The 72,089-nt window shown below is 34.5% G+C and overlaps 2 protein-coding genes across 3 annotated transcripts; both read left to right on the top strand.

The window, feature by feature from the left end:
- The first annotated feature begins 11,506 nt into the window (after positions 1-11,506).
- On the top strand, positions 11,507-21,315 carry LOC132721352 (uncharacterized). Its single transcript, XM_060705641.1, has 9 exons — positions 11,507-12,003; positions 12,533-12,693; positions 13,628-13,715; positions 14,524-14,713; positions 15,184-15,361; positions 15,916-16,043; positions 18,671-18,852; positions 19,515-19,661; positions 19,966-21,315. The coding sequence occupies exons 2-9, from the start codon at positions 12,558-12,560 to the stop codon at positions 20,753-20,755; spliced, it is 1,839 nt and encodes a 612-aa protein (XP_060561624.1). The 5' UTR covers positions 11,507-12,003; positions 12,533-12,557; the 3' UTR covers positions 20,756-21,315.
- A 14,810-nt stretch (positions 21,316-36,125) lies between these two features.
- Positions 36,126-71,266, top strand: LOC132721351 (GATOR complex protein MIOS-like). Of its 2 annotated transcripts, none has more exons than XM_060705639.1 (25): positions 36,126-36,260; positions 37,230-37,366; positions 39,316-39,386; positions 41,702-41,781; positions 42,241-42,284; positions 46,633-46,691; positions 47,100-47,256; positions 50,612-50,713; positions 51,089-51,183; positions 52,981-53,022; positions 53,768-53,823; positions 54,430-54,548; positions 55,264-55,382; positions 56,615-56,740; positions 57,531-57,606; positions 58,136-58,334; positions 58,885-59,078; positions 59,661-59,830; positions 61,951-62,019; positions 63,878-63,950; positions 64,696-64,837; positions 66,515-66,556; positions 69,310-69,475; positions 70,045-70,153; positions 70,785-71,266. In XM_060705639.1, the coding sequence occupies exons 2-25, from the start codon at positions 37,258-37,260 to the stop codon at positions 70,994-70,996; spliced, it is 2,631 nt and encodes an 876-aa protein (XP_060561622.1). In that variant the 5' UTR covers positions 36,126-36,260; positions 37,230-37,257; the 3' UTR covers positions 70,997-71,266. The 2 variants fall into 2 exon arrangements, with proteins under 2 accessions (XP_060561622.1, XP_060561623.1); XM_060705640.1 differs by lacking the exon at positions 36,126-36,260 and adding an exon at positions 36,825-36,846.
- Positions 71,267-72,089: the final 823 nt, after the last annotated feature.

Below are 72,089 nucleotides of genomic sequence, written 5' to 3'. Positions count from 1 at the left end.
ATAATCGGGTGTTACGTAACCGTCTCTCAAATCTTTAAAATGCTGATACCATTTATCTGGGTCATTTATATACGGCACCCATTTTTGTTGTTTATGATCGTACACCACTATGGAACCAATGTTGTGTTTTGTAAGTAAAGGAGCAAAGATCATTCTTACGGTATTTTTATTCTCCATCTGATATGTGATCTTCATTGTCATCATCTTTATTATTCTCACCATTAAAATCCTTGATGTCGTGATTGGGCCATAACGCCTCAAACCGGTTTTTTCTAAGTTTTACGGCTTGTCGGATAGATTCTTCAATGGTCATGTCGTGCTGATGTCTAAGTTTCTTCGCTGACTGGAGAATTTGTTTCTGAGTGGGGTCCTCTTGTAATGCGTAAAAGTCAATCAGAAACTGGGCATAATTTTGTCTCATCTTCTTTCTCAAATGTGGCAACGCATCATTAGCAGTGCGAGCATAAGCCTCATCAAAAGAGTACTCTTGATCTATGTAACTGTTTAGCCCGTCTTTAAATTGTTCTTTACAAGACTGTCGTAAAGGCTTTTGAAATCTTCTATCCCATATGTCATGACGTTTGCGTTCTTCTTTGAGCTCTTCTTTTATACGCTTACCAGGAGGTCCCATAAAGAAAGCTTGTCTCTTTACACCTCTATCACCACCCTCTATATGCTCTTTATCAGTATCATCATCTGCATCTTCATCATCATCATCTTCATCATCATCATCATCATCGTCATTTATCGTCGTGTCAGACGAATTACCTTCACCGTGTAACTGGTTCTCCGGAGGTATATCCATCCGTTTTCTAAGTTCTGGATTGTTGGCCTCAAAAATGTCATTACGTAAACGATTATGTTCAGGTGTACTGGATTTAAGATCTATTACCAAATAACCGTAACGTTTCGACGTAGCTTGTTCGAACCGTTTCATAAAAATGGCACTGGATGTGGGATATATTCTTTTGGCCAATGTCGCCACTTGCTGTCTGTCGATAGGATTATTGAACAATATCAGGTACTGGGTATTTAAAGCGATGTCCCTGCAAGCTTTTCCTTGAGGAAATAAATTCTGGGTGAGATAGATAATAGATATGTTTCTGTGGTGACTGCCCTTGGTAAAAAGATCAGCAATTCTTTGATCGCATTTGGCTTCTGTCATTAAATCGTCAAAAACAATCAAGTTCCTTTTACTGGTATTAATATACTCTTGACTATTCAAGTAGTCGGGGATACCTGGTACAAATTCTATCCAGGGTATTCTACGTTGAAGTTCATCGTACAGAGGCTGCCATTGCCCGTAACACCATATGATACGCTCCGGTGGCGGATTTACTAGATCGGATAAAAGCAGTGTTTTAGTCCATTCAGTTTTTCCACTACCACTAGGCCCGGAGACGACCATGGAAAATGGGTGTTGAAAATTCATCTTTTCTGAAGTGTCCCTGAGTGATTTGTTGGGATAAAGAATCACTTTTAACAGTGTCATCACTCCCATGTACATAACGTTGATGTCTCAGCATGACGTCACGTCTTGAGAAAGACTGCTGGCAAACAGAACTCTGATTCATTATTAAAGTGGTCACAGAAGTACACTGCGGTATTCTTCCATCTATTGATATGATCATCTTTCTTACGCTGTAGACAGTTTTCTTTGTGATGGCGGCGGTGGAGGTGGCGGCGGCGGCGGCGGTGGAGGTTGCAGTGGCGGCGGCGGTGGCGGTGGCGGCGGTGGCGATGACTAAATGAATTACACTCTTAATTCATGTGATCTCTCCGCTACAATATAAACGGAAATATGTATTTACTTATTATACTTTACACTTTCCGCAGTGTCATGACCTTGTCTATACTTGAAGTAAACCTCTTTAGGCTTATCCACTGAAGTAGGTTCAAGTCTATGCCGCAAATTGTAGCCGTTCCATTAATGAACTCTCTAATATCTAGGAATACATAATTAGCCTGATTGCACACTGTAGCATATAAATTGTCTTGAAGATGAAACTGCTCGACGAAAGTGCATACAGTTTGGTTCAGTTTGGTCGTATGTCTCCATCGTTGGCTGGTACACCACAATCCGAGTACACGTAAATCAAGAAAACAGGTATAGTACATATCAAGGCAATCACAATAATCCCTATCCATTTGATAAAGTTTAAATGATAATGCAGGGATGTGTTTTGAAATGAAACACTTTCCTCAACGTCAACATTTTCCAAGATTTCACGCATTGTCATAGCCAATCATTAAGTGTTTCTGGTTGCCAATCACCGCCGCTAGAGTACTGAAGTCAGAATGACGAAGGGGGCTAAAGCGCTCTCTTATATACTCTCCACTGGGCAAGTCATATCTATTTTTGGTAAGAACGTCATCGTTCTCCATTTTGATTAGTTGATAAAAAATAGCCATACCGGTTTAAATCTGTCGTAACTGGACCGAAAACGATAGACTATAGTAACTTGTCATAAATAGTTTGATAGGCAAGGAGTAAAGACTGGGGGTAAGCTTATTTTAGTTATTTTAATGATTTTTACGCATGAGTGATTTTAATTTCGATTTTAGTCCGTATTCATAAAGAGCGACTTGAGACATTTCATTTGATACCAAACACGCCTTAGATCGGTTCAGGCGTGGTACAGAAAATACGTTTTTACGCTTCAGCGATTTCAGTTCCGGTCAAATGGCCTTTTGAATAGCGTCAGGTAACAGGTGTGGTAAAATGCTTTCCCACGATACCAAACACGTATATATTCGGTCAAGTAATAACGAAGAAATCGATTTTGAAATTTCTGTGACGTCACTTCCGGTGACTTTAAACTCGAATTACTCAAAAACGGTAAAAGATAAACCCATAAAACTATATATTTTCTTAATCAGAGACGAATCGATTGGTAAACAGTTGTAACGTTTTTATTGACTTTCGCAATTTAAGGTTTAAAATCGCTCTTGCGTCAAAACTCAAAAACGGCTGAAAATCGAATCGACAATGGGGGTGTAAATTAAAGGTAATGAGCTGTTCTTTCAATTGGTAGTCAACAATTAAAAATCATATCGGATTCGGTTGCTCTAGAAACCAAAATATTTATTTTTTTACGCATGAGTGATTTTGACTTCCAGTATGAACTTTACTATCGCCAGCGTCGTCAGAATGTACTCGTCAAGACCTTCAATTTGATACCAAACATGACTATGTTTCGTTCATAAACGAAAAAGTTATGCGCGTTTTTCCGCATGAGTGATTTTGTCTGCCATATTGAAACTCTCCTATCTCAGAAACAGTAAAAGATAGATCCATATAATAATACATTTTCTGTATCTACTGGCAGAGATCTTTCAAACGGCATATAAATCTAAGGGTTTTATGAACTTGAAAAAAATGGTTTAAAAACCTCTAATGGGCCATAACTCGAAAACGGCTAAAAATCGAATCGAGAACCTAGGGTTTATTTTGAAGCATTCTGTCAGGTCTATCATTTGATGCAAAAAAAATGTATATGTAAAATGTTGCACAAAAGATGAAAAACGCTTTTTCTGTTGTATTTTTGTTCAGTTATAATAGTTTGTTGTTTTTTTTTATAATTTTGCACATTCGTGATGATCAGTTTTAAAACGTTTCTTTTCCAAAATGAGTTTAAAATTATGCCCCAGTGGTAAACTGACACTTCAATAAATAATTACTTACCCGCTTTTACTTTAGACGGATAAACTTTGACAGTTGAATGGAGCATTGTTCGCATATCCGTCCCTAAATAAACATACGCCAGACCAAGTGGCTACTTTAAAGGGATTAACTTTAACATTTCAATAGGCCATTGTTAGTGTTTCCGTCCCTAAATAAGCACACGCCATACATTGTGGCGACTTTACACTCGTGATCAGAGCATTTAGAAATAATACACTGATGATTTTAGTCATTTCGCTTCGGACCGCCGAGGAGTCAACATCGTATGTATGTATTTTACGCAGTAAATGTCCTTATTATTACTTTATATAGAAACATTATTTGACAGAGTCATAATATCGAATTCAATTGAAAATAAATTTCATATATTTTGTTATATGTTAAATTTTTTATAAAGAAACAAATTTAAAGTAATAAATTAATTGTCTTATTTATAGTATTATAGAGAATCAATTAGTCAGTCAGTTTTCAATTATATCTTATTACTAATGTATTTTCTTTTATTTGGAATGTTTATAGAAAAACACATTAAAAATATTATATTAATATTTAGTCAGTTTTTACGCAGATATTTATTAAATTATTTTATAGTAAATGTCCTTATTATTATTTTATATAGAAACATTATTTGACAGAGTCATAATATCGAATTCAATTGAAAATAAATTTCATATATTATGTTATATGTTAAGAATTTTATAAAGAAACAAATTTAAAGTAATAAATTAATTGTCTTATTTATAGTATTATAGAGAGTCAATTAGTCAGTCGGTTTTCAATTATATCTTATTACTAATGTATTTTCTTTTATTTGGAATGATTATAGAAAAACACATTAAAAATAATATATTAATATTTAGTCAGTTTTTATTACTAATTGAAAATATAATCAAGCCGTTTGCATTTTTTAAGAGATTCTACTTTATTCAAAAAATTATTTTATTAATTGATATGTGTAGTTAAGCACGTTTTTATACAAAGGTTATCTGTAGTTATAATAATGGTGATTATCTCCCCGTCTAGGGCCGAGGACCTGACCTTCAATGTCCGCGATTAAAGCCCTAAATCGTGTATACGAGTCAGCTCCGTATACTTCCGGGAGATTAAAAATAAATTTCTAAATATAGAACGATGATGTCATTCTAAAAATAGAATCCAATATGGCACCGCGCATGCGCAGTCGTGCCCCTAAAGATGCCCCTATACTACTTCCTACTTTTTCGACAGCGGTAAATCGTTTCAGAAGTTATTTGCATAATTGCGCAATAATACTACGGGGCTACAGCGTCTTTATCAAATACGTTTATATTTTAACTTGCATAACTTAATTTGAAATTGAAAATATGGAAGTTTTTAAGATATCCCGACATAGGTATAATAAGTATAGGAGTTTCATAGGATCAAATTCATGAACTATTTCTTGGGCTGTTATTCGGTTGAGGACACTTGCGCGCTTGTAGCCGACGAAATCCCATGTGTAGATGACATAGCTCTGAACGCGCCTGAGGGCGCGTCCGTCGCAAAAATAGATAAGTTGTGCCCAGTGAAGAGTTGAGGGTCTGCCAAATACCACAGAAAATGATGGCAATTTCCAGGTTCGGTTTGAATGAGACAGTTCGTGAACTGCTTAATAAATTTAACACATTGAAGCATGAAACATATATCGAAACATTTAAAAGTCCATGTCGTCGACCTCCTCTTATATTTTATGTAACAGATACCATTGAACCATGGTTGCTTTTGTCTCTTGGTAAGCCCGCATCCCTCACGACATCCTCCTAGTCCCTACAGACCTGGTTGTTTTTACATAACAAAGATGGGTCGACCATCCTCCTGGCTGCCGCAGTCTCCTTTCTTTCCAGTTCTACTTAATGAACCCACGTCAGTTTTGAAACGTCCGGAATAATGTAGTTTTTGTTCTGTTCCCTCTTTATCTCCGAAATTATGTGCGGAAACTAATAAAATGTCTTGCTTGAGCCTCTTCACAGTGTTTATTAAGGCGAGAGAATCTTGTAAACACCTTCGTTGAGTTCGTTGAACACACATAACTTGACACGACATTCCTTCTAGCTGAATACTTGGCTGAAATGTACGACACAAAATATGATTATGGATGAATTAATCAAAATAAATAAATGATGACGTCGTAAAAAAAATAAAGTTACTCTTTTTATTTGTTTGGGTTGTCAGACCAAACAAATAATGGTAGCAAAATTTCAGAGTCTAATGCTGTTAATTGCAAATGCCGAAAGTAGTCCACTTTTTGAAGCGGTTACTTCCCTTTATATGTACACTAACGCCGAAAAATTCAGGGGAGATCAGTGCGTAAAGATTGTCAAAGACAGGCACATTAATTTTCAAGCAAAATAATTCCCGAATGGTCGAAGATTTCTAATATTGTTTTATTGTATTTTCTGATCGAAAATAAGTAAATACAAAGTGGGCATTCAATCTCTGACACAGAAGTTTACGACAAACCTAACAACAAGTAGTTCTCAAAACAGCTTAAAACTAGCGATTTAAAAGAAAGAAATATTTTTATTTTGTTACAAGTATCCAACAAATTACAACGTATTCAAAGTTTAAAAATAGTGTTGGCTTATATAATTGTCATTAATTCACAATCACAAATTACGCGGATGAATATGATTTTATCAATGAAAATACTATTTTTAGCGATGTCGATTACCGAATACTACACAAACCGAGTAGAGGAATATATAGATTCTACATGTCGGACTGTTTGGGCGAGAAGATTTTCGCTAAATTATTTACTTCAATTTTAAACAACAGGCTTTTCCTGAACAAAATACCTCGAAATTAATAAGGATTACAAACCCGAAATGCAATGGAAGTTCTAAATTTAGAATGACTTGATGTTATTCAGACATTGTTTGTATAACTTCTACGTGGTGCAGGGGTATTGCGCTCGCTTAGTGAGTGAGAGGTTTGGAGTTCAAATCCCAGTCGAGGAAACTTTTTTTAAATTCTTTTTAAGTGTCTTTGTTAGGAAAGTAGCCACGATATGCAAGGATAAAGTGTGGCTGTCGTAAAAAATGAACATAAATGATATTTTTATGCAACTCTAGTTATGCAGAATTCCGTATGTATCAAACTCTGGTGCCTTGCAAAATGAATTATAATACATAAAAATAAACTTATACAGGAAAATGCATACAGATATATAGTGCGAATCAGAAAATACCAGAGAACTTGCAGCCCTTTGATTCTTTATAAATATACATGCTTATAGTAAGCTCCAGGATTATTTACATCTGTGTTAAACAACAGTTAAAGTCGTTACAAGCCCTAATTTAGAATAATACGGTTTTTTTCAGGCCGTTCACATATAAATTCACCGTGGCTGAAGGGTTTTCGCGCTCGCTTAAGAAGCGAGAGGTCTTGAGTTCAAATCCCAGTAAAGGCAACTCATTTTTTTTCAAATTGTTTAAGTAAAATAAATATTGGATTGAATATCATCGCATTTAGTCTTTTAGCCAATTTACTACAATTAAAACGCTGGAAAGCATCGGTGGCACTATACATATAATCTCACAACCTGTACCTTTCTTACATTCTGAGACCCAAACAAATTCAGCGTTTTCTGTGCTTTGATTTTGCTACTGCAATCGCTTGAGTTGATGGTTTATTTTGAAGTCTCTGAAATAAACTTTAAAGGTAGAACAAATTTCATCTGGGCAGCCACAACAGTCACTTATAGCAAAGAAGTAGGGTATTATATAATTACGAAAAGGTTTACTTATTAATAAATTATACTGTGTGTATATATATATATGTATGCTATGGTCCGTATATGGAAGCAAATAAAAAAAGATTGTTGCGTTAAAAGTTGAAAATAAACTAGAGAAAAACTTGTCTGGATGTAAGATTTTTACTAAATAACTATTAAAGTACATGTATATGTACAAAAGGAGGGTTTAAGTTTCGACATCAAACTTGTTTAACTATGCATAGAGAACCACATTTACATGAAAAGAAATTTATGTAATTCGATACGTAGTCAATTCATAATCAATACAATACCCTTTGTATGTATACAATCATAATTATGCTCGCTAAAGCAAAGTAATATAACATGGTTGAAATTTTCAACCTATATATACTCTTAGATATAAACATACAAATTCAATAGATGAAATTTTCGACCTTGTTTATTATAAAACAAATAAACATAAAATTGCTATAGTTTGAAATGTTCAACTTAATAAACTCTAAATAAATGTACATTCGGCAGAAATATTCAACGTAGTATACTGCTGATATAAACATAATAAATATAAACATAATAAATATAATAAATATTTTCAGCCTCATACGCTAAAAACACATACACCTACACATGCCTATGTATAGACGTTATAGATTGAAATGTTTAAATTCTTAAGCTCATGGGTATAAATGTGACTGGTTGAAATAGTCATTAGTAACATTATTCGTTATGCGCAATAATGTATTGATATCTCTTTTCGTGTTTTTTTTTTTTTTTTTTTTGTTTGGGTCGTCAGACCAAACAAATAATTGTAGCGAAATTTCAGAGCCTAATGCTGTTAATTGCAAATGCCTAAAGTAGTCCACTTTTTTGCAGCGGTTACTTCCCTTTATATGTACACTAACGCCGAAAAATTCAGGGGAGATCAATGCGTAAAGATTGTCAAATGACAGGCGCATTAATTTTCAAACAAAGTATTTCCCGAATGGTCGAAGATTTCTAATATTGTTTCATTCTTTATAGATATACATGCTTATAGTAAGCTCCATGGTGTTTAGCGTCGAGTTACAAGCCCTAATTTAGAATAATAGGGTTTTCTCCAGGCCGTTAACATGAACTGCACCGTGGCCGAGGGGTTTGCACGCTCGCTTGTGAATCGAGAAGTCTCGATTTCAAACCTCAGTTGAGGCAACTCATTTTTGTGTCGCCTCTACGGAGTAGTGACGACATATAGGGATCACTTCTCCGTCGTCTGTCTGTCCGTCTGTCCGTCTGTCTGTCTGTCTGTCCGTCCGTCCGTCACAAAACTTGTCCGGACTACCCCTCATAAACTACTGGTGCAATTTCATCCAATCTTTACAGGAATAATCAGTATCAAGTCTAGTTGTGCATATTGTCAGCATTTTCCGGTTCAATGATTTTTGTCAGAGTTATGGCCCTTAAATAATTTTTAATTTTAAAGTTTGTCCGGACTACTTCTCTTACACCACTAATGCAATTTCAATGAAACTTTACAGGATTGATCTGTAGCTCAAGTCCTTGCGCATATTGCAAGGGTTTTCCGGTTGAATGATTTTTGGCCGAGTTATGGCCCTTTGATAAAAAGGTGTTTTTTTTCTGTGTGTTGCCAGATACACAATAGCTTGTCCGGACTACTCCTCATAAACTACTGGTGCAATTTCATCCAAACTTTACAGGAATGATCAGTACCAAGTCTAGTTGTGCATTTTGTCAGCATTTTCCGGTTCAATGATTTTTGTCAGAGTTATGGCCCTTTAATAATTTTTATTTTTAAAGTTTGTCCGGACTAGTTCTCTTATACCACTTATGCAATTTCAATGAAACTTTACAGGATTGATCTGTGGCTCAAGTCCTTGCGCATATATATATTGCACGGGTTTTCCGGTTGAATGATTTTTGGCTGAGTTATGGCCCTTTGATAAAAAGGTGTTTTTTTCTGTGTGTTGCCAGATACGCAAAAGCTTGTCCGGACTACTCCTCATAAGCTACTGGTGCAATTTTATCCAAACTTTACATGATTGATCAGTACCAAGTCTAGTTGTGCACTGTCCGTCTGTCTGTCCGTCTGTCACAAAATTTGTCCCAACATGAAATTGGCCATTATGAGGCGACACATGTGATTACTGATCGCTCTTGTTTTAGTCAAATAAACATTGAATTAACTATCAGTCTTGTAATTAGTCTTATAGCCAATTTACTGCAGTTAAAACACTGGAAAGCATTGGTGGCACTATACAAAAACAAATTGGTTTATAATCTCACAACCTTCACCTTTCTGACATTCTGAGACCCAATATTCACGCGTTATTAACAGTGTACGTATATTGATATTTGTCATTGTCACCTTGATAAGACTTGAGCTAAGAAACAGCTGCTGATCAGTTCAAGTACTTTTTATTACATTATTTTAGATAAACCGAAAGAACTTTGCCATGATGTTCTTTGCAAAAACGCTATGGGCATTGGAATTTCTCTCCGAACGAGATTAGCAGCGATTTCTTAATTGTTAATAAGCATAGAAAAGAAAGGCAACTCTTCAGTAAATATGTAGTACTTACAGTATCGGTCTATGAATTGTCACCCTTGCAATACGCTTGTAGTCTAGGCAACTTTATGATAATATATATTTTTTATAATTTGTAATTGAAGTGTTTTATATGTTGTCATGTATGGATGAGAATTTAATAAAAATTACAAACTATATTTATATTCATGTAGCAGTTAATAATTTGTTCTTTAGAAATGCCAAATCACTTAGTGAGGGGGGTGTTGGGATTCACTCATATTTTTGAGAATTCCCCCCCCCCCCCCCCATTTTTTCAGAGGCAAGGTGGAAATTTTACATAGAGAACGAAGGAAAAAGATAAACAAGTGTAATAATTTTTCACTTTTCGATAAAAATCCCCCATGTTTTTCGAATCCTAGAATAGACACGGCTTAGAACATTATCAACATTGTTTCCACCAAATAATTATTCATAAGAAAATCCAAATGATACATTTCTATTGTTGTTTTTTTTTCAACATTTGAAATATATACTTATGAAAAAATGTGCATTGTAGACCAATTCACTTTAAGAAATGGTTTGATTTTAAACCTTTCTGTGATTATGGCTGAACATATAAGCAGTTGATATACCAGACTGATTAAGACCAATTAACCAATTTTAAAGCAGCGTGCCTCCAGGTTCATGCTTATTTTCATGAAAATTTTGACAGTGTACCAATTGTAAAGTTTTAATAACACTTTGCAAACGGCACTTCTGTCCGCGTAAATTAACATATAAAAGTCAAAATATGGGAAAATAGCGCTCAAGAAATATGGTGATAAATACTGCAAAAATCACTCGGTCAAAGCATGTGACATGTACATCATTACTTGAATTTTGTTAAGAGTGTTACTTTCCTTAAAATCTTATTGATTTTCTTGAAATTATTTGTTTCATCTGGAGGCATGCAACTTTAATGTGTTGCGATTCATTTAATTAAAATACTATAATCCTTGAGGTTCAGACACTAACAATGGATCTTGCATGTGTCGCAAATTAAGCAAATAGAGCAATGTAGCATTTACATTGTACTTGAACATGAATGATGACTTAGTTATTTTGATTATTCTTTTTTTGCTACTTATCGTTGTAATATATCAATTAATACCGCGTTTGATTTGTAAATATTTTCATGAGCACACCGGTAAAATAAATGAATAAAAAATATAAACGACAACGCGACTACAAGATACAAACATTAATCTCTAATCCTGACTAGATCAGTCTAATTATTTTGTCTATTGATTAAATTTATATTGTACCATGTCTGTTTGTTTAATTTATTTGGTATCCGACCTTCTGCGCTTGCGTATGTTTTAAACAAATATACTCTACGGTAATTATTATTAGTCTTTATCCGAAGTTCGACGGAAATGTACGAGAAGATGCGATGAAAGAACGCTAACGGGAATAATGATACGGCAACAGCAACATCATGAGCCAAACCAGCCTCCAGTTGAATAAAGCCGGGCTCCAGACTGTTGGATTTTAGCATTTTAAAATAGATCATCCCTAAAAATTAAAATGGACTATTCCGACTCCAACGCTGGGCAAGTCCATTACACATATATAGAGTGATCAATTCAAATATCTGATGTCAGATAATGAGAATCAGTGCCAACGGAATATAATATCTGATTGTAACCCTGTTAAATTAACAAGTCTTCAGCTTAACATAAAGTTATTGAAGTTTTATTATATACGTATTGTATATAGGGTATCATTGAACGCATCTTCAAACGGAACAAAACTTTAACAATGATTATCTGGATCTTATTCGTGTGTGCAGAATTTGGCAGAATTTAAAACCCTTGTATATTAAAGTGGTGTAATAAGATATTTGAGAATTTCATCTGTAATTGTAGTAATTATAGCGCAAGATTTTAATTCACGATACAAATTGATACGGATTCATTTTTCATCAGTGAATGGGCGGATTTGATTAATACCATATTTGGGATAATGCTAGTATTTACGCAATTTTGTGTGTTTAAGATGCGGAAAGAATAAGCTTACTTGGTAGGTAATATGCATTTATATAGTTCATTTTCAAAAAGATGATAATATACTAAAGACTTCTTTTAAAACTTTCAGCTTTTGTTTACTATTTGTTCAATATTTTTTATTTTTCGAAAATTTGGACATAAAATCAGTTCGATTTTAAAAGCAAAATGGTAAATAAATAAATCAAATCGGTGTTTCACTTGTCATTTTTATAAATGGTTTTTGTTTTTAGAAAAAAAGAATAGCTTAATTGATAAATCAGTGGGAGACGAGAGCTTTTGTCGTCTGCGTCAATTTTCTAAACAAATATTTAAGCTATATTATTTATAATGTAAGCAGTATCGGTAGCAGCTCTTAAACAGGATGGGAATAAAATTTAAAGGAACGCTTAATATCGTCTGCTTTTGCACGAGACTTTTGTATCTGATTCTATATTTAGACTATTTTACAATGGGCCCGTGTTTAAGAGACGATATTTTGTACTTCCCTTAATTTATAAACATTTTAATGTGAAGTTTCTGACTAACATTAATTTGTTTCATAGATTTTAAATCTCGAATCTTTTGAAAATGCGACTGAAGAAAGTGAGCGACTATCTCGTGCAGTTGTTCGAAGCGCCACCTGGCGAGAGGTCGGACAGATCAATCAACGCCATCTTGCCAATTCTGACCATGAAAACAACATGTTTCCGCTCAATTGACAAAGGTATATGTTTTATCCTTTTAATAAATTTATCGCTTTTTCATCAATAATAACATCATCGTTAGATATCTTATAAAAATATAACAAATCAAACTAACCTTTGCATCACGTGATGTTCCAATAGAAATCGTTATCGGACACAGCCTTATCAATTTTGCCTCTTTTACGTTTCCAGAGTCCAAACATTCTATATCAAATGCAAAAAGATCCTTTTATAGCCTCGTTTTCTTTTTCAGAGCCTTAAATAACTATGTTAAATGCATATCGTACAATCGTACTTTATCTAGCCTCGTTTTCATTTTCAGGATAAAAAAATCCTATAAATCCTTATTGTAATTTAGATTACAAAGTTCTGTCAAAATATCAAAACAGCGAAATAAAGAGGTCATTATATATTGTCGAGAACAATCCTGATTCAGTTGGACTCGTAGACAGCTACAAAATCTTTATCAGACTCGGCTAGGGCCTCGTCCAATATGACATAAGTGTACTCGTCCAATATAATTCAGTATTGTACTCAACTATGTTATAATAACCTCATGACATCGCTCATGTGTAGTTGGGTAACTCTATGAATTTGAAATATATATTTATGCCATTAGAATTTAACGAAATTACTACACTTACAGTTCAGTTAAATATCTAATTTATATAACAGAACATATGTACTTTAATTACTCTGGTAATTTTCCTTCTGCTTTGTCCTTCACTGTCACTATCACTGCTACCTTTTTTCCATGTCTGTTTTCTTCCTATATAAAAAATTATTCGATTACTTACACTAACAGTAAATCCAGCACAAAATGATTTCAAAAGAATCTTATCTTTAAATATATACAAACTCATTTTTAGGGAGCGACAAAAACACAACTATTTATCATGTCACATAATTATATAAATCATAAGTTCCTTAAGCCACGTTAAACTGCTCTTTCAGATGTCGTAGCGTTCATCTTACAAAGAGCAAAGCTTGAGAAACACGCGGAAGATGACGTCATTGTCAAACAAGGAGAAGTTGGAGATACGTAAGTTTTCTCTCTAATTTTGAATAAAATTATTACACTTATTGTTATCATTTTCTCCAAATCATACCTATATAAATAAGTCCACTGAATCGTAAGACATTAATTCGTTACATGAAAACTATCCACCCTGTTACGTATAAAGCAGTTGTAGAGCTCTACCAAGACACATTAACAATGGCTTTTAAAGTTTCTTCACTTTTACGAATCTTTTGTTAACGCTAGTGTATTTAGTATATAAACCTTTTAAATATGTGCTCGTAAACCATACAGAAACAATGGCTTTAATATTTACTCATATGTTGCACATGTAAATGGGTTTAATAAAGTACTGTTTTATTTCACATTTAGATGAACTACATTTTTTTTTCTTTTTTCATTCTTGAAAAAAAACTAGATTTACTGCTTAATATTTTGAGCATTTAGAATTTGATAACCAGTCTATATAGTTTACAGTTTGACGATTGTGATTTCAAACTTTAAATTCATATGTATTTAAATGATAACTCATAAATAACTCATAAGTGAGGCCATGTAAGAAGCAAAACAATGCTAATGCAGTGAAAAACCTTGCTTTGGTTTACTTGTTGTTTTAAAGGAACATTGAGAGAAACGAGTTGCTTAAAACCACAAGCCAACTGATCCACGCCCGAAAACATGAAAATGCCTAGCACTGATTTATAAATGATTTTAGTTAGAAATCACGGTGTATCTGCTGCATATTAAATTATTGTAGGAAACTTCTTTAATCCTCGTGTCCGTTTTATTTTTTCATTTTTCCATTCACCAACAATACATCTTTTACCAATAGATTTTACATCATCTTGAAAGGATCTGTGTCTATTTACCTTGATGTCAAACAAGATGGTAAAGGAATTATTTCTGAAGACAATCCGTCATTTCCGTTTCCGCCTCCACGGCGCATGTCCATGGTCACAGAACCGGATGTTGACTCTGATGATAGACATGGTAAATCTACGAGTGGCAGGTCTCGTAGAGAGGTATTTTATAGTCAGTTTGTTAGGTAGAATGAGCTGAAATCTTACAGAGTTCAATATTGTTTTGATATTAAAGGGTTGGTGTGTGACTTTAATGGCGCCCAATCGTGCGTCTCCCGTCTAAACAAAAATGTATTGATACACTGTTATGGAACATTCAAAGCAATTTTATACTTCTACTCTTTTGGTTTACTTTTAGCAAAAGCATTACACTGTTGTTTGGATGTTGTACTTCTGTTAGTGCTGGTTATCAACATACACCTCTATAATTAACACTAATCAAGGAACAAAATGTATTAAATCTTAATCGGGAACCAAGTGAATTCGATATTTAAAATTCTGACAGACTGATGATTTTATTTCAGTTTCTATTATGAGCATAATGCTAATTAAGACTGTGCAAAAATTGCGTGGTTCTCAGCAAACGTGAAGTACCAAAAATTACATTAAGTAACCTTGGTATTGTTTTTCAGTCAATTCACGCAAATCTTGGGCGACCAGATTCAAAAACGATGCGCCCAACATCAAGGACAACTCGTCCGACATCAAAGAACACTCGTCGTAACTCAAGAAGACAGAGCATGTTTGTTAAGGACAAGAAAGATGAGAAAAAGTCCAGGAAGAAGTTTGGACAGTGTGTCAATACGCTTGGTGCGTAATACATTCAATCAATATTACATTACAAAAATACACTTTGATTACTAATATATACTCGTAGGTCATTACACTTAGTTTACATAATGTGTTGGTCATTGCGAATGGGTAATAACTTGGTGATTGCAGTTGGTTAATAACATTATAGTTTGTTTATAAGCGTGTGTACCATTACATTATGGTTATGACCAGGTGCAATGCGTTTACTGAGACGAAGACGAATGTTTGATTACAATTTACTTACTAAGATATAGTTCATTACACATTGTCTTATACTATATTTGTAATTACACTTAGTTTACTCTTGTATTGGCCATTACACTTTGTTCTTTTTTCACTTTCTTGTATTTACAATGTTGAAATATTGTTCTTCTAAAAAATAAGGATCGTATGCCGTTCATTTTGAGGAAGTGGCTAGTTGTTGAAACGAGAAGACGATCATTTGTTTTAAGCGATATCTTAAAATTTTCTCAAAGGTATTCGTGCTGAAGAATAGTGACTTTCATTTCAATCAGCTGGATTTTCATTTATATTGAATCGGTATACTCCAGGTCAGTACCAAGCATTCGGGGAGTTGGCCCTGATTTACCCAAACAGACAGCGGAATGCTTCGGCTATTGCTGAAGAAGCCACGGAAGTTCTGGTCATATCGTATGAAATCTTTGAGAAAACGTTACAGGTACGTGAAACGTGAATTTCGTGCAGAAATGACTATCTCGTTTTGTTTTGGAAACATTGTTTCTACTACATTTCTATGTAGGGCAATGCTCTTTTGCCCTGTGCAGATTGCGCATGCGCGAGAAAACACTACATCCGGTCAATTTTTTATAGCAACGGACCGCGTCGTAAAAAGGTCTATAAGCATGTCAATATATTAAAGGAACTCCACTGAGGTCTGAAAAAAAAAATTCTTACAAAGGCCAGCTTGGTCACTTAAAACAGAGTGATATGCAAGATATACTTAAGAAAGATACTCTGAAATAAATCCAATATCGTATTTTTTTAGCTATTCAGTGAAAAGATTTGCAATACTCATAAGTTTTTGCGTTATTTTTCACGATAAGAATAATTATCCTGGAAAAACGGAGTGAGTGAATGATCTGAAATTTTGCACTGAACATTTATATCTTGAAAAATTATTTCCAGTGAGGTCATCTGAAAAAAATCCGACATGGAGTCCCTTTAAAATTCCATATCAAACAATTAATTGGTACATTTGCTGTATTTATATAATACAATTTTATAAATATCATTATTGTTAAGGTGCACAATATATGTGCGTTCTTTTGTTATGAAAATGTTCGCGATAATAGCATGCCAAAAGTTGTTCTGATATAACAGAAACATGCTTCTAAGAGACCTTTAATTGGCGATAACATTATTGCAATAGATAAATCATATAGAAGTTATGAACCTCCCTGTCACGCGATAATTTAAACAAGGTTTATGACAAAGGAATAACTAATTCTGCCATTGATATCGATTCTTTTATTCATTTGTAAAGTTTATTATCATGATAGATTCAATTTTGAATAATTTAACGAGTTTGTAATATAGATTGACTCCGCAATTGTCTTTGGTGATTGTCGCCGTTCGTTCCTGGCGACATATAAATTACCAATACATTGTATTTACCCCGCCGGCCTTAAGCCAATCAGAATCGAGATTTTAATACCACGTGATAACAAAAAGGCCCTATATCCCACTGGGGATGAAGTGAGTTGATATAATGGACAACAAAAAGAAACCCACAAAGTGCGCCTTCGGAGCCATGTTTTTGCCAGAATACCTATTAATACCATTGAAATATTATTTCGCGCGAAGCTCGGAACCAGTCTTAGGCTCCTGCGGGGTAAACAATATTCGGAATATTTCTCTTATAAGAAAAACAACATTTGCTCTATATTGTTTAGGATGCAGTCTGTTTCACTAACAAAATGTTTTGTCGAATACCCGGCTGAACGGCAATTTTTTGCTAACTCTTGTATTTCACCTTTTTCACCAGTATAATAAACCGTTAACTCTTTCAACCTTAAGTCAGACCGGACCAGTTCAGTTGTTTCCTTAATTCTAATATCAATCTGAAAAGTTCTTTAAGCAATAAGTATAAACGAAACAAAAATAATAAAGTAGCTAGGAGTGACAGTCATTTAGGAAAATATTGCCCGAATATTCTACACATCACCTCGGATATACCTTTCACTGGGTCTTTTATCTTATGCATAAACATATCTGAGAACGTCTTACCGTTTTAAGAGATATTTGAAAAGACGCGTTTTAAGATATTATCGAAAAGACAAGTTGAGTTTTAAAGAAAATACAAGTAGCAAAAACATTTACATTGTACCAATATACTGACAATTAATTATAAATTAGTTTTCAAAATAAAAAAAGTAGTGCAGTTTCGACATTAATCTTTAGTTTCCACGAGACTTAAGTGCGTAGGTAGACAATTACAGAAAGTAGTACAGTTTTTTTTGTAACAATTTATTTTAGGATACTCAATATCCATATATAAACAAAGCTGTTTCGAAAACAAAACTACCGGTATATCGAATTTAATTTAAAAAATGAAGCAATTTGTTTGTTTTGATTACACATTATCTCAAAGATCGGGAACAAATACTTCACAGACAAGAATCATGTTTATAAATATTATGTTTAAAAGGTTTATTTGTCCATTCATTGAAAAGCTACAGTGTGATTTACAACATTTAACTTGAAACAATTATCTCGTTGTCCTATCACTTCATTATATAATGCGCCCACTCTCAACAAGAATGATTTACAATTACAATATACTTAAAATTGAATACCGATTACGAGCTCAATGTCATTCCGAGTCAATCGGCCCAATCTTCTCGGCCCTTTCCGTCAAACTTCGGAATAGTGCATTAATGTCCGCCAACATTACTTCCAAGGTCGAACATGATTGTTATTATTTGGCAATAAAGACATGAGACATTTGAAAATTCAAATACAATATTCATAAAAATGATGAAATTAAAAAAAAAATGCTAGAAATGAATAACACACAGGTTATCAACTCATGTTTCCGAGATTCGAACCTTGCAACTATAGGTGATAAAAATTCGGTCGTCCTAGCCTCTAGGCCATCAAACAGTATTTATCGATTAAAGTATCGAGATCAGTACTATTATTAAAATCCTAAGCGTTAATCAAAATAAGTAAATTAGGGATATTAACGAAAAACCTCTAGAAAATTAATGAGTCTCAGCTCAATATTGCCAAACAATAACAATTGAAATGTTATTGATAATCATCCTTTTCTTCATCCTTCAACAGGAAGCGCTCGAACAAGACCTTGATGAAAAGCGATTGTTCATACAGACACACCCTTTCTTCTCAAAATGGAACATTCCCCAACAACGCCAGCTTCAGTGGTCACTTGTCCGCAGTGAACATAGAATTGGCGATCACGTGATCAAACAAGGAGATAATGTGAATGGGCTTACATTTCTAGTGAGGTACGTTTACAAAGATTACAACTTTTCAATAAATCATTCAATAATTATAATTACACATTTCAACATACCTGGACAGTCTGAAGAAGTGCAATCAACTATATTGAGGGTATTAAATGAAAGTGGATTCAATACTTAATTTATTGAACGAACTGTATAAAATTAAATTATCCGAGCATCATTTATCACAAACCCGTGCCGATTTTGCGACTCCGTAAAAAAAGCATTGCACGGCCGTGCATTTATTTTGAAGTGACGTCATTTGCGTTACATAAACAAAGGGTAAAAACACGCTAAATATTAGCGTTATACAATACTCAGTAGGCGCGTCAATGAAAAATGTTTCTTTATCACTTCAAACGGTCTTTATTTGATAGAATATTAAACTCGTGTTATTTCATTACTATATTTATTGAACTCGTTGAATAAAATAATATTACGCTCGCCAGAGGCTGACATAATATTATTTTATTCAACTCGTTCAATAAATTCAGTATTAAACGTACACTCATTCAATATCGTCTATTTTCGACGCCAATTTTATAGCAAACCTTATTGTTGTTAAAGATATATCAAACAAATAATATTACGTAGGACATTTGGTTAAAATAAAATAGTCTGCTAATTTATGCTTACGTCTTGTTTCATTTCTTCATTTCCTCAAGCGGAAGAGCAAAATTGGCAGCAGAACCAGCACGCCATAGAACGCTGTTCCCGGAACTATTTGTCAAGCCAAAGAAAGGTTTATTTGAGAAGGAAGAAATGACAAATGAAGCGGCCATCCGCGAGGATTCGTCTTTATCGGAAATGGCGTAAGATTCATTGGCTCAGCTTTTTAACACCATATCATGCAATAACAATATAGTATAAATGTGTATGCTGCGCTCAGTGATTGCAATTGCAACAGATCATAACCGTACAGTAGTAATAAATTTATAAATTTATAAAAAAAACGTATTTGTTATTAATATGTCTGCCAACGAGTAAAATACTAGACTCTTTGTCATATAGATAGCTAGCTCTTTTATCCGCTTATGTTCATTTTCAATTTCTCAACGACGGAGATAGTCATTTATTTTCATCGCTCATCAATTGCTTTCATTCGTTAATTTTCAGAGATGGTATTCGCTTGAACAAGAGCAGAAAACATATACTAGCAGGGATGGATCCATTAACATACATACGCAGAACCGATGGGTACGCAGCCGCTGAGAAAGTTATGTTCGACAAATTTGTCGACCTCTGTAACGTTGAAGAAGGCGAAGTCATTAGCGACTTTGAACTTTTGCTGGGACTCGAAAAGAATATTTTCAGCGTTATTTGCACGAGCGCTTGTACCTTTTTTCACCTTGAAGCTAAGATCTTTGACCGTTTGATTTACAAGAAAAACCCACATACTCTGAGTATGATGAAATTTTTAGCAGAAACAAAGCTGTCGAGAAGACTTTCTTCTAAACAAGGTCACCGGATGCCCATCCTCTCCCCTCTTTTGTTTCAAATCCTTGACATTAGGGTTGTTGATCCAAATGAAGAAAAGGGGGACCCAGGAAGCAAACCATTTCCTAGTGTAGTTAAGTCTTCGACGCTTCCAAAACCGCCACCGATTCCAAAAGTGGAACGATCTAAAACCGTGCTGATTGATTGGTTCGTACACGGGAAAACCCCTTTACTTCAGCCAATCAACAAAGACGCGATATTATACCGCGATATGATCCAAAAGCGAGCGAAATTTAGAGAAATGGAGCGAGAAAGAGGACCGAAGGAGTCCAAAGAAGTGAAATCACTCGGAAGGAGAATAAAAGACTCGTACTGGTTTAATTTAAAGGAAAAAAGACGGGCTGTAAATACCATGAAACGCTTACAGCTGCAAAATTCGGAGATGACACCAGTGTCTCGATGGAAATAGATTTTGGCGAAATTCGTGAATGATAAATAAGCAAACATTGTGCTATAATTATGTTGTTACCGTTACTGTTGTATTTATATAAAGTTCTTTTTATCTTGTTACAAGTCAGTCATATTTTAATGCAAGAAATTGATATACATGTACTTACAAATAAAATACAAAAAGACATTTTATACTAACAGTTGTTTCACAAAGCCACTGACAGTTATGAATCAAAGCAAAACAAGAAATTGCTAAATTACGGCTAAATGAAAAGCATGAAACTTCTTTTGAACGAGAAAAGTAATATATTGAATAAAAAAACCCACTATTATGAACGTATTTTTCAGATAAACCTGTTTTGTTGAAATAAAATATTTTTAACATTTTAGGCTGTTATTATTAAGTAACAATTAACCTCTATAAGTTATGATTTTTCGTAACAGCCATGGAACAATTTGTTTTAATACTTTTCATATTTCACTTTATATATTGTAAAAGAGTACGGTCTCCTGCTATTAAAACTAAGAATTACATAAAGTCACTTCGGCGTTTTCATATTTCTACGAAAGCATTTTATTAATACTCCACTTAATGATTAATTTTTAATTGAAAGATTTCGAGAAAAATCATGGTTTTCGCATTATTTATTGAGGATGACACGTTTACTCACATGAAAACAAGAAAATTATGAAATATATGCGTTTTTCATGAAACTTAGTTCATTATATCATAAAACGAAAAATTGCAAAACAGTACTTTGAAGTTTTAACTGCCGCTACCTACTGTGAGCTTCATTTGAACAGTTCCATAAAATAATAAAATATCCCAAATTGTTATTTAATCAATAATATTATATTTCGTAAGACAAGATAAAACTTCTTATGAAACCTAGTGTCATACTTTTTTAAGAGCAGTGCCCTTGGGTTCTACAGTACTTAATGTTAAAACATTTGCGGGTGGCAGTGATCTTGTAGAAGAGGTGTCTTAATTTTCAACCATAATAATAGTCTTAACTTGTACAAAGGTAAGTCGAATGAATTATCTATACATTTAACTCTCTTGCACACAAATAACCTATCCTGGCATTTGTAAATTTTGTCACCGAGACTAAAGGTATGTATATTATCTTGGAGGAAGAAAAAGCTAACAAGCAGAAATGTACCAGTACGTGCAGACCCGCTGTCGATGTCCTGACTGAAACCGAGGAGAGTGGGCAGAGACTTTGAGGAAGGGCACAAGGTTGCGTGAGCCCCTTGTACGGTTAGGCGGCTTGAACGGCGGATGGCTACCTCCTCATTTTCATCTTGTCTCAGGTTACGGTACATTTAGATTCTCATTGGCATTACATTGTCTTACTTTTTGCACAAATTTAATTTCATGGTCATTGCATGAATTTAAATTTTCACCACATTGTGCTTCAAAATTAACCCTTTTAGTGCATGACTGGAGGGCATTTCTGGTGCCCGTGTACACTCGCACAGTGCTATCGGTATTATATTATAAGTATCTGACTTGTAGAAAAAGCTAGGCATGATAACCTTATAAAACTATCCAAGGTCATTTGCAACTTCTCCAGATCCTTTCCGAGGCGTGCACATCGCGTCAAGGTCAAGTTCCAGAGATGATTGGTTGACCTGTCGCGACTTACTCGGGAGGTTGTTTTAACAACAGCCGATTTTTTGTTGCCGTCAACAAATGTGATGTCTTGGTAGAACTGTCATACCCCCACCGACCACCAACAAACGAAGAATTGGTCAATAAGATTCAGCATGAAAAGACGTCCCCGAAGGGACCTCTACAGTGAAGCGGCATGGACGCTGATGAATCTCGGACAGATGGTATATTCCGGCGTCGAGCATAAATAAACTTACATAGCCACATAGACTTAGTAAATTGTATATTTAAAATGAGTACATTATAACCATGAACATAAGATAAAAGCAAATAATTTGTTTTAAATATCAGCTTATTAAATTTCAATCTGAAAGATTACTTTTATTCGCAGATATAGGAGCTAAACCCCCGTAGAACCACAAAACTTTTATATAATGAAATGAACTTGAAATTACACATTTATTTTCAGATGTTTCAGAAGAACTACGTACAAAACTTTCAAGACCATATAGGTTGTCGTATTGTTATTTCACGTGAACTGGCTGCTGTGAATCAAATAATTTCGTTGTTGCTGTTGTAATTGTTGATTTTATTGTCTTCATTATACGATAGCCATCGTGGTCACTGCAAAAGCCAAGTTATTTAAGAAGCCTTTAATTCGTTCCATCCTGTGTAAAAAAATGTATATATAAAACATATAAAATATATTTAGGGTTTGTTTTTTTTTTTTTTTTTTTTTTTGGGGGGGGGGGGGTGTTTTCTTTTGTTTGTTGTTTCTTGGATTTTGTTTTGTTTACTGAATGTTTTTCAGCATTTTGAGAATGGTAGTGAAACTATTTAGTATGGAAAATTGCGTCGTATTAACCATGTGTATGTATAAATAATAATAATGCCTTCAGTGTTGCATGGTCCACCATGTGTGGTCCATGGTCCATTCTAAACGAGCCTGGCTATGTCGATACGTCTGCAAGTTCTTCTCGACCGCAAATTACCTTCATGCAGCCTTAGATACGTACCGTCTGCGTGGAAAAACGCAGCAGCATTAACAAGATCATTTCGAAGAGAAGTTCCTGTCGAAAACCTTGTACGACGTTCCTGAACCGATCCTGAGCTGGTGTTGTGACCCTTTGCCGACCTCCAGCATGGCTCCTGGCGGGTGTACCATGTAGCCGGTATCTCTCCCAGGCTCTGGTGATGAAGGTATGATGTATACCAAGCGCCGCACCTAGCCTTGCGGATGATGGCCACCTGCTGCACCATCCCTACACCCTACATAATTCTGCTTCTCTCAAATGCCGCCTAATGTTAGCATTCGCAATTTTGGAAGTGACAGATGTAAGATATGTAAGCCACTGAATGACAATAAGCCGGTAATATCGCCGTATAACAAAAGACATGTGATTGTACACCCCCATCAAAAACATGAAAATATTGGGGTGCATGCTTTCCATGCTACCTTGACGAGTAGAAACGGATTAGTCAACACGGATTTATGTCAGCACGGGGGAGGAAGTGTTACACGAAGGATGGAGTTCTTATGATAACTTGTTTGGAGTTCTTATGATAACTGTCACGGAGTTCCTGGAAAACGTTACGGATTTCTGTGGAAAACTTTTCTATATACTTGGAGAACTCGCGTAAAAAATGGTTATTTTTAACTTTAAATGGGGAGTTTGAGGTGCTAAATTTAACTTTGATAATTAAGCTTGCCCCACATATTGTATTTTGTTTCAGAAAAAATCTTTTAGTCCATATTTTGTCGCCTTTTTAAAAAAAAATCTGGTAGTTTTGAGAAAAATTACCAAATTACTTGCTAATTCGTACATATTGACCTTTTCATTTGTGATCTTCTTCGTTGCTATACATAATCACCTAATTATTATGGAGAGTTGCAAACATAAAGCCAATGCTAATAAATTTATACCCGATTTTTCAAATGTTACGGAGTTCTTGCGATAACTCAAAATATGTCCTGGAGTTCTTATGATAACTTTTGTTACTGCCAGTGTGTTTGTGCTTAATCACGGCACGTTTAAGCGTATTTTATTAGTCAATAAGTGTGTAAATCATTATTAAGCATAGTCCGCTTATCATTTGCACAAAAATTTGGTTATATAACGTTCGTTTTGATCGTGTCCTTCAGTTCAAGAGATATTTTCTTACCTCCGTTTCTTGTGTTTTTTGTGTTTGTTTTGATCTTTTTGTGTGTGTGGTTTTTTTTAAATTTTATTGGAATGACTGTAAACATACTTGATGTAGAGCATTTACTTACAGGATAAAAATACGCTTTGAATCATGATTCCGTCATATATACATTATTCCTGGCAGTTTTAGAGAACATTACGTAACTATGCTATCGGTGTGCATGTAAATGGTTTTCAGCAAAATAGGAGGTAGTATGCACTACCTTTATCTAAATTTAATGAGGTGGGTGTCGTTTTTATGTATTCAACGGGTATTTCAATTTCTAAAATGTATCAGTTTTTGTCATAGAAACGTATAAAGTTCTATGACAATGGTATGACGATAGAAAGTAAGTCTGCAATAAGATGTGAGTCACCGTAAGGTTCATGCCGTTTATCGACCTTGTTCCTTTCTCTATTAAATCCAATGTAGCATCACGTGACGTACAGCAATCTCCATATTTCGGAAAATTACTGCATAAATTTTTCATATCAAAGATGGAGTCCTAGTTGTGGAAATTTTGCAACAACTTTTGCTGTAATTGATTACAAAAATATATTGTCGAACTTCTTTCGCTCGAACCCGTAGGGCACGTGCAAATTTGTCGAAGAGATTGGTAGTAAACGGTTGATTTTTTATGCATAAAAAGATCATACATTTCGGGTGCATGGGTGTGAAGGGTATCCCGGTTATATACGATACATGGTATATTATGATACAATTTACTTAGCCGCTTCTTGAGGGAAGCCCAACTACTTATTGTCTGCTTTAGAAAGGCGGTTGCTTAAAACATGTAACTGAGAAAAAAGTGTAAGTTTTAAACAATTTTTCCTTGGCGGTTTAAGCCATGTTACTGCTGATTCAGGTTTTCCTGAAGATTTCTGTTTCTTTGTTTGTTTCATTTTACGCCTTTTCCCAACAGTATTTCAGTCATATGGGCGGGTAATTTCCTAACCATCGTTCCTGGAGAGTTACACCAGTACTAGACTACCTTCCTCCGTGCTAAACTACCAAAGCATTTCCCGGGGATCGAACCCACGCCAGAGGTAACTGGATTAGAAGTCATCGACTCAAACTGCTCGACCACGGAGGCGGTCGTTCCTGAAGATAGCTTAGCACCTGTTTATCTTATATAGACTGTACACCAAAGCAGTTTCATGTCTTCTCCAGATATATTGAATGATCGTGTTTTAATTTTGCCACATGGCCTCAATGTTGCATTTGCGGAAACATATGACATAAACTTTTGTTGACGAACAGTATACACAGAAACATTTAGTGCATTCGTTGGGTTTTATAATGTCAATATGATTTCGCACAAATTTAATTAGGAACTAAAACACGATCAAAACCAACGTTATATAACCAAATTTTTGTGCAAATGATAAGCGTACTATTCTTCATAATGATTTATACACTTATTGACTAATAAAATACGCTTAAACGTGCCGTAATTAAGCACAAGAAACACATTGGCAGTAACAAAAGTTATCATAAGAACTCCAGGACATATTTTGAGTTATCACAAGAACTCCGTAACATTTGAAAAATCGGGTATACATTTATTAGCATTGGCTTTATGTTTGCAACTCTCCACTTTAATTAGGTGATTATGTATAGCAACGAAGAAGATCACAAATGAAAAGGTCAATATGTACGAATGAGCAAGTAATTTGGAAATTTTTCTCAAAACTACCAGATTTTTTTTAAACGGCGACGAAATATGGACTAAAAGATTTTTTTCTGAAACATAATACAATATGTAGGGCAAGCTTAATAATCAAAGTTTAATTTAGCACCTCAAACTCCCCATGTTAAGTTAAAAATAACCATTTTTTACGCGAGTTCTCCAAGTATATAGAAAAGTTTTCCACAGAAATCCGTAACGTTTTCCAGGAACTCCGTGACAGTTATCATAAGAACTCCAAACAAGTTATCATAAGAACTCCATCCTTCGTGTAACACTTCCTCCCCCGTGGTCAGGGGACTATCTTAAAACATTGCTGAATCAGAATTTTCAAAAATTGGAAATAAATCTGTTTTAAACGTGTGATAATTTAAAATTAACTTATGGTGCTTATCAAAAGTTGAGTAGTATACAATTGTGACAAGATACCCGTTTAAAGGATATTTAGAGGATACAAGGCTTGTAAGTTATAATTTGAAAATTATTTTCTTTGTTCACTTCACAATATTTTAATACATTTTCACATTTCGAATATACTTACAAAATTAGATTGTCATCTCATAATCCAGCAAAAAACGGGACGATACGAAAACCTATTATACATGTATGTTATGTGCGTGGTATATACGTACATATAATTTCATTTATGTATTATCTGGCGTGGGTTCGATCCCCGGAGATGCTTTTGTAGTTTAGCACGGAGGAAGGTAGTCTAGTACTGGTGTAACTCTCCAGGAACGATGGTTAGGAAACTACCCGCCTATATGACTGAAATACAAACAAACAAACAAAATTTAAGTATAATAAAAACTATTAAACATTCAAGTACATGTTTTTGTTTACATTTATATCGAATTGTTTATTTCGGAACCGTTGTAAATATAACATGGATCAATGCACTTCAGAAAAGGTAAGTCATGTGTGTATGGATAGTATAATAATACTTCTTGACCGTATTCTTTGCAGTGATACGTCGTAGAGCAGTGTTTTTTGTTTGTTTGTTTGGTTCTTTTTGTTGTTGTTTTTGTTGGGTTTTTTTGTTGTTGTTTTTCTCAATAGTACCTGTGCGGTTTATATGGCTGCAAAATGTTTTTGTTGCAAAAAAAAGGAATCCTGAAAATATTTTTATCACATACCCGTGCCGATTTCATGACCGTGCATATATTTTGACGTGACGTCAATTGCGATATACAAACATAGTGTAAAACGCGCAAAATATTGACGCATGTCAAAGAAATGTTATTCTTTTACACTTCAAACAATTTTTAATTTGGTATGTGATAAATAGAATATTGTATTCGTGTAGGTTTATTACTGCATTTATTGAACTCGTTGAATAAGATAAAATTTTGCTCGCCAGAGGCTCGCATAATATAATTTTATTCTATTCAACTTAATCAAAAAAATCATGCAGTATTGACCCTACACTCATTTAATATCCTTATATTTTGAATAATTTTTATTTTCATCATATTTGATGATGATTTAGAATTTTCGCATAGCTTTGAGTTAGTAAAATGCAACACATACATCACACTATGAAGTGGGGTTTGTACGGGGAAAATTCAACTGTTCAGGAATAATCGGAGTAACATTATGCCCATCAAAGGCTATATAGTGATTAGTGAGTGAACAGGTGAAAGTCAAAAGTTATCATTCTGCCATAATTCCTTTCAATGTTATAATTTACGATGAATAACTCATCCGAAGGTCCGAAGGAATTTTTTGTAAATATCTATCGGAATTTACCTGTTACATTCAATTTATAAAAGGAGTGGGACAGTCTTTTTATATTTTAAGCAGATTTATGTTTTATCCTTTAAGTGAATTTTTATATATGTATACAATTATGCTTCTAAAACAATTTTCAAACATCGAAGAATGTGTAAAATATGTACTGCAATTATTTGTGAACATTATATGTAATCATTAAAATATATGCATTCATTTCTTGTTGAAAAATTGACTCAAGACTACAGAAAATAAATTTTTAATTAGCTACCTTTATTAATGTGAAATGTAAATTTGGTAATATCTTTACAAACAATGTTTTTTTGCAACTTACAATATTGATAAATCTCCATTTGATCATTATATCTATTATATAAAACCATAGAAAAATTTGAGTTACAGGATCTTTAAGGATTAATCGGTTATCAATTTTATATTTATAATATAAAACCATAGAAAAATTTGAGTTACAGGATCTTTAAGGGTTAATCGGTTATCAATTTTATATTTATAATATAAAACCATAGAAAAATTTGAGTTACAGGATCTTTAAGGATTAATCGGTTATCAATTTAATATTTATAATATAAAACCATAGAAAAATTGAGTTACATGATCTTTAAGGATTAATCGGTTATCAATTTTATTGAAGCAATGCAACTTTAATCATGAAAAAAATGATGTTAACTTAAGTATATGGAATTATTGAAATGTAACACATTGGAACGTACGCAAAATACCTAATTTTGCAAACTGCAGCTCAAGTTGATGAGTGACCACTCAAATACAAGTACATGTAGAGGGAAGTCTATATTTTGTTTTTAAGACGCATTTTGATACAGAAAATGTGTTTTGGGCTTGATTTACTGTGAAATATCAACATCGTACGCAAATATCGCCAAATGCGCTACAATTTATCGCCAATTTAGTAAAAAGTATTCAATTTAATTGCAGAAAAAAGCAAATTCTTCTCTAAAACCAGATATATTCAGCTCCACAAAATTGTTTAGTTTGGAAAAAAATCTATTAAGTTATGATGGAGAAATAAGTTGAAACATTACCTTGGGTGAACTCGACGTATACCTTTTCACTTTCGTTTTCGATTTTTTAGGGGCTATTTCCGGTGAACGCTGTGCAACAGTAGTCGTTGTATCTGGAATACTACCGAGGACACACAGTGAGTTCGACAATGATCGCCTTTCTACGCGATTTCTCGACATCTGGAACTTGGACGCAGGTCGTGTTAATAAAGGTTTGCGAAACCTCGCTAAAAGAGTTTCATGGCTCCTCCAGACTTCCACGCACTGTTCGGTAAGTGCACTCAACAATCATAATATACCATGATAACATGATATCTGCCAGTGCTACTATTTTCATAAGAGATAAAAAGACACTGTCATCAAATCATACTTCATGCCAATTTAATCCACTGCATATTTTATAAAAGGTACACTGAATTATATATTGTGATATTTTCAACTTAATATTTTTAAATGATATCATTGGACAAGTCAGCTACAATATTCAAATAAAGGGAGAATTTATAATTCATTTAAACATGCGCTAGAATATTACTTTTTTTAGATTTACTATTAAAATGCAGCGGCGTACTTTTGTGCAAAAATTTAAAAAATATCTTATTTTTTAATGTTTTTTTTCCCTATCGTTTTAATTTGTCTCCTAACATATCATATTTGTGCTGTTTTCTTTGTTCTATAACTAGTGATGGTAAACAATATATGTTCGTGTTTTTGTATGTTTGTAGAGGAACACAATTATGTAGTAGGCTGATGTCATATTTTTAGTTTATTACTATGTTAAGATCTATTGCAAGAGATTGGAAAATGTGATAATATATATCATAATCCGAACATAATGTGTCAAAAGTCGGCAAGACACCAGTAACTAGAAATGTGTCCATAGGACACGGGTGCCCCCACTGCGCCACTGTTCTGTCAATCTTATGACTCTAGAGCAAATATTTTTTGAAAACTAACAATCTTTTACTAATTAAAGGGCAAGAACTTTACAAATACTGAATAAATCCACGAGCAAACCCCAAGGTGCATTTGTGCAACATAATGAAACTGTTTTTACCAAGTCAAGGATAATAACTCTACAAATACTGGATAAATCCACAAGCAAAACCCCAGGTGCAAAACTAAATATGCTGAGCAACCTTCCCGTAAGGTTTAATGACTCTATGTCAAATACTTTTTGAGTTACATGCGACACAAGTTGAAAAATGCAAAATTTTACTAAGTCAAGGACAATAACTCTAAAAATACTAAAAATATCCAGACGAAAATACCCAGGTGCACAACTACACATGCTGATCAACATTCCTGTAAAGTTTCATGACTCTAGGTCAAATACTTTTTGAGTTACATGCGACACAAGTTGAAAATTGCAAAATTTTACTAAGTCAAGGGCAATTACTCTAAAAATACTAAAATATCCAGACGAAAATACCCAGGTGCACAACTACACATGCTGATCAACATTCCTGTAAAGTTTCATGACTCTATGTCAAATACTTTTTGAGTTACGTGCGACACAAAAGTGTACGGAATGACGGACGGACGGACAAGGGTAAATCTAAATGCCATGCCCGCCACTAAAGTTGGGGCACTACAGTGAAAAATAAATTTTTACAGTGAAAATACGGAAAATAAAAATACGCATTCTATTTCATCATTATTTCTCAGCATTTCATTTATAAGTACATGTGTATAATAAATAAAGGATATTCAAGTTTTTCCTATAGATAAAGGATTAATTTCATCGAGTGGTATGAAAATAAAATTTCACGGGTGGCGGTAGACACGAATGAAATTTGGTATTTTTTCATATAACAAGATGAAAATAAAAATACACATTTTACTTCATCAATATTTCTTTATATTCCATTTATAAGTATATAACAAATGCAATATGTTGAATGAGTGTAGGCTCAAAATCTTAATCTGTGTTTAAAAAGGGGTATTTACAATTGCTATACAAATATGATATATACTTTCAGGTGCGCGGAGGAACCTATTAACTCTTGACGGCTTACACCTTAGCTTCGAGGGTACTGAACTACTCGTAAGTTCCATAGAAAAAGCAGTCCGAAACCTTAGACCTGAACATACTCTACCGCCTTGTGATTTAAATCCTGTACCGAGTTCGAGTGAGCCAATAAAGAAAGTGATCCATGAACACTGGCTCAGGTACCAACGCCCTAACAGACATGGACATAGTAGAACACGTACCACTCTACAACCAACTCCGATGGTCATAGATAACCGGGTTTCTGTGTTGCCTATTAAGGAAAGTGTTATTCTGCTTCACAATGATCAGACAGTGAAATCTAGTAAACGAAGTAAACGTGACTTTAAACGCCAGCGTGTTGGGAATGTCACTGATTTAACTGAGACTGTTGAAATTGATTATGTTACAATGTGTATTAGATACGGTTACACCAAGCACTGGCCATAGAACATGCAAAATATATTTGAGATAAGTGTGTTAGTGGTGAAATACCGACTGAAAAAATGAATTGAAACGAGACATATGAAGCGTGTAGGTGGAGATGCTGTGATAGTAGATACGGAAAATATGCGAAATAAACTGAACAGGAGATGCGATGATTATCAGTGGCAGTACGATGGGTGTAAAAAAAGTTCCTAGAAAACAGCCAAGAAAACAGTCAACGGTCTGTCAAACGCGTTTTAGAATAAGGGTAAAAAACAATGAGGATGAAAAGGCAGTACCTTCAAATGAATTCTCAAGAACTGAACATAAATTATGAGAAAATGATCGGTATTATATATTACATTATCTTGGAAATGAACAGTGTTATGTGCCTACTAAAAAAGGATGAAACAAACAAACGAACTTCGGTCTGAACATGCCCTTCAGTTTTCGATAAAATTCGGGAAGAAGCCCGAAATAATAAACAGACGGCAAAAATATATAAAGGATTAGCTGTATCAGTAGATGTCGAACAGGCGCTATCTGAAGCACCAAAGAACAAAGAGCAGGTTAAAAAGGTGACAAAATATATGAAAGATAGGAAACGCTTATCACAAGATGACATCTACAGTGCATTGTTACTATCTTACCAGTTAGATAGGTTTGTACACCAAATGGATCTGTATCCAAGTCTAACAATAGTGTTGGGCATGAAGCAATCCCTAGACAATTTGAATAGCTTATTAAACATTGAACAATACTCTAAAACTATGTTTTCCATAGATACGACTTTTGAATGCGGGAACTTCTATATCATCCCTTTATTGTACAAGAACTTCATATTTAAGAAAGAGCCCACTTCCCCAGTTGTATTTATGCTTCACGAGAAAAAGGACCAAAAATTTCACGAACATTTCATTTCTATCATAACAGAAAAATACCCAAATAAAAAAAAGACAGACATTCTATTCGTTGCAGATAATGAGCCAGGTATAACTAACGCCATAGAGGCAAAATTAGATAACGCCAAAGTGTACCATTGCTGGAATCATATAAAGAGGGACGTAAGAGAATTGCTTTGCCAAAGAAAAATGTGGAGCTTTATATGAAACATTTAGATACCTTATTGAGGTGTACTTTTGAAAACCAATTCCAACTACAGCTAGATACTTTGAGTGGTCCTTGCATGGTGTGTGTCCTCTAAACAATATTTCTAGTGTCACATTAAAGATGATATAATGAAATATTCAGGCCGTTGGCTCCTAGAGCAGGCAGGGATTTACAATGAAACATCCAGTTTTACTTATTATATATCTGAGGGTTTAAATACAATAGTAAAATATATAAACAATCACAGTAATTGTCCATCGCAAACATGATTTTACGTTTGTTCTAAATACAAAATTCGATTTATGTAGAAATTTTGCGTGGAAGGGCAGGGCTAGGAGATCAAGAACTTAAGTCCGATTTCATTTTAAGGATTTATTATAGAATTCCCTCATAATATTATGAAAGAAGATGAAATATATAATGTTGTGCAGACTGCAACTTCTAAATTGGACATAAAAAGCGAAAAAGAACACAGTGACAACAAAGAGGCAAATGTAATACAAATAAACACACAAGATGATTTAGCAAGTAAAGTTATTTCAGCAGATTGGTTGAGATTAGTCCCGGAAAAGAACGCGTAAATGGTTTCCGGATTAATGGATAAGAAATATACTGTGACACTATTCACCAAAGAGTGTCAGTGCCCGGCAACAGGTTCATGTTACCATATAATTGCTGCAAAGCGTAGCATCGATATAAAAAACATTGAGGAAAAATGAAGAAAGAAGATTGATAAGTCGTATGCGTTATAAAACCCGCCTTTAGACTGAACGGAGACTCGGACAGAAAAAAGAACCATCAGACTTTGAAAACAGTGCCTGCAACCGACTCGAAGTTAGCTAAGGCTGAAAACAATGAAGATGTAATGAAATACAGTTCACCAAATTCGTAAAATATATAATTAGAAACTTCGTTGAGTGAATCACCAAAAAAAAGATGACCAGCATGTTGTCACACCGCCTAAAATACTAAAATTACCAAATATATCTTCACCTTCTGTAACTGACATTTTACTGGAAACGCCTACCTCAATATTTCGCGATGAATACTATGTCAGCGTACCGTGGTTAAATGGACTGGATTTATGTATGCAAGACAAAGAAATAATTGAATCTAATAAACGGCTCACTGATGAACATAAAAACGCAGTTAATACGATACTTTCAAACAATACAAAAACATTCAAGGAGTTTCAAGACACCAAAATGACTCCGTACTATATAGATAACGACAAAACACGGAATACAGATAAAAACTCCGCCATGTACTCAGATTCACATGACGGCAATTGTCATTGGACATGCAGTTTCTCGCATGAGTCGTGTTGTTTGTATTGTTTAGATAGTATGTCAGAGAAATTTAAACATCTAAAATTCAATGTACAAATACTATTGTGTCAAATATATTATATTATGTAAAAAACTTAAATATTAAATTACCAAGAATACAACAACAACCAAATTCTTACGATTGTGACCTTTTGTTATTGTAAACATTGTTGAATTTTGTAATTATCCTTATAGATTTAATTTTCGTGTAAAATATTGTTAAATACACAATAAGAGAGATTATAGAACATTTAACTTTATGTTTAGAGAATGGCAAAATGTACCCATTTCCAAAAGAGGGGCAAAAAATCGTAAGACAGCTTTTACGGCCATTCCTAGGGTTGTAAAGGTACATGTAGAAAAACGCAGATGAGTTTGTGGAAAGTCAGATTTTATAGACGGCATGATAGGATGCGAAGATCGCAAATGCAATAGATGGTACAATTTAAGATGTTTTGGAATTACTAGAAAAAGATCTATAACTGGTTAGAAATGGAAATGTTTAAACTGTAAAAACATTCATAAATGTATGTCAATTTATGTTGCTTTATTATTGACATAAGTTGTTTCAATTTTTAGTTGTTTATTTTATAATTTCTTTTCCATATCATTTTTCTACAAAAAATACTATGTTCTGTTTCAAGCAGCACGCCTCCAGATTTATGCTAATTTTCATAAAAACTTGAACTGTATTGATAATTATGTAAAATATTGTGCAACATTTCACTTAAACTACCAAAAAGAGGTCAAATATGCAAAAATAGCCCTAATAATAACAATAAAAGAGGTTGTTCTGCTGTAAAATATATGTATAGTAATAAGACAAAATCAGGTATTAATCGCATATATCATGTAAATTATTACTTAAATCTTGAATCTTATTGCTTTTATTAAAATCTTTTTCTCAACTTTTCTTGGTTTATACCAATATTTTGGTTTATCTGGTTTATACTGAAACATGTGTTTACTTATATGTCTGTATATGTGTTTGTTCAAAATGAACTACTTCTACTATTTAAATACATGTATATTATAATAGAATGAATTGACTGCCAACTTGTATTGAACTTTTTTTATACTCATTATTATATATATCACAACAACTCATAAAGGTGTTATTGAATGTTTAGAGATTGAAGTTAGTTTGTACCGAGTGTTGCCACCATTTTCATGAATGCATGCAATGATCCTACGTTGCATCGAAGTAACGAACGCAATATCAGTGCGTTGGGCAAAATTCCTCCATTCCTATTGTAACGCCCGTGTAAGATCGCGAACATTGTCAATCTGATGGTTAGCTCGTGCTTTGCGGCCCAGCTGATCCCTTATGTGCTCAATGGGGTTGAGATTCGGAGAAACCGCGGGCCATGGCATGACGTTGACATTGTTTTGTTGCAAGAGTCGAGTGGTGACCCTGGCTACACGAGGGTGGGCATTGTCCTGCATCAATGTTACACCAAGGCCATGCTGACAAATAAATGGTAAGGCATATGCATTTAGCACGTCTGCAACATAACGCTGTGCATTAATGTTGCCCTGTACAACAATCAAATCTGTCTTCCGGTTTCCCATGATCCCACCCAAGACCATTACGCTCTCCCACCCAAACCTGTTCTTCTCAACAATGCAACAATCGGCGAATCTGTCATTTTCAAGCCTGTATACCCGTATCCTTCCGTCAGCATGACTAACTGTGAACCGAGATTCATCGGTGATCAAAACTCGGTTCCAGTCAGCCCTTCTCCAGTTCAGATGACGTCGCGCCCATAACAGTCTGGCAGCACGGTGACGTTGTGTCATTATCTAACCAGTGTGCGAGCGGCATGCCCTGATTTGTTGGGCGTTACGACGCAACCGGCTGCGAATGTTCTGCCCTGAGACACCGTATTGCCTAGCAGTGAGTGTGGCTGCCAACTGACGTTGACGCAATGAAACGATCGGCTCTAGCGGTCGTTACACGAGGTCAACTAGGTCCCTGCCGGTCGTGAACAGCCCCAGTCTGCTGGTACCGGGCTGCAAGACGATCAATCGTCTTCCGACAGCACCCAAACCGACGCGCGACTACCCTGGCCGACATCCCACCCACAAGCATCCAAATTGCCTGATTTCGTTCGTTTCCGGAAAGCCGTGGCACATCGAAAACAGTGAAAAATTAGTTAAAAAAATAATTTTCAGAATAGCCCCTATCGCATAAATGATACGACATGAACTGAATCAACATATGGAAGACATGTATAGCGTGCACGTGCAAAACGTGCAAATGACCGTTCCGGTGACTGGCCGATATGTAAACCGTGCGTATCGGGTAAACTGTACACGATCGTATTCTGAACATAGCCAGGGTTTAAAATACATGTACATTGAACATGTAGCAACTACACAGACGGAGCTTCGCCGGCTATAAAACATGGACGTTAGTATACATTATTTCATGATATTCATATAATAATATCTTATCTAATAGAGGGTTGTTTAATAAATTTAATTTTATACACTTCAATGTATTTATATAGCAAAATATTGATCAGTGTTTATTCTTGATATTGTTTTGACAATATCTTGTAACAATATCCTCTTTTTGTTATTTGTATTTTTCATGAATTGTGCGATTGCAAAGAGAAGTGGCTATATAGCCAGTATTTTCGGCCATATTATTGCCTTGTCTACACATACCAAGGTAGCGTATACCTATTATCACCTGACTTTGTGATTTCTCTCTATTTTCCCTTTGGTGTTGTTTATAACTAATATTTTCTTTTTTGGTACTCAATTTGATATTTTGGCCTAAAAAAACTTATCTAAAATATGTTTTACACTAAAACTGTTGAACACCAAAATGCCTATGTTTTTCTTATCTGAATTTTCAAATTAGTAAATAACTAGCACGTTAATTGTGATCACTGAGTTAGATATGCACTGAGTGTCCGATTCCGAAGTTGTCTACGGAATTGATGACATCGTTATATTTTTTATTCGTCAATGAAGATGTAAAACTGAAAGTAACACTCTTTTTAATGGTATTGTTTTATGTTATTTATGATTAAATAAAGCTCAATAATGCGACATATTGGTCGTAAAACAACCTCTAACATGTTGAATGGTCACGCACCTCTTTAAAAGCAATTTAATGCAACCAGCTCTTTAAATAACCGATATTTATAGCTGAAGTGTACCAGTATCCGGATAGTTCAATTTCAGGATAGGTCATTTTCAAATTTCTTAGTCTTTCTTTAAAAACGTTACTTATGACAAGATATTGTCGAGCTCAAGCAAATTCTGTTTTGTAGTTTACAATATGCAATGACTAATGTTGTAATTATAGCATGTTATGTTAGCTGTCTTTTACATAATAACTCCATGTTGTTTTTTCTCTATCATTTAGCTGACCTGTGTACTGTAGGAACAGGATCATGAAGGTTTCGTGGTCACCACTTGATAAGAACAAGTTTCTTACATACACTAACAGTGTCATAAATCTGTATGAGACAAAATATATACAAGATAGACCAATACCAAAAGGTAATATTTATCATGTTGAAACAATATTTTTTTGTAGGAAGTACATGTAGCTGGATAGCTAGCCATACAGGCCCGTACTTGTAGCCAAAAGTTCTAGCTGTATGTGAGTCACATATCACTAGCATATACACACTGTAGAGTCTAGTCCTAATGTTTTTTTTAAAGTAAATGACAAAAAAACAAAAACATTCATGTATGCAAACTTGTGTTTCTAGAAGAAGACTACAAAATGGAACTTTTTAGTTGTTGATACAATTAAAGCCATGAACTTCCTTTATTGTTTACTATTTAAATCTTACCACACTCAATGTCCTAAAAAGACTTGTTCATCTTCTAATCTGGACAAAAATATTCAGATTGATAATTTTCATTGCAGATTTTTAATGACTGTATGCCATAATTTCAAGACTGATTTATGGGACACTGTAAAAAATATTTCTAAAATTAACATAGCAGCATATAACATATTTTTACTATGCTTTATCACTGCAGTAGTGTAAGGTATCTAGCATACCTGTTTTTATACTGTGACAATGCCACATCAGATGAAAGAAAAAATCTTATAAAGTTTTGGAAGCTAGAACCATCACTACATAAGTTTCACAGTTGGGGGCACTCAGTGGTCAGTCACCGTGATTTTATCTGAAAAGTCACTGTGATTTATATCACTGACAAACGTCCTGATCAATGTACATGTAATGGTGTTTAGGCCAAAAATTAAATGTCCCTTTCTATTTTTTGATAAATTAAAACACTTAAGTGTCTCGAGACTCTGATGATAAAAATAATGCACAAAATCGCGACACAACCAAAATGTTTGAAGAAGTAAAATTATTTCCATACAAATAATTTTGTAAATATATGTATAAACAAAATTGCTGCTAATTATATATATTCAGAATTTGTTGACAAAATTTAATTTCACACCTTTCTTATAAACTGATCCTGGAGACAGGTGATTGACAGGTGGTAGAGATCGATTGATGCGCTAGAAGTGTCAATCATCATTAAAGGGCGGTCTTATCAACACTTAAAAGGACTTTTTAACATGCTTACATGACATTCATTTTTCTCCATGATGCATATAATAGTCTCATTGGCCTCCCATGCATCAAAATTGTATCATCACAAAACTCAACTTGCATACATATTTAGTATCATTCAGTGAATTACTGAATTCAAAATTTATAGGTCACCTGTTGGATGATAGTTTAAGGACATGAATGGTGACATGTCCGGGGTCCGTACTCTCAGTGCCTGAAAGGGCGGATGGACCCTCATTAAGCTAAGCATACATACATGCATACTTTATGCAACAGTTCTTGTGTATTTCTAAACTGTCTGGGGAAATCTATCTGATATCAACGTCTTAGAATAATTAACATAGAAATATAATTGCATAAAATTGGAATCATTCTTGCTGCAAATAAGTTCCAAATTTCTATTTTTGCTTTGTGTGAAAAAATTTTCTTTGGCACTGTCGTTTGATTTTTGTGAACTTACAGATGTCCAGAATATTATGGCATGTATGACTAAATTAGTAAATACTGTCTTGAGTCTTAAAATTTCATGTTAGGTTAATTTTGTACTTAGCAATACATATACATATATAATGTGTAATGTATATTATTCATTCTATTTCGTCTAGAATTATTTTCGGTATTAAATGAGATTGTGATCCGCGGATGCACATCAGTGTGCTTCCGCCCTGTCGAATGACAGGCATTGACATTTTATTAGCGATTAAAAAATCAGGTCTAATCATAGGTTAGAAACATAATCATTCAAGGAATAAAAAAATTTTGTGTTCGGCAAACGTTGTTCGCCACTCTGAAAGAGATTTGTAGTTTTATTTTACGCTTAAAGGGTTGATATTGACATAAAATTGTGTTGTGTTCGTAGTACGCCGTGATCCATTTTAATTTCAAATTATATGTTTATATTTTCAGGGAGTTATCACATTTCCGATGACCTGTATGCCACTAGTCTTACCACACTTTCTGATGTCCATTTAACAAAGGTATGCTAATAATATTTCTTGTATCTATTGAACAAATGTTTTTATAAATCTTCTCTTAAAAATCAGCAAAAAATAAATGTATAAGAATAACATTGTATTATTAAAACTCATTTAAAAAAAAAAAATTAAGTGGAATTTGACCAATTTTACCCTTATCTGTAGAATTTATGAAATGGGTTTGCCCACTTTTGAATTTGAAACATTAGAGTCATAATAATAGTACAATATTAATGGTATTCAACTGCAAATTCTTAAAATTCCCTTTAATATACACTGTACTAATGTTCTGGCTGAACGTTTCAGTCAAAAGTTCAAGGGATTTCATTACCAAAATACAATTATTTTCCAACATTTTAGAGCCAAACTGCATATTGACTGGCCTGGCAGTATATATCTTTCCAATCCAGCAGGTTAAGTTTTGTAATATCAATGAAAGTATCGGTAACAATATATGAGCCACGTCATGACAAAACCAACATAATGGCCTTGCGACCAGCATGGATCCAGACCAGCCTGCGCATCCGCGCAGTCTGATCAGGATCCATGCTGTTCGCTATCAGTTTCTCTACTTGTAATAGGGTTGGTAAGCGGATGCGCAGGCTGGTCTGGATCCATGCTGGTCGCAAACCCACTATGTTGGTTTTGTTGTGACGCGGCTCATATATTGTTACAGGGTTCCCACGCTGTCCGGGAAAACGGGAAATGTCCGTGAATTTGAAAACAGGAGCTCCCGGCCTTGAAAAGTCCGGGAATTAGTGTTGATACATAAAAAAGTCCGGGAAGGTACGGGAATTAGTCTGGAAAAGGGGAGGTAAATCAAACAACCAAAATGGCGGTCTTAGCACAGTATATTGACTTCCGCATCTTGAATGTTGATTATTTTTCGATTTACATGTGTTTTGGGAGGCCAAGTTTGACATTTATGAGATTTAACATTTATTTTCTGGTTACTATGGCGGTTTTGTTTGGAAAATGTTATAAGAATTTAGACAGTCACAAATCGACCACAAGTTTGCTTGATTGGCCCGTGCTAAGAAACATGAAAGTTCACAGGTCTGGTTGCTTCCTTGGGCAATTTGTTTAACCTTATTGCTCACAACCATGCTAAAAGCCAAAGGTAAATCAATATAAAATAAACAAAAGTATTACATACATGAACTATTGTCAAGGCAGAGCACAGCCAGTTGGCCACACCATATTTGGGTAGCAAGAAATACCCAAATATTAGCCAAAATATACTAAAAATGAATGTGTTATACTAAAAAAAGTGCTGTTTTAATCATGAATACAATATGCACTTTCATTAAGATGTAATCAAACATACCCAAATATACATTTTTGAACCAAAATATACCCAAATACAGTATACTCCATGAAAACTATTAAATAAAAAAAATAATACGAATGAACTTACATATGAAATTTCAACAAAATTACACCCTACAAATTTAAATGTAGACAACAAATCTCATATCTTGCAAGTACATTTGTCTATTCATTAATGAACCTAACAGTCAGAAAAGCAAATGTTACTTTTTTTCTTACAACATCTGAACTGAAAATTTCAATGGAATGAATGAAAGTAATAGTTGGCTAAGTCACATTATTTTGTAAATATCAATTCATTTTCTCATTAAAATCTATATTGTATACAAACCAAAATGAATATTGCTATAATTGTGTGTGTTTGGGTATTTTGTGCTGCCGCCATATTTTGTAGAACCCGTAGCACAGGCTTAAGCAGAGTACAACATTTAAACATGAAAGTTGTGAAATTTTTAATGTAGAAACACCTGCAGGCAGTTTTCATATACCCTTCAGTAAGACATGCTTTTGCCATTCAATGCACCTAAGTGGACTGAGGTCAAATGTGAGGTTACTTATTAAAGTACTATGAATATCTTGTAAAAAAAGTGATCCCTTGGAAGCATTAAAAACATCAAAATTACATGAAAATTGCAGACACCCTGCAACAGTTGCTGTCACAAAGTACATTTCATTATTTATAGACACTGAATGTATTTCTTAGAGTTAGATTTATGTCATGAACTACATGTATTATATTGGTGTTATTAAATGTTGTTTTAAACATTACCATGAAAATATTCATAGGACAAAAAATTGAATAGCGTGAAATTTAATCTTCTAAAAAGTCCTTAAAAAATCAAAAAAGGTCCTTGATAAGTCCTGGAAAAGTCCTTAAATTTTCAAAATATCTAAGAGTGGGAACCCTGATTGTTAAGAGATTACATGTTTGCTTAATATTATAAAACCATCTGTCACTCTATAGGAACAATGTCTGATTAATATTTCAGTGTGTGGAATGGTATCCAGGGGTAACCACTGACAACCTGATAGCTATCGGTCAAGCTAATGGAAAAGTCCTTATCTCAAAGTGAGTTTAAATTTTTTGTAAAAAATAGCTTAGTTCTCTCGAACAGAAAAATTTCACAAATTCCTATCTAAAAATTCAGAAGTTTTGATAATAATTCATAACATAAATCAATGTGAAAATCCCATTGGTCGCTCAGCATAGGAAAATCCAAAATTGTGCAGGCCTGGGTTGTTAAAGCTTGTCTGTGGAAGGCAGTGCATATAAAAGCTTCCTATACATCAGCCCAAGCAGAACTCATCAGTTCAAACATGGAAATGCTGAAAAAGTTCATTTTGTAATAAAGGGAGTGAACTTAATCCTCTTTCAATAGTAAGGGCAGTACATGTAGAATGAAGTATTTCCTCTGCGATAATAAGGCTAGGGAACTTTTCAAATAGACCAAAAAAAAACGAGTTGAAACAGAAAAAAAATTAAGCTTTAATGTTCAAATTTTAGTTTGTTCTTTATTTTTGATTTCAGCTTTGGCAGAAAAGGAACACATGAGCTGATAGCAAAGGAGTTCAGTAAGTGTAGCATAACTGCTTAATTTATTTGTAGTATTTATACCCCCAAAAACGAAGTTTGGGGGGGTATATAGGAGTCACCTGGTGGTCGGTTGGTCGGTCCAGACGTCCGTTGCATTTTCCTTGTCCGGAGCATAACTTGTAGACTAATGGTTGGAATTCAATATAACTACATACAATGGTCAAGCACATTGAGAGGAAGTGCAGTGCACAAGAACCATAACTCTATCTTGACTAATTACAGAGTTATTGCCCTTTGTTACTTTTCCTTGTTCAGGGCATAACTTGAAAACTACCGGTTGGAATTAAAAACAACTTCATACAATTGTCAAACTCAATAAGGGGAAGTGCAGTGCACAAGAACCATAACTCTATCTAAAGTAATTACAGAGTAAATGTCCTTTGTTACTTTTCCATTGCTTTCTTTTGTCCGGACCATAACTTTAAGACTAATGGTTGGAATTCACTATAACTTCATACAATGGTCAAGCACATTGAGAGGAAGTGCAGTGCACAAAAACCATACAGTATATCTTGACTAATTACAGAGTAATTGCCCTTTGTAACTTTTCCTTGTCCGGGGCATAACTTGAAAACTACTGGTTGGAATTCAAAACAACTTCATACAATTGTCAAACACAATAAGGGGAAGTGCAGTGCACAAGAACCATAACTCTATCTAAAGTAATTACAGAGGTATTGCCCTTTGTTACTTTTCCATTGTATTCTGTTGTCCGGACCATAACTTGAAGACTAATTGTTGGAATTCATTATAACTTCATGCAATGGTCAAGCACATTGAGAGGAAGTGCAGTGCTCAAGAACAATAACTCCATCTTGACTTATTACAGAGTTACTGCCCTTTGTTACTTTTCCTTGTCCAGAGCATGACATGAAAACTACTGGTTGGAATTCAAAACAACTTCATACAATAGTCAAGCACAATAAGGGGAAGTGCAGTGCACAAGAACCATAACTCCATCTTGACTAATTACAGAGTTATTGCCCTTTGTTACTTTTCCATTGCTTTTTTGTTCGGAGCATAACTTGAAGACTAATGGTTGGAATTCTATATAACTTCATGCAATGGTCAAGCACATTGAGAGGAAGTGCAGTGCACAAGAACCATAACTCCATCTTGACTAATTACAGAGTTATTGCCATTTGTTACTTTTCCTTGTCCAGAGCATAACTTGAAAACTACTGTTTTGAATTCAATACAACTTCATACAGTTGTCAAGGACATTAAAAGGAAGTGCAGTGCACAAGAGCCATAACTCCATTTTGACAAAATACAGAGTTACTGCTCTTTGATACTTTTCCTTGTCCGGAACATAACTTAAAAGGTATTGGTTGGAATTCAAAACAACCTCATACAATTGTCAAACACAATAAGGGGAAGTGCAGTGCACAAGAACCATAACTCTATCTAAAGTAATTACAGAGTTATTGCCCTTTGTTACTTTTCCATTGTATTCTTTTGTCAAGACCATAGCTTGAAGACTAATTGTTGGAATTCATTATAACTTCATACAATTGTCAAGCACATTGAGAGGAAGTGTAGTGCTCAAGAACCATAACTCCATCTTGACTTATTACAGAATTACTGCCCTTTGTTACTTTTCCTTGTCCAGAGCATGACATGAAAACTACTGGTTGGAATTCAAAACAACTTCATACAATAGTCAAGCACAATAAGGGGAAGTGCAGTGCACAAGAACCATAACTCCAACTTGACTAATTACAGAGTTATTGCCCTTTGTTACTTTTCCATTGCTTTTTTGTTCGGAGCATAACTTGAAGACTAATGGTTGGAATTCAATATAACTTCATACAATGGTCAAGCACATTGAGAGGAAGTGCAGTGCACAAGAACCATAACTCCATCTTGACTAATTACAGAGTTATTGCCATTTGTTACTTTTCCTTGTCCAGAGCATAACTTGAAAACTACTGTTTTGAATTCAATACAACTTCATACAGTTGTCAAGGACATTATAAGGAAGTACAGTGCACAAGAGCCATAACTCCATTTTGACAAAATACAGAGTTACTGCTCTTTGATACTTATCCTTGTCCGGAGCATAACTTAAAAGGTATTGGTTGGAATTCAAAACAACTTCATACAATGGTCAAGTACAATAAGAGGAAGTGCAGTGCACAAGAACTATAACCCCATCTTCAGTATTTATAGAGTTATTGCCCTTTGTTCCTTTTCCTTGTCTGTCTGGACTTATTATAGAGTAATTCAATAAAACTTCATCAATGGCCAACCGCATTGAAAGGAAATGCAACATACAAGAACCACAACTATCTTTAATTGCCCACAACCATAACTCTATATTTCAATTCTTTTACAAGGTATTCTGTTACTAGTAACATCCTCATTTCAGAAGCAGTCTTGTGGGGGTATTATTCACATTTAGTGATAGTTCTAGTTTCAGTTAGATTTTACCTTACTTTGCTGGAAGCGGAACTGAAAGGGTCAGCCTTTGCCACCAGTATAGATCCAGGCATGCCTGAATATCTTTGCAGTTTGACCAGACTATATACTGGTGGAAGTAATTCAAGGGTTGATCAGTAAATTGTTCTAAGTATTTTATAATAAAAGTTACTGCAGTTTTGCAGTCAACCCTCAAATTATTGACAGTTCCAAAAAATGTAAGCTGGACAAGTCCATTTCTGAAATTCCGCAGGGAAATAAGGTTTGAAATGATAAATGTTATTTTGATTGATCAAAACAAAGTGTTGACTGAATATCTCTAAATGTTTTATGTAAAATGAATGTGTGAAAGTTTTCTTGGGGTAATTTACTCTTACTCATTAGATTTTGCATATTATTATGCTTCCAGAATTTATGCATATTATTATTTTCCCAGAATTTATTTATTTATTATGCTCCCCGAAAAATTTCGGGTCTGATTGTCCGTCCGTCAGTCAGTCCGCACTACTGAATAGGGATAGGGGGCCATCTAACTGTAAACAGAACAAAGGAGAACAATAGAATTAATTCCGTAACAATAGAGTAAGGGGCCATTGGCCCTCTATTAAACAATAGAAAATAACAAAAGAACAGCAAAATCATGTCTGGCCTATAACTTCATTATTTGAAGTCAGATTTTAAAACTGTTTCACAGAAATGATCACCATATTGAGACGAGGTGTGGCGCACAACATTTGGGTTGCTACCTTGAAGGTCAAGGTCACAGCATAACCTTGCAGCAAAATTGTGTCCGGTCCATAACTTCATTATTTGAAGTCGGATTTTAAAACTGTTTCACAGAAATGATCACCATATTGAGACGAGGTGTCGCGCACAACATTTGGGTCACTACCTTGAAGGTCAAGGTCACAGCATGACCTTGAAGCAAAATAGTGTCCGGCCCATAACTTTGATATTTTAAGTCGGATTTTAAAACTATTTCACAGAAATGATCACCATAATGAGAGGACGTGTCACAAGCAACATTTGGGTCGCTTCCTTGAAGGTCAAGGTCACAGCATGACCTTTGCAGCAAAATAGAGTTCGACCCTTAATATCATTATTTGAAGTCAGATTTTACATCTATTTCACAGAAATGATCACCATATTGAGACGACATATCGCGCGCAATATTTTGGTCACCACCTTGAAGGTCAAGGTCACAGCATGACCTTGCAGCAAAATCATGTTTGGTCCATAACTTTGTTATTTGAAGTCGGATTTTACAACTATTTCACAGAAATGATCACCATATTGAGACGAAGTGTCACACGCAACATTTGGGTTGCTACCTTGAAGGTTGAGGTCACAGCATGACCTTGCAGCAAAATCGTATCCAGCCCATAACTTCGTTATTTGAAGTCAGATTTTACAACTGTTTCACAGAAATGATCACCATATTGAGACAATGTGTTGCGCACAACATTTGGTTTGTTTTTACACTTAACTTTAACTTTGTCTGTGACATAACTCTGACACTACAAGAGGTATACCTTCCTGTGTCCAAAACCTATTTGAGGAGCATCACCTGGTTCAACTGGCTCTTGTTTTTTTTGTTTTTTTTTATTGTTTGGTAAATCAACATCAAAGATCCTTTGAAAGTGTTGTATTACCGTTACAGTGTTGGTATGACTCGATCCACAGTGATAAAATTTTGCCATCAATATAATGCCAGGTCAGCCTCCTGCATATCTATACAGTCTAACCTAAGCTCTCAATATTTGTATTTCGATATAACAAACCCCTTCACTGTAAATTGACTGTGTTAAATTCAATACTGGGTAATTCCAATACTTAAATTATAAGTAGATCCAGGGTTAAAACTCAATCTCCCAAAATTATATAAAAATAAATATTTTTTTCCAGTACCCAAACACCTGAGGCACTGTGTTTACTTGGAATGGAATCCTGTACATCACAATCTGGTATGTATAAAGTATGCAATTGTGTCTCAATCAAATTCTTTACACATTATGTAATTTGCCATGATGATTTCTTGGTACCCAATAAATAATCATTCTAACACGCTTTTCACTATTCCCTCTATCAAACTGATAGGGCAATCATGTGCATTATTTAACGATATATGCACAGCATAAAAAAGGAATGCTTACAGGTCATATGATGTCAATAAATAAAATGATGTCAGGAAAATTTCTTCTTCGCTTAATGAAGTTTAACACATTTTATTATTTCTTTTTTTATTAGCATTTTTTTTATCTCTCTAGACCAACACCTCTAAGCAAAAAGCGAAATCTTTGCCACCTAAAGAGTGTTGCCCTGCCGGGGTTCTACTGTAATGCAATTGAATAAATGCTTTTACTACTTTTTAGTTAGCAGAAGGTCTGGACAAACACAGGAATGATTGTTGTATCAGTATCTGGGATGTCAACTCAAGAGCTAACTCTGATTTAGCTGGTGGTATGGAACGACAGAGGTTCAGCTCAAACATGGCCGAAAATGCTGCCAATAAACCGTTTGTTGAGACAGGTAAGTCACATTTTTTTATTGTGATTTATTGAAGGACATAGGGAGCTATTCTACTCACCTTGTGGGCGTCCGTGGCCAAGTGGTTAAGGTCGTTGACTTCAAACAACTTGCCCCTCACCGCTGTGGGTTCGAATCCCGACAGGGACTTTGGATTCTTTCATGTGAGGAAGCTATCCAGCTAGCTTACTGAAAGTCTGTGGTTCTACTCAGGTGCCCGTTCGTGCCTGAAATAATGCACGGAAGGGCACCTGAGGTCTTCCTCCACCAGTAAAGCTGGAACGTCGCGATATGACCTATACTGTGTCGATGTGACGTAAAACCCAAAACAAACAAACAAACAAATACTCACCTTGTATACAAAATATATTTTCATGTGCCAAAGCTAATTTCCGAGATAACGTACCTTTCCAGGGTAGATTTACTTGCTTAACATTTGTACCAAGATATAGTTAACAGTCAGGTGTCACTCTTTCATTTGCTAAAATATCAGGAACATACATACATGTAATTCAAATTTCTTTCAAATGATTGTTAATATAAGGCTGTTTAAGACAGTTTTGCTGTGTAAATTTCTTATTATTATATTCTAACATCAGAAATGTACAAAAAAGTAGTGTTATCTTTTTAGCTTGTTATGCCCCCATTTCGAAGAAAAGGGGGTATATTGCTTTGCACTTGTCGGTCCGTCGGTCCGTAGACCAAATGGTTTCCGAGTGATAACTAAAGAACCCTTAGGCCTAGGAACTTCAAACTTGGTATGGTGATTGATCATGACCAGTAGATGACCCCTATTGATTTTGGGGTCAAGGGGTCAAAGGTCAAGGTCACATTGACCTTGAAAGCAAAAACGGTTTCCGATCAAGAACTAAAGAACCTTAAGGCCTAGGAACTTCAAACTTGGTATGGTGATTGGTCATGACCAGTAGATGACCCCTATTGATTTTGGGGTCAAGGGGTCAAAGGTCAAGGTCACATTGACCTTGAAAGCAAAAACGGTTTCCGATCAATAACTAAAGAACCTTAAGGCCTAGGAACTTCATACTTGGTATGGTGATTGGTCATGATCAGTAGATGACCCCTATTGATTTTGGGGTCAAAGGTCAAGGTCACATTGACCTTGAAAGCAAAAACGGTTTCCGATCAATAACTAAAGAACCTTAAGGCCTAGAACTTGGTATGGTGATTGGTCATGATCAGTAGATGACCCCTATTGATTTTGGGGTCAAGGGGTCAAAGGTCAAGGTCACATTGACCTTGTAAGCAAAAACGGTTTCCGATCAATAACTAAAGAACCTTAAGGCCTAGGAACTTCAAACTTGGTATGGTGATTGGTCATGACCAGTAGATGACCCCTATTGATTTTGGGGTCAAGGGGTCAAAGTTCAAGGTCACATTGACCTTGAAAGCAAAAACTGTTTCCGATCAATAACTAAAGAACCTTAAGGCGTAGGAACTTCAAACTTGGTATGGTGATTGGTCATGATCAGTAGATGACCCCTATTGATTTTGGGGTCAAGGGGTCAAAGGTCAAGGTCACATTGACCTTTTAAGCAAAAACGGTTTCCGATCAATAACTAAAGAACCTTAAGGCCTAGGAACTTCAAACTTGGTATGGTGATTGGTCATGATCAGTAGATGACCCCTATTGATTTTGGGGTCAAGGGGTCAAAGGTCAAGGTCACATTGACCTTGTAGGTAAAAACGGTTTCCGATCAATAATGAAAGAACCCTTAGGCCTAGGGACTTCAAACTTGAGATGGTGATTGGTCATGATCAGTAGATGACCCCTATTGATTTTGGGGTCAAGGGGTCAAAGGTCAAGGTCACATTGACCTCTTCGGTAAAAACGGTTTCCGATCAATAACTAAAGAACCTTAAGGCCTAGGAACTTCAAACTTGGTATGGTGATTGGTCATGACCAGCAGATGACCCCTATTGATTTAGGGTTAAGGGGTTAAAGGGCAAGGTCACATTGACCTTGTAGGTAAAAATGCTTTCCGATCAATAACTTAAGAACCCTTATGCCTAGGAACTTCAAACTTGGTATGGTGATTGGTCATGACCAGCAGATGACCTATTGATTTTGGGGTCAAGGGGTCAAAGGTCAAGGTCACATTGGCCTTGTAGGTAAAAACGGTTTCCGATCAATTTACTAAAAACGCTTAGGCCTAGGAACTTCAACCTTTGTGTGATGATTGGTCATGACCAGCAGATGACCCCTATTGAGTTTTAGGTGAAGGGTCAAAGGTCAAGGTCACATTGACCTTGTAAGTAAAAAACGGTTTCTGATCAATAACTCAAGAACACTTAGGCCTAGGAACTTCAAACTTGGTATGGTGATTTGTCATGACCAGCAGATTACTCCTATTGATTTTGGGATTAAGGGGTCAAAGGTCAAGGTCACAATGACCTTGTAAGTAAAAACGGTTTCTGATCAATAACTAAAGAACGCTTCGGCCTAGGAACTTCAAACTTGGCATGGTGATTGGTCATGACCAGCAGATGACCCCTATTGATTTTGGGGTCAAAGGTCAAGGTCACATTGACCTTGTATGTTAAAACGGTTTCCGATCAATAATAAGAGAACCCTTAGGCCTAGGAACTTCAACCTAGGCATGGTGATTGGTCATGACCAGCAGATGACCCCTATTGATTTTGGGTCAAGGGTCAAAGGTCAAGGTCACATTGACCCTTGTAGGTAAAAACGGTTTCTGATTAATTTACTAAAAACGCCTAGGCCTAGGAACTTCAAACTTTGTATGATGATTGGTCGTGACCAGCAGATGACCCCTATTGAGTTTTGGGTCAAGGGGTCAAAGTCATGACCAGTAGATACTTTATAACCCTTATTGATTGTTTGATCACTGGGTCAGAAGTCATGCATAATAACCTTATCACATGACTAATTGGCTGCTGATAGGGGGCATACATGTTTTACAAACATATCTTGTCTATTTCAAAGAAAATAGATATTATGATTGCTGCGGCATCATCATCGTTGTTGTTGTCATTGTGAAAAAACTTTAATGTAGCCCATTACTTACTTGAACAATTTTAAAGGTATCAAATGAAAATTGTAGTAATTGATCTATCAGACAAGGTACAAGGGGCATAATTCTGAAAGCTATACATTTTGTCTTTTTGGAGTTATGCCCCTTTTAACGTAGAATTTTTGTTAAAAGTGGTTATTTTATCAGACAAGTGTTAATACCACATGGATTGCTCTTGTTTGAAAGAACATGCTTGGGCTGTAAGTTTATAATTAATTTTGTGTTGTTAAATCTTCTAAGTGTTTATGCAAGGTTTATGCAAGGCTCTGGCAGAAATATTTCATTGTTTGTTTGATTTTTTTCAGGTATGGGTGACACAACTTCATCATTTGCATGGTTTAATAAGGAGCCCAAAACTTTTATCTCAGGAATGAATGGGAAATGTCTTAGAGTTTACGATATCAGAGGTATGAATTTAGAATTTGTTGTTTCAGATTTAAATGTGCATGTTAGTAAATTTTTTTTAAGTCATTTTTTTGATACAAGACAGATATTTTTAGATATACAGTAAGTAAAGAATTGACAATTTTTGGAGCAAATATTAATATATGTTCAGGTATGTAATTGTAACCTTTTGTGTAACAGTATCTTCCGATGACATTTTAACTTTTCAAACAAACAAGGGATAGTAGCTTTAAAATCTGTTTTTTTTGTTATATTGTATAACAATATTTATAAACTATAATTATAATATTTATAAACTATAATTACTCTTTATCTTCTTTGATGAATATAAATAATACTTCTTTTTTTATCAAATTCAAAAAAAAAATCTTTTTCAGATGTAACAAAGCCCCATTTGGTTTCTCACACCAAATATGTGCACGGTGTATGTTCAGATCCACTACACGAGTCACGTGTAGCAGGATATGCTGAGGTATTGATTTTTTCTGTTTTTATGTAAAAAGTACTCTACATGGTCTAGCATGGCAGCATATGCTGTGTTAATGATTTTTAGCTAACCTGAGGACAATGTCCTCAAGGTGAGTTTTTGTGATGGCCCGTTGTCTGTGCTCCATGATCCGTTCGTTAACAATGTCTTTAAACAACTTCTCCTTCTTCACCACTCGGCCAAATTTGTTCAAACTTGGCAGGGATGTTGCTTGCATGAAGCTCTACCAAAGTTGTTTAAAGAATTAGATTCCATAAGAAAACTCTGTTTGCCATCGCAACCAAAAGATTATTTCACAAAAATTCTTAAAAAAATCTTCTTGTAAAATACTGAGTTAGCGCTAAGATATTTGTCATGAAACATCTTCTAGTGGATGTCTACCAAGTTTGTTCAAATAAAATCCCAATGGTCAAAATTGACCCCACCCCAGGGTGTCATTTATTTTCCTTATATGTATCTAATAAAAACTTATAAAATCTTCTTGTGACAATCCAAAAGCACCATAGATTAGACTTTGTCACGAAACATTTTCTAATGGATATCTAATAAGTTTGTTCAAATAAATGCCATAGGGTCATTGATTTTCCTTATATATACATGTATATAGTAAAAACTTAGAAATTCTTCTTGTGAAAATCCAAAAGAGCTAGGGCTTAGATATTTGGCATAAAACATCTTGTAGATGTCTGCCAACTTTGTTCAAATAAAATCCCTAGTGTCAAAATTGCCAGGCCCTAGGGGTCATTGATTTTCCTTTTATGTATTTAGTAAAAACTATAAAAAATCTTCTTGTGAAAATCCAAAAAGAGGTAGAGCTTAGATATTTGGCATGAAATATGTTCTAGTGTATGTCTACCATGTTTGTTGAAATAAAACCCTTAGGGTCAAAATTGGCTGCACCCCAGGGGATCGAGGTAGACAGTTCAATCCCGAGCCAGGTCAAATGTTTGTTTTTCTTCTCTTTTTCAATCATCTTTTTATTAGCTCACCTCTCACTAGTGACATTTGAACTGTTTAATAAAATGGCTGCCAGAGCTATAATTAGAAAACAACAAGATCTAAACAATATCTCAGCCACTGGCTCAATTTTGAAATAATTTTACACAAATGTTTTTTTGCGACATTGTACAAAAATTGTTCAGATTAAGCTGTCCCTTGTTTTCAAATAGTGCTTCTGGGGTGAAAAGGGGCTCCACTTTGACTGTTAGACATATTTGTCAGGTGAGCGATCCAAGGCCCTCTGGGCCGTCTTGTTTCTGTTGTTATGTAAAAAGAACTCTACATGGTCTAGCATGGCAGCATATGCTGTGTTATTGATTTTTTTCCTTGATTGTGTAAATTGTATAATATGGTATATTTGGAACCACTTCATGGTCTAGCGTGGTGCAATAATGCTGTGGTATTGATTTCTTTCTAATAATACTTAAAACGTGGAATTTTATGTAAATCATTTTGGATAAGCTCTAGTGACACTTAAAATGTGTCTGGTTAAGATTGAATTTTAAATGTCGAGTTAAAATTATGTTCAACTAGTAAAGTAATAACTAACTTCCTGATCAAATTTGTGAATTTTTTCATAAGACAAATTGATCCCAGTGTGAATTCTGCTTTTGTATTGTATTCTGTTTGAAAGCTATCTGGACAAATATTATTATGCATGTATTCTTAAGTCTTGTAATCTATACAAATTTTAATGGACTGCTTGAAGTGGACTTTGAACAGTGATTTTAGTTTTCTTCCTCATCCCTGAAAATGGACATTAATGTTGTTTTTATTTTACAGAATCATGTGGCAATATGGGATGTTAGAAACTTTGATAAACCTGTATCCTTGAATAAACTGTCATAAAATGTATAGCAAACACTTCCAAATAAATATTTTACACTCTGAAACAAAAAAGAAAGGATGGTGTAACAGTACAACTTCTTTACTGAACTTTGTAGATGTGTATAGATCTTTTAGGACCTCTCTTAGTCAGAGTAATAAAGGTTGTCAAATTCAAATCACTTGCCCCTTTCCATTGTGGGTTCAAATACCTTTAGTGACTTTGGATTTTTTCATGTGATGAAGCTATATTGCTAGCTGATGGATAGCTGGTGGCTTTACTCAGGTGCCCTGCTAGTGCCTAAAATAATGCATAAAGGCCTTTTTAGGGGCACCTGAGGTCATAAAATAAAATAGTCATTTTATCATGCGTTTGGAAAATAGTGCAAAACTATAGAAATTGTTTTCATTTTTAGCAGAGTCAACAGATGTGCCAACAAAAACAACAGATTTGTCCAAAGTTCATTTGGGGATATTTAAACTACAAGCTGAAAATACAACCAATTTTAACAGCATTTCAGCCGATGATATGAATAGCCAATCTGTTAATAATGAAAACCCTGTATTGAAATTGATTTCACTCAGATCTTAAGGGTTCATTAATCAAAAATCCGATACGAGTGGCCTTTACATTATGTAATGAGATGTATAATTTATAATGATACAATAAATAAAAAAAAATGTGTGGGGACAATTTTGAAACCCTGCCTTCTTTTGAATTTTACTAGTCCTTGACTCTACACAGATATTAACTTTACCAACAGATAGAGCCATTTTGAAAATTGACTGGTGTCCAACAAGGTAAGCTTATGAATGATCTCCCTTTAGTGTATTTATAAATTACCTCCCTTGGTATGTTTGTAGATTTAATTAAGCAAATTATTGTTTTACATGGTTTAGTAAATGTTTGTGTAACAGTTCATTAGGTATTATTGAATGTACTATTTTGACATGGTTATAGTTTTAGAATAACTTTTACTTTTTTGCACTTTGATAATTTTATTTGATTTATAATAAAATTTTATATGTAAGAAAGAATGAAAAGAAAATTGCTACAATTATATAAGTTTAGGAACAATGATTATCATTATATAAGGGAGCTAACTCCCATATTCTTGCACTCACTTTGTTACAAATGTTGGTTAAAATGTTGCTTGTGGAATTTTTTGACATGGCAAAGCTATCCAGTTAACCTATGGAAGTTCAGTGTTTATATTGCTGGACATGTTACATCCAGAACATGATATTACACACAGAGGCTCACCGTAGGCTGTAGGACATTTTACAATTTCAGTATCGCTAATAAACCCAACAAAACAAGCAAACATGATAGCACGTTTAGATCAATAAAATATTTGCTTACGTCATATTCTGTAATTGTAAATGTTCATTATATTGTTTGATAAGACCAGGGGTTTTGGCGGCACTGTGTCGTGATAGTTCCGTAGTGAAGCTGTATGACATCAGACATTCCGTGGTAGGACCAGACGAGCTAGAACCGGTGACATTTGAGAGAAATATTCAACGTATGTATATTTAGATTATAATCTGACTGCTCATTCCAAAGAATTAATATATGTAAACCATAAGAGGTTCATTACATATTGTTCATATTTATCTGCCCGCCATAAAACTTATGAAAGTTATGATTATAATCACAAACCACAATGACTTTACACCACTTATCTATGTTTTGTGTATAATCAGATGTTAGTGTTAATTAACACTTAAATTTAAAACCAAAATGATTTGCCATTTCCACCTGTATAGAGCCAGACCAGTCTGCTCTTCCATGCAATCTGACCAAACTCTACACTGTTGGCTAAATAGTGGTGGGGTAGGTAGTTTTCTCTATGTATCATGGCAGTAAGCCACTCTGAATTCACCAAATCAAAGTTTAGCTTCAGCATCGCTCCTGGACAGGGGTTCAAGCAGTTTATCAAGTACTAGAGCCTTCATTTTTGCAAAGAACTGATAACTTTTATTCATTTCTTAGCAGAGGTACAGTGAGAATGACCATAGATAGGATTTCATGATCAATCATAACGAAAGTCACCCGCACCATTTTGGAATTGAACGGAGTCGCCCCCATTCACAGTCCAACGCTCTTTTTATTGAGCTAACCGGATTGTTTTTATGGCTGAATAACTTAGTTTTCATCATAGGTTAAGGGTTGATACAATATGACTTGATCATGTTAACAATTTTCTTTTATTCTTATTACTGATTTTGATATTTCAGCATTTAGACAACACCAGGTGGTGCATTTTGCCTGGCATCCGACTTGTGAGAATAGAATTATCACTGTAACACCCACTGGTAACCTCAAGGACAATCAGATCTATGAAAAACTACCTATTGTAAGTTTGTTACAGATATTCTTCATGTGTATGCCTCTAGGTGCTGAATGGGTTTGGGTAAGGAGCAGTGATTAGATATTAGGAAAATTAAGTTGAGTTTATCAGATGTTTATTAATGGCTCATTATGCCTCAGAAATAAATATTTATATTTCTTCAGAAAGGGAATGTTTTAATAATGTATTTAATTAAACGCTTGGAATTCTTATAACAAAAGAATCACCATGTATATTATTATAAATACAGAGTTTATCACCATGTATGATATTATTGTCATTACAGAGTTTATCACTGTGTATTAGATTATTAAAATTTCTAAGTTTATCACTGTGTATGATATTATTATCATTACAGAATTTACCCCAGTTAATATATTCTTCATGACAGAATTTATCTTCATAAAGTATTTTTTTTCAGAGTTTATCGCCATGCATTATATTATTATTACAGAGTTTATCACCATGCATTATATTATTATTACAGAGTTTATCACCATGTATGATATTACTATTACAGAGTTTATCACCATGTATGATATTACTATTACAGAGTTTATCACCATGTATGATATTACTATTAAAGAGTTTATCACCATGTATGATATCATTATTATTACAGAGTTTATCACCATGTATGATATCATTATGATTACAGAGTTTATCACTGTGTATGATATTATAATTACAGAGTTTATCACCATGTATGATATAATCATTACAGAGTTTATCACCATGTATGATATTATTACAGAGTTTATCACCATGTATGATATTATTATTACAGAGTTTATCACCATGTATGATATTATTACAGAGTTTATCACCATGTATGATATTATTACAGAGTTTATCACCATTTATGATATTATGATTACAGAGTTTATCACCATATATGATATTATTATAATTACAGATTTTATCACCATGTATGATATTATTACAGAATTTATCACCATTTATGATATTATTATTAAAGAGTTTATCACCTTGTATGATATTATGATTACAGAGTTTATCACCATATATGATATCATTATGATTTATCACCATATATGAATTATTATAATTACAGAGTTTATCACCATGTATGATATTATTGTTTTTACAGTTTCACCATGTATGATATCATTACTGATTTTCAAACTGTGTATGATATTTTTGCTACAGAGTTTTATCACCATGTATGATATTATTATAATTTTAATGTTTATCAGTGTATGATATTTTTATTACAGAGTTTATCACCAAGTATGAAGTTATCCTGGGTATTCAGTAGGAAGATTGGTATTCAGGATAGTTGTTCAGAATTAGATATGGCTGAAAGAATCAAACTGAGAGCCTTAAAGGGATATGGTCTACATGTAAGATTTTATAACCATTTTTTACTCGAATAATTAGACATTGAATTGTACAATATGTGACTATATTTGTACACAGAAAGAAATATCATATTGGAGGAGCCACAATGTGAGGCCAATATGATTTCTGAAGCTGTGTATCAGTCAAGATGTATCCTGTATTGTACTGTTCAATGATAAATAACTTGTTAGTTTTAAATCCAAGTAATATTGAGTAACTGCAAAATATGGCTGTTTGAGTAAGATATCTTTTAGTGGTTGATATATCTGCTTTAGTTTTACTTGTAAGGGTTTTTTTGTTTATGTCCGGTATTAAAAATTATATATTTTACCTACTTAAAGGATAATGCTAAAATGCAAGTCAGAACCGTTTTGAAAGACTCAGTTAATATTCTTAGTACATTTCATTATGATATTTACATTAAAGGTGTCTCAATTTTTCAATGAAAATCCCAAGACAGATATCAGAGGAAAGTTTTATAACATTGAGACCAAAACTCTGGAACAATGCAATCTTTGTACAGTACTATATTATGGTATAACAATATTAGATATTTTTAATTTTAGAGTACAGAACCTTTGGACAATGTAATATTTGTACAGTACAGTACTTTAGTATAACAATATTTACATGTTTGGAATTTTAGAGTACAGAACCCTAGAACAATATAATATTTGTTCAGTGAAGTATTATGGTATAACAATATTACATATTTGCAATTTTTAGGTACATAATTATGAAACAATGCAATATTTGTACAGTATAAAATATATTAGATATTTGTAATTTTAGAGTACAGAACTATGGAACAATGCTGTAGTGGTGGCAGATGAACCAAATCTTCATGCATTGTGGCACTGGCTTGACTGTATCCTTTGTTCTTTTGTTAATGTGCTAATCTGTTATTATCATTTAATACTTTACCCTCTCCTGTGTTACAATTATATCAAAAACAAGTTACACTTGTGAAGTTTGTGGTATTTTATAATACATTTATTTAATGTCTGAGGGACATCTGTGACAGAGTGGTTAAGGTCGTTTACTTGAAACCACTTGCCCCTCACTGCTGACATTCCAAAAGCTATCTGGATAACTTCCTCACATTAAAGAATTCAAAGTCCCTGGTGAGATTCAAATCTACAGTGGTGAGGGGCAAATGGTTTAGATTCTTATCCAGTTTGCATATGGTATAGGTTATGTTCCTACTCCGAAACAGTTTGTACATAATTCTTAGATGGGTAGATGAGTCTTTTACTGTTAGGAAACCTGTAAAGTTGCCATTAAAAAACTATAAAAGTGCCAGTGTGACATTTAACCCAACTGAAAAAAAAACAACAAAATTTTTAGATCGAATGAGACTAACGATAATTTTTGCAGCAACCTTAACTCATGTTCAGTATCAACAAAGATTTTACAAGGTGACGAAGTTCCGAAGAAACCGAAGGCATCTCGGTTTATAGGTGTACGGGATTTGATCAACCAAGAACAGGAGAATAGACGCAGTGAATCCACGCTAAATGGATGGCAGTACCCTGATGGAATGAAGAGTAATTCACTTGACAGTAAACTTGTGTACCAGTATAAAAGTGAGGCTAGGTAAGACTTAAACAATATTTTACCATCCCCTCTTGCTGGCCTAGTTGTTAAGGTGTCTGCCTCTAAACCCAGGGATTGTGGTTTGATCCCTGCTGAGGTCACAACCGGTCTCTCTCATTTTGACAGCAGTACTGTTTAGTTAAATTAAGAGACTTAAGAGTGGTTTTAAATAAGCTTCAAGCTTTCTTTTTCCTTAGCATAAATAAATGTTTGGGGCATCCGTTGACTTCAAACCTCTTGCGTTACACTGCTGTGGTTTCGAATCCAGACACAGACTTTGGATTCTTTCATCTGATGAAGCTATCCAGGTAGCTTACGGGATGTAGATGGTTCTACTAAGGTGCCTGTTTGTGCCTAAAATAATGCATGGAAGGGCACCAGAGGTCTTAGTCCGCTAGTAAACCTGGAAAATTGTCATACAACTTATACTGGTGTTGGTGCAATGTAAAAATCGACCAAAAATAAAATAAATGATAAACATTAATAAACAATATTTACACAAAATATATTGTTTTGGAACATTTACAAATAATGTTTTAAATTGTTTCAGGTCTCGAGCGCTACAGTTTTGCGGCTGGTGGTGGTATAGTAAAGACCAGAAAGACAGCAGTGACAAACTATCACTACTTCTAAACAGTTTGGTCAGTGAAAACCACGAATACGAGAGAGCCGCGGCCATTGCTTTGTTCAACCTAAAGATCGGAACAGCTATTAGTATACTCAGTGGTGAAGAAGCAACAAGAGGTATTGTAATGTCTTACTCTAACTTACAATAAACTAACAACTAAATTGTGCATTGAAGTGAGGTTTTTACTCTTTATATACATGTTTACCAGTGTATGAATTACACATGTATGCTTGAATACATTCAAGCCATCAAATCTGGTTAATGTAATCCGTTACAGTCAGACAATGGTTCTCCTCTATACGATGTAACATGGAGAATCAGTAATTATGTTATCACTTATGTTATCATGATTTAAACCTGACCACACTAAATATCTTAAATGGACTTGCCCATTTTTCAATCTGGACAAGACCATTTGTCAATTTTAGGGAAAATTTTCCAAATATGGACTAACTGAAACTGTTCTGCTGACATTGATCGATAAAGTGTGCAGTTCTACTCTAAATTTTACAAGGATGCCATTGAAATAAATTCTCAACTTTGTCTATTTTTAGATTCAAGAAGGTCTTATGCTGATCTTTAGATAATTTAAACCATGTTAAATCATGACTTTTCATGACTAAATGCAAACAGTGGATTCTTTTATATTTATTGCCATATAATACTGTTGTGTAAAATTACCTTTTTTACATTAACAGAGAAACCAGTTTTAAGCATGGTTGCCATGGCGCTGTCAGGGTTTACAGAAGAGAAGAACGCATTATGGCGTAAAACATGTATAGATTTACAACAGACCCTGGAGCACCCTTATCTACGGGCCATGTTTGCATTCCTAGCAAGTGACAAAGACAGTTATGATGATGTTCTGGTAATTTATACCTTCAGTATTCTATTTATAAAAATGTAATGATGGTTCTATTTATAGAAATGTAAGGATGGTTCTATTTATAGAAATGTAAGGATGTTTCTATTTATAGAAATGTAAGGATGGTTCTATTTATAGAAATGTAAAGATGGTTCTATTTATAAAAATGTAATGATGGTTCTATTTATAGAAATGTAAGGATGGTTCTATTTATAGAAATGTAAGGAAGGTTCTATTTATAGAAATGTAAGGATGGTTCTATTTATAGTAATGTAAGGATGGTTCTATTTATAGAAATGTAAGGATGGTTCTATTTATAGAAATGTAAGGATGGTTCTATTTGTAAAAAATTCACTACGATTCTTTCTAACTTTATCTCAGTATTGTTCTGTCTAACTTAATCTGAACATGGTTCTATTTTAACTTTATCTCAGTATGATTCTATATCACTTTATCACAATATGGTTCTATTTAACTTTATCTCAACATGGTTCTATTTTAACTTTATCTTCACATGGTTCTATTTAACTTTATCTCAACTAACTGTACCGGGGGCGTCCCTGGCCGAGTGGTTAAGGTCGTTGACTTCACCGCTGTGGGTTCGAATCCGGACAGGGACTTTGGATTCTTTCATGTGAGGAAGCTATCCAGCTAGCTTGTGGAACGTTGATGGATCTACTCAGGTGCCTGTTCGTGCCTGAAATAATGCACGGAAGGGCACCTGAGGTTTTCCTCCACCAGTAAAGCTGGAACATTGCGATATGACCTATACTGTGTTGATGTGACGTAATACCAAAAACAAACTAACTTTACCTCAAAATGGCTCTATTTAACTTTATTTCAGTATGATTCTATATAGCTTTATCTCAGTATAGTTCTATTTTACTTCATCTCAACAATTTTCCATTTTACTTCATCTCCACATGCTTCTATTTAACTTTATCTCAACATGGTTCTATCATACTTTATCTCAACATGCTTCTATTTATTTTTATCTCCACATGGTTCTATTTAACTTTATCTCAACTAACTTTACCTCAACATGGTCCTATTTTAACTTTATCTCAGTATGATTCTATTTAACTCTACATCAATATGAATCTTTTTATGTTTTTCTCAACATGGTTCTATCATACTTTGTCTCAACATGGTTCTATTTAACTTTATCTGCACATTGATCTATTTTACTTCATCTCAACATGGTTCTATTTTACTTTATCTCAACATGGTTCTATTTTACTTCATCTCAACATGGTTCTATTTTACTTCATCTCAACATGGTTCTATTTTACTTCATCGCAACATGGTTCTATTTTACGTCATCTCCACATGGTTCTATTTTACTTCATCTCCACATGGTTCTATTTTACTTCATCTCCACATGGTTCGAATTTATTTGATCTCAACATGGTTCTATATTACTTCATCTCCACATGGTTCTATTTAATTTGATCTCAATAAGGTTCTATTAAACTTTATCTCATTATACTTCTGTTTAGTATTGTATATTACTTTATCCTAATATGGTTCTATTTAACTTAATCTCATTTAGGGGTGTGGATCGTCGGATAAGTGACGATCCGATCCGAACCACGATTCAGCACTTACGATTCACAAATCGAACCACAGATCTATTGTTATCAAGACACCCATAAAAACATGTACATTAGTTATAAAAAACATGTTTATTTAAAAAAAAAACAAAAAAAAACAATACTAAACATTAAACATATAAAATATAAACTATGACTGTTTATGTTTTTATTCTTTGGATAAGTATTTTTGTTTTGTCTTTTGAAACCAATTACTTCCCTAAGCTGAGCATCATGGTACATGGTCTCTAACCGGCAAATTATATTAGTGTAAACTTCATATAATTTATACACAAATCGTATTTTTCTCGATTTTAAGAGTGTGAGAAACAGTGAATGTATATAAAGAAATTAGATCGCAATTCAACGATCTCTGTGATTACGAATATTCAAAATCGATTTTTTACTTTGATTCGTGATTATCCGAGTACTCGGATACTCGCCCCAGCCCTAATCTCATTATGGTTATATTTATATGCTAAGTACAAAATGTCACCGTCCAAAAATTCAGTATCATTTTATATATTGTAGAAAAAAGAACCTTGTATGGCTGTGAAAGATATGGTAGCATTTGCTTGCATATACCTGAATGATATACAGGTAAGTATTCATTATCCATATGATCAAAATCTTTGTTAATCTTTTACTTTCTGGAACAGCAATTGATAAATTTTTGTCACCAGTATAGAGTCAGGCCAGCCTGCACTTCCGTGCAGTCTGACCAGGCTCTATACTGTTGGTAGCTCAATTTTTATACGCCCGTTTGAAAAACGGGACGTATTATGGGAACGCCCCTGGCGGGCGGGCGGCGTCCAATTTTGTCCGGAGCATATCTCCTACATGTATGGAGGGATTTTAATGAAACTTCATAGAAATGTTCACCACTATGAGGAGCAGTGTCGCGCACATGAACCAGGTCTCTAGGTCAAAGGTCAAGGTCACACTTAGAGCTCATTGAAAAACGCTTGTCCGGAGCAAAACTTCCACATGCATAGAGGGATTTCAATATAACTTGGCACAAATGTTCACCATTGTGAGGCGGAGTGTCGCGCACAAAATTCAGGTCCCTGCAGCCAAGGTCAAGGTCACACATAGAGGTCAAAGTTTAGATAAAAATATGAAGATGTGTATAGGGACAATTTAATCATCATTTATTGAGGGATTGTAACACAATTGCAAGGTCAAGGTCACTAAAGATGGTGAAATATCCAGATTTTGTCTGGAGCATATCTCCTACATGTATGGAAGAATTTTTATAATACTTTATGGAAATGTTCACCACCATGATATGTATTGCTCCATGCATGATCCAGGTCTCCAGGTCAAAGGTCAAGGTCACACTTAGAGCTCATTGAAAAACGCTTGTCCGGAGCAAAACTTCTACATTCATAGGGGGATTTCAATATAACTTGGCACAAATGTTCACCATTGTGAGGCTGAGTGTCTCACGCAAAAGTCAAGGTTACACATAGAGGTCAAAGTTCAGATAAAAATTTGAAGATGTGTATAGGGACCATTTAGTCATCATTTATTGATGGATTGTAGCACAAATGGTAACTATCATGACTACAGGTGTGACACATTTAATTTAGGTTAATATTTGCAAGGTCAAGGTCACTGGAGATGATTAAATATCCAGATGTTGTCCGGAGCAAAACTTCTACATGCATAGAGGGATTTCAATATAGTTTGGCACAAATGTTCATCATTGTGAGGCTGAGTGCCGTGCATAAAATTCAGGTCCCTGCGACCAAGGTCAAGGTCACACATCCTGTGCATATCTTCCCTACTGATTTGTTTTAAGGTTCATTTAACAACACAGTGCCAAGAATAAAAACTTGCTTGCTAGATAACACTTATCCATAATGCCCCCATCTCCATCTAAAGCTTTTGTAAACGGGCGTATTTTGTGACTATGGCACCCTTGTTTATTTTAAAATCCCTTAAACTTTGAATAGACTGTTTTCAAAAACCAGACAAATCCATAAACAAATTTATCATGTAAAGGGTTAACTCTTGAACTGCAAGCAGTGACCATGCCTTGACTATGTCTTCCAGTATAGAGCCAGGCCAGTCTGCATATTTGTCCAGTCTAATGAAACTCTTCTTTGTTAACTTAAGGCCAGCATACAAGTGTAGTATCATTAGGATAGAGTACAGTGTTGAAGTTTTAAATTATTTCATGATGTACAGTTTTTAAACATAATTCTACCTGTCAGATTTTTGAAGTAGATATTTGAAGTTTTATTACTTAGGGCCCTTGTACTCTAAGGACAGTTCAAGAGACAGAGGGAAGTGAGCCCAGCTTTCACCAGATTCCAAAGGGGATCATCATTGTTTCCTCGGGTTTTCTAGTAAACCAATTATTAAATTTTCCTATACACATGTTTATGTTTATTTACCTATATTTGCCTGTGTATGTCTGTACTTACCTGTTTATGTCTATAATTTCTTTCAGTTGGCCACATACCTCAATACAATTTCCAAACATCTTAAAGACAATGGCATTCTAGATGGTATATTACTTACTGGTAAGTATGGATTATGTAATAGAAAGAGCTATGCCCCCTCGTCTAAATCAGATAGCCTTGTGTTTCGATGTTCTTTCTCTTTTGTATCATAGGCAACAATAAAAAACACATTCCCTGTTGTCACTATGTTAAACCCAAGAAAAAAGTAGCCAATGTATGAACATTTGAATATGTCTTCTATCTTTATCTCTTTCCCTGTCGTTAAAATAAGTAAACCCCACAAAAAATGAGCCAATCAACAAGCATGCTCTAGACAGACAGTGAGTGGGGGTAACAATTACCTGAAAGTTCTCAATAGTAATGACTCCAAACTATGAAACAAAAAACACACTTGTTGATGATACAATTTAAAGCTGATTTTGCTGATCATAAAGTTTAAAACTTGATAGTTTAAGAAGTTAAGATAAATATTGGGTTCATGTTATTTCAGGTTTAATTAATCCAAGTTTAGCTAAACCTGGTTGACTTGGTTTAGATTTACTGGTTACATCCTATTTCAGGTTTAACTAATCAGGAAAGTTTAGATTTTCTGGGTACATCTTATTTCAGGTTTAACTAATTAAGAAGGTTTAGATTTACATGGTAATTGCTATTTTTGGTTTAACAAATCAAGAAGGTTTAGATTTACATGGTAATTGCTATTTCAGGTTTAACTAATCAAGAAGGTTTAGATTTACATGGTAATTGCTATTTCAGGTTTAACTAATCAAGAAGGTTTAGATTTACATGGTAATTGCTATTTCAGGTTTAACTAATCAAGAAGGTTTAGATTTACTGGGCAAGTATGTAGATAACACTTGTGATGTACAAACAGCGATATTAGCAGTAATATACAGCTCTCCAAGTGAACTTGGCAAAGATGAACGTGTACAGGTGTGGATGGAAAGGTAAACTGCTTGCTTATTTTGAATATTGTACAGAGGTGTTTATAATCCTTTTAGAATCAGGTCTTGGGTCAGCAAAATTCAGAAATATTTATGTCTTAAAATAAAGTATGTTTAGATAAGATGATTCACAACAACAGGAAAATTGCTATCTTTGTACAATTATTGAAACCAGTTTGTTTAGTTTAAACGTAATTAGGTTGATTGTAAAACTTATTTTTGCAACTTATATTAAACTATTTTGAGTCTGCTTCTTGGAACTAAGCTGTACTGGGGCCATATGATGAAGCATGATTGTGACCTAAGAAAGACTCCAACCCATGATGCCTGGGTTGTGAGGCAAACACCTAAACCACTAGGCCACTGCTCCCATTTTGTATATATGATAAGTTCCAGCTATTTAAAAGAAACAAAAAATTGTTGTTTTGTTGAATTCCTGTCTTGATATGATGTGTGCGTACAGGTCTAATGATAGCCTAAGTTGATCATCTTTTTGGGAGGTTGTTAAGTATTGTTTTTAGCTCACCTGTCACAAATCTATATTTATATTCAGGTAAGCTATATTGGGGCCATCATAGCCCTCTTGTTTTTATTTTTGGCAGATAGAGGAATTTAGTTGTTTTTCCTACAATCCTTTGACTGAAAAAGCAGCCTCCCTCTACCCTTACTGTTCTGAAAGTTTTTAGCTTACCTGTCACAAAGTGACATAGTGAGCTTTTGAGATCGCTTTTTGTGCGGCCGCTCTGTTGTCCGTCCGTAAACTTTTACTTAAAGGGCATCTCCTCATAAACGGCTAAACAAATTTCATTCAAACTTCACAGGAATGTTCCTTTTGTTGTCAACTTTGAAAATTGTTCGAAGAATTTGATTCCAAGCAGAACTCTGGTTGCCATGGCAACCGAAAGCAAAAACTTAAAATATCTTCTTTTAGAAAACAGAAAGAGCTAGAGCTTAAATATTTGGCATGAAACATCATCTAGTCATTATCTACCAAGTTTGTTCAAATAAAAGCACTGGGGTAAGAATTGGCCCTGCTCCAGGGGTCATTGATTTTCCTTTTTTGTATATAGTAAAAACTTAAAAAATCTTCTTTTAAAAAACCAAAATAGCTAGAGCTTAGATATAAAGCATGAAACATCTTCTAGTGGGTGTCTACCAAGTTTGTTCAAATAAAAGTCCTGGGGTAAAAATTGGCCCCATCCCAGGGGGCCATTGTTTTTCCCTTTATGTATATAGTAAAAACTTTATTTTTTTTATTTTTTTTAAAAACCCCAAAGAGCTAGAGCTAAGATATTTAGCATGAAACAGCTTCTAATGTGTGTCTACCAAGTTTGTTCAAATAAGGGCCCTTTGGTTATAGATTTTCCCTATATGTATATTGTAAAAACTTAAAAATCTTCTTATAAAAGACCCAAGAAAGCTAGAGTTTAGATACTAAGCATGAAATATCTTCTAGTGAATGTCTACCAAGTTTGTTCAAATAAAAGCCCCTGGTTTAAAATTGGCCTTGGCCCAGGGGCCTATATACAGGTGAGCGATTTCAGGGCCATTATGGCCCTCTTATTTTTATTTTAGGACTTATTAAATCATTATTTTTCTATTCAAAACACAATGCATTGAGAATAAAATCATTTTGAAATGAAGAAAAAAACTTATTTATAGTTATATTTGTTATTACAGTTATAGAGGTTTACTGGATAGATGGCAGCTGTGGCACCAAAGGTATTTCATGAATTTCTATCTGTCAAATTTTACAGAAATATTTGTAAATAATTAGTTATTGATACTATTGTATAGAGAAATTTGTCTGCACGTTTTCCTGCTCTGTAGCCTCTGCTTTCATGTATTGTAGTGGTATCAGAATAAGTCAAGAGGTCTGACAATGTGAAGAGGTTTGAATCAGATTGTAGAAACACTTTATAGCATTTAAAGGAACTGCATTGAGGTCTGTTATAAAATTATAAAATTTGTATTTCTTACATAGTATTAACTGGGATACTCGAACAAGCGAAAATTAATTCACATAATAAAGGCCTATACTTTTGTTCTCAGAATAAAATTGTTATTTTTGTGCAAATCTAAGCAGAACTAGAGCTTAAAGCTTTTAAACACCTTTTATTTTTGGGCATTTTTCACAGCTAAGATAATTATTCTGGAAAAACGAAGTGAGTGAATGATTTGAAATTTTGCACATAAATTTTCGTCTGCTGTTAGATTTTTACCTCACCTGTCACAAAGTGACATGGTGATCTTTTGTGATCGCTTTTCGTCCGTCGTCTGTCCGTCCATAAACTTTTTCTTTAAACAACATCTCCTCATAAACTGCTAAGCCAATTTCATCTAAACTTCACAGGAATGTTCCTTTGGTAGTGAACTTGTAAAAATTGTTCAAAGAATTTAATTCCATGCAGAACTCTGGTTGCCATGGCAACCAAAAGAAAAAACTTAAAATATCTTCTTTAAAAGAAACGTAAGAGCTAGAGCTAAAATATGTGGCATGAAACATAATCTAGTCAGAGTCTACCAAGTTTGTTCAAATAAATGCCCTGGGGTCAAAATTAGCCCCGCCCCAAGGGGTCATTGATTTTTAGCTCGACTTTTCTATGAAAAGGGGAGCTATCCTACTCGCCCCGGCGTCGGCGTCGGCGTTAGCGTCGGCGTCGGCGTTGGCGTCACACCTTGGTTAAGTTTTTCGTACCACCCCACTTTATTTCAGAAGTATTACAAGTATGGCTTTGAAACTTACCATACTTGTTCACCATCATAACCTCCATCTACAGACAGGAGTACATAACTCTGTCAAGGTTTTTGACAGAATTATGGCCCTTTTTTGACTTAGAAAGTGTATTGAGCTTGGTTAAGTTTTTTGTACCACCTCACTTTATTTCAAAACCATTGGAGGTATTGCTTTGAAACTGACCATACTTGTTTACCATCACGACCTTCATCAACAGACAAGAGGACATAACTCTGTCAAGGTTTTTGACAGAATTATGCCCCTTTTTGACTTAGAAAATACATTGAATATGGGTAAAATCCACTTATTGCCTTAGCCCTTTGAGATATTGCTTTGAAACTTTTAATGCTATTTCACATCATTACCCCCATCTGTACGCAAGAGAAGGTAACTCTGTCAGGGATTTGTTTTAAAAATTAAGGCCTTTTATCGACTTAGAATCTTGGTTAACTTTTTTGTACCAGTCAACTTTTTGACTGAACTGGTTGAGATATTAAATTGAAAGTTGGAATACTTGTTTACCATCATGGTCCCAAAACATGGGCAGGAGAAGGTAATTCTGTTAAGGATTTTATTTGAATTATGGCCCTTTTTGACTTAGAAACTCAGTTAAAATTTTCATTCTTGTCCACTTGTTGACTTAACCATTTGAGATATTACTTTGGAAGTTGGAGTTCTTATGTGCCATCATGAGACCTATCTGTAAGCAAGAGAAGATAACTCTGTGAAAATGTTTCTTGATTTGTACTTAGAAATTCCTAGTTAAAGTCTTGTGTGCCCTTAACTGTCAAAGTTTTGTTTTATAGGCAAGCACTAAAAAAGTCGAGCGCGCTGTCCTTCTGACAGCTCTTGTCTTTATTTGGATGTAGTAAAAACTTAAAAAATCATCTTTTAAAAAATTCAAATAGCTATAGCTTAGATTTTTGGCATGAAACATATTCTGATGGGTGTCTAACAAGTTTGTTCAAATAAAAGCCCTAGGGTCAAAATTGGCGCTGCCCCAGGGGGTCATTGTTTTCCCTTTATGTTTATAGTGAAAACTTAAAAAATCTTCTTTTAAAAAAACCCAAATAGCTAGAGCTTAGATATTAAGCATGAAACATCTTCTAAGTGGGTGTCTACCAAGTTCGTTCAAATAAAAGCACTAGGGTAAAAATTGGCCCCGCCCCAGGGGGGGTCATTGATTTTCCCGATGTGTATAGTAAAAACTGAAAAAATCTTTTAAAAACCCAAAGAGCTATAGTTTAGATATCAATCATTAAATATCTTCTAGTGAGTGTGTACTAAGTTTGTTAAAATAAAATCCCTGGGGTCAAAATTGGCTTGGCCCGGGAGAGGGGATTATTGTTTTTCCCTATATGTGTATAGTAAAAACTTAAAAAATCTTCTTTTAAAATCCCCAAAGCCCTAGAGCTTAGATATTTATCATGAAAAATCTTCTAATGGGTGTCTACCAAAATTGTTCAAATAAAAGCCCTTGGGTTAAAATTGGCCCTACCCCAGGGGCCTATATACAGGTGAGCAATTTCAGGGCCATCATGGCCCTCTTGTTTTGTTTAACATTATTTGCATATTTCCTTTTTCTTGCAAAAACAGACAATAATAGGAATCTTCAAAATGTGTCACTTTTGTCAATACCAGAGAATTCTGTATCAACAAAATTAAGTGAATTGACAGTACTATTGGACAGTACTTAATATGGGAAAACATTGAGAAAGAGCTATTTTCTATATTTCAGGGCCAAATTTGATATCATACGACATTCTGTGGATAAAACACGTGTTCAGAGTCAGGCGTTTGTCAGTTGTAATTTTTGTGGGAAGACAATAGCGTGCAATATGGCCCTAGCTGCTAGATCAAGGCCAAGTGCTTACAGTAGTCTGCCACCAACTAACAGACCAAAGGTAAAAAATGTTTTCATTCTTAAATGGGCTTTTTTGGCAGAGTGGTAAATGTTATTGAAAGTTTTTCTTCTTTCTTTCATGGGAGCATATTGTTGTCGGCTTGATTGGTCTGCACAGGTTTGGCTGTCCTCAACCAAAAATTCTGGAAAGTTACCATAGGGCTTTATCAAAAAATAAATCATAGATTACAAAATGTAGATAAATTGTGACCTGACTTTCCCATAATATTAATTACAAAGTCATGGCATGGCCGAGTGGTTAATGTGTCAGAGTAGTAATCTAATGATCGCTAGCTGCATGGGTTTGAACCCCTTCAGGTCGTTGTTTCCTTAAGCAAGAAACTTTACACTCATTGCTCAGTACTGGTTGGTTCCAGGGACGGATTCGAAATTGTGTCTATAAACTTATAGCTTCTTACACAATCAAATTAAAACAAATTCTGTGTAAACCAATTACAAGGTCACCTTTCAACATTTTTATATTTCATACATATTTTACAATGCAAATGTTTTTATCTTTTTAATGGAAGTTTTGATATGTGCTTATAAGTATTTGTATTATATGTGCAGATAACATGTTGTCCAGGCTGTAGAAAACCCCTACCTCGCTGTGCTCTCTGTCTCACTAACCTAGGAACACCATCTGGCTCAGGTCTTGGTCAATTGAAGGATAAATCAGGTAAAAACCTCATCCTATTATATGTTTCCATCAAATGAAGGAAAAATCTTGTAATAACCACATCTATTTTAAGTTTCCATCAAATGAATAATTTATCAGGTAGAAGACCTGATCCATACTAAGTTTCCATCAAATGTAAAAAACTCATCCATACTAAATTTCCATCAAATGAAGGATTAATCCTGTAAAACCCCTAACTTTCCATCAAATGAAGGATAAATCAGGTAAAAAACATTATCCATACTAAGTTTCCATCAAATGAAGATAATTCTGGTAAAAACCGCTTCAATACTAAATTTCCATCAAATGAAGGATAATTCAGGTAAAAACCTCATTCATACTAAATTTCCATCAAATGAAGGATAAATCATGCTATTTTCCTTGTCTGAACAGTATACCTCGAAAAGATTATGAAAATGCTTTTAAAAATTGGATTTAAAGACTAAATCTTTGTATATCACATGGTGGTGAGTATTTTGAAGGATTGAGATAATTATTTTGGCATTGTTTGTTAAGCACTTCTAAAAATTGACCCACATGCATTCATATTTGAATACCCCTCATAAATGACTAATGTGGAAATTTTGGTAAAATAATTTTTTAGACATTTTCAAAATCCTTTTTTTTTCAGAATTTGAAGGAAAGTTATCCTCATTCGATAGTTGGTTCACATGGTGTCAGACTTGCCGTCATGGTGGACATTCGTCACATGTCACAGACTGGTTCCAAGAACATACAGAATGTCCTGTGACTGGTTGTCAATGTAAATGTATGACATTGGACCCAAATAGTCAGTTAATGGCAGAAACGCCAAACTTACAGCTCATTGAGGCAGACACTTGATAGTGTTTGATAAATTGTACTTTGAACATGAATTATGTAACAATTGTATTCTGCACTTGAATTTTGTGACAATTGGGTTTTTATTAAGCACTTAAACTCAGTGAGCCTGCATATGGTGACAGTATACTGCCATGTCAAGCCTGCTTGTTTGCAAATTAACCAGCCATCGTTAAACCAAGTTTTATTGTACAAGCCAGGCGGCTTTTTGCAATTTCACTATGTTGGGTTTGATAATTATTGATATTATTTTTGGACCATTTTTATTTTTTAGCACTTATGTAACAATAATTACTAAACAGCATCTTGCATATATGCATCTACTGCTTCAAAATTGTTGCATGATTAAACTAAGCAAGGGCGTGTCTGGGAATAGCTGTTGCTTTAAAATACAGCTATTTTGTTAGCAGTTCAATTATAGGTTTCAGATGGAAATATCTGAATGTAACACTACTACTCTACGGAGTAGTGGCGACATATAGGGATCACTTCTCCGTCGTCTGTCTGTCTGTCCGTCTGTCTGTCTGTCTGTCTGTCCGTCTGTCCGTCCGTCCGTCACAAAACTTGTCCGGACTACTGCTCATAAACTACTGGTGCAATTTCATCCAAACTTTACAGGAATGATCAGTACCAAGTCTAGTTGTGCATATTGTCAGCATTTTCCGGTTCAATGATTTTTGTCAGAGTTATGGCCCTTTAATAATTTTTATTTTTAAAGTTTGTCCGGACTACTTCTCTTATACCACTAATGCAATTTCAATGAAACTTTACAGGATTGATCTATAGCTCAAGTCCTTGCGCATATTGCACGGGTTTTCCGGTTGAATGATTTTTGGCCGAGTTATGGCCCTTTGACAAAAAGGTGTTTTTTTCTGTGTGTTGCCACATACACAAAAACTTGTCCGGACTACTTCTCATCAACTACTGGTGCAATTTCATTTAAACTTTACAGGAATGATCAGTACCAAGTCTAGTTGAGCATATTGTCAGTATTTTCGGTTCAATGATTTTTGTCAGAGTTATGGCCCTTTAATAATTTTTATTTTTAAAGTTTGTCCGGACTACTTCTCTTATACCACTAAATTAATGCAATTTC

Source organism: Ruditapes philippinarum, unplaced genomic scaffold (assembly GCF_026571515.1).
Source record: "Ruditapes philippinarum isolate M1 unplaced genomic scaffold, ASM2657151v2 ctg1229_1_1_1_1, whole genome shotgun sequence".
Classification (NCBI taxonomy): Eukaryota; Metazoa; Mollusca; class Bivalvia; order Venerida; family Veneridae; genus Ruditapes; species Ruditapes philippinarum.
The sequence above is the reverse complement of the archived record's forward strand: the minus strand, read 5'-3'. Positions and strand labels throughout refer to the sequence as shown.

Bases quoted from the DNA above. Each gene is read 5' to 3' on its own strand.
- LOC132721352 (XM_060705641.1), top strand. From the start codon at position 12,558: ATGCGACTGAAGAAAGTGAGCGACTATCTCGTGCAGTTGTTCGAAGCG. The intron at 12,694-13,627 runs GTATATGTTTTA...CTGCTCTTTCAG, and splicing joins TTTCCGCTCAATTGACAAAG to ATGTCGTAGCGTTCATCTTA. The intron at 19,662-19,965 runs GTAAGATTCATT...GTTAATTTTCAG, and splicing joins TCGTCTTTATCGGAAATGGC to AGATGGTATTCGCTTGAACA.
- LOC132721351 (XM_060705639.1), top strand. From the start codon at position 37,258: ATGAAGGTTTCGTGGTCACCACTTGATAAGAACAAGTTTCTTACATAC. The intron at 50,714-51,088 runs GTATGAATTTAG...AATCTTTTTCAG, and splicing joins TAGAGTTTACGATATCAGAG to ATGTAACAAAGCCCCATTTG. The intron at 59,831-61,950 runs GTAATTTATACC...TATATATTGTAG, and splicing joins ACAGTTATGATGATGTTCTG to AAAAAAGAACCTTGTATGGC.